Source organism: Drosophila yakuba, chromosome 2L, assembly GCF_016746365.2.
Source record: "Drosophila yakuba strain Tai18E2 chromosome 2L, Prin_Dyak_Tai18E2_2.1, whole genome shotgun sequence".
Taxonomy (NCBI): domain Eukaryota; kingdom Metazoa; phylum Arthropoda; class Insecta; order Diptera; family Drosophilidae; genus Drosophila; species Drosophila yakuba.
The window spans coordinates 28,075,801-28,147,889 of NC_052527.2; the positions used below are offsets into that span (position 1 = coordinate 28,075,801).

The 72,089-nt window shown below is 41.2% G+C and overlaps 3 protein-coding genes, 1 long non-coding RNA gene and 1 pseudogene across 6 annotated transcripts in view; all 5 read right to left on the bottom strand.

Moving 5' to 3' along the window:
- Nucleotides 1-21,542: 21,542 nt before the first annotated feature.
- LOC26535297 lies at nt 21,543-22,120 on the bottom strand. The gene is made up of 3 exons (XR_005560009.1): nt 22,071-22,120; nt 21,921-22,013; nt 21,543-21,861 (listed from the first exon to the last, which is right to left on the bottom strand). It is a non-coding gene; the product is annotated as an uncharacterized LOC26535297 (long non-coding RNA).
- Nucleotides 22,121-29,481: 7,361 nt separating this feature from the next.
- Nucleotides 29,482-35,539, bottom strand: LOC120320518 (annotated as a pseudogene).
- A 1,213-nt stretch (nt 35,540-36,752) lies between these two features.
- Nucleotides 36,753-37,290, bottom strand: LOC26536401 (2-oxoisovalerate dehydrogenase subunit beta, mitochondrial). Its single transcript, XM_015189109.2, has 2 exons — nt 37,131-37,290; nt 36,753-37,071 (listed from the first exon to the last, which is right to left on the bottom strand). Exons 1-2 carry the CDS (start codon nt 37,239-37,241, stop codon nt 36,844-36,846), a joined length of 339 nt encoding a protein of 112 aa, XP_015044595.1. The 5' UTR covers nt 37,242-37,290; the 3' UTR covers nt 36,753-36,843.
- Nucleotides 37,291-43,911: 6,621 nt separating this feature from the next.
- On the bottom strand, nt 43,912-44,450 carry LOC26534702 (2-oxoisovalerate dehydrogenase subunit beta, mitochondrial). Its single transcript, XM_015189108.2, has 2 exons — nt 44,290-44,450; nt 43,912-44,230 (listed from the first exon to the last, which is right to left on the bottom strand). The coding sequence occupies exons 1-2, from the start codon at nt 44,398-44,400 to the stop codon at nt 44,003-44,005; spliced, it is 339 nt and encodes a 112-aa protein (XP_015044594.1). The 5' UTR covers nt 44,401-44,450; the 3' UTR covers nt 43,912-44,002.
- A 6,601-nt stretch (nt 44,451-51,051) lies between these two features.
- The window catches only part of LOC6540553 (2-oxoisovalerate dehydrogenase subunit beta, mitochondrial), a 29,817-nt gene continuing 8,779 nt past the window's right edge, over nt 51,052-72,089 (bottom strand). Inside the window, exons 3-8 of one of the 3 annotated variants that reach the window (XM_039370313.2) lie at nt 62,804-62,860; nt 62,079-62,159; nt 51,860-52,106; nt 51,580-51,798; nt 51,430-51,522; nt 51,052-51,370 (exon numbers count right to left, since the gene is read on the bottom strand). In XM_039370313.2, coding sequence (XP_039226247.1) covers nt 51,143-51,370; nt 51,430-51,522; nt 51,580-51,798; nt 51,860-52,106; nt 62,079-62,159; nt 62,804-62,860 — 925 coding nt within the window. In that variant the 3' untranslated portion in view covers nt 51,052-51,142. Of the gene's footprint in view, nt 51,371-51,429; nt 51,523-51,579; nt 51,799-51,859; nt 52,107-62,078; nt 62,160-62,803; nt 62,861-70,936; nt 70,981-72,089 lie in introns of those variants that run through there. The other 2 variants (XM_002087305.4, XM_039370314.2) reach the window with 2 other exon arrangements.

A 72,089-nucleotide genomic window follows, 5' to 3' on the forward strand; every position in this document is an offset into this window, starting at 1 on the left:
CATCCTGCCTACAGCCGTCGTCGTGCTGGACACGGGCTCGAAGACTTTCGAGACCGGGGCCATGATCGACCCATGCATGCCGGTGAGCAGCATCGGCCGGTCGTTGGCGGCTGCGTTCCGGCTGCCCATCACACGGCTGGGAGACGACGAGGTCTGCTCGGTGACACTCCGGTCCCGAACAACACCTTCCGACTCAACGTCGTCCTGAAGATCGAACCCAGCCTAAGGATCCGGACACCCATCCGAGCTCTGAGCGACGCCGCAAGGGCCAAGTTTGACGGTGTTCGTCTCGCGGACGAGCGCTTCCATCGGCCGGCCACCATCTCCCTCGTGTTGGGATCAGATGTATATGCCAATCTGATCCAACCGGGGTTCCTAAAGATTGAGGATGGGTTGCCCGTCGCGCAGTAAACGGTGTTCGGATGGACCGTTTCTGGAGCGTGCACGGAGTGAAGAGGCCGATCCTGCTGTCTAGCCGGCCAGGGATACCTTTGCTTACGCAAGGGAGGGGAGAATGTTCACGCCAGAAGGGCGCAAACAGTTGAGCGGCAGTGTAAGCGGACAATGCTTGTACTCAAAGCTCCTCCACGGCTCGCAAGCACCGCTGCTCGCGCTCTCCTTCTCTCCTCGCGCTCTCCTTCTCTCCTCTCGCTCTCCCTCCTTCCCGCAAGGTATTCACCACTCTGCGGTCCCGCGGTATTTCCAATGTTAGTTTTAAGTTAGTCTTAATTTACAAGTGCGATAATAAAGTGCAAAAATTGAAGTCGATCCCGGGCGTTTAATTTCTGGAGGAATTAGCAGCAGCAGCCGCAACCACAAGCAATTTCGCCCACTCCATTTCATGTACTATACATTTTAATTTATTGATTATGGTAATATGTGTATATAAATATATGTATAAAATATATTTATATTATTTTCTTTAGAAGAACGTTCCACTCGACGTATATATATTTCATTTTATTTACAATTTATATACAAAATATATAAATTAAATGAAATAATTTAAATTAAATTAACAGAGGCAGTAGTTATTAAGCCCTACTACATATTCTATGTATCACATGTTTTAATAGTTATACCCGTTACTCGTAGAGTAAAAGGGTATATCTAGTTGAAAAGTATGTAACAGGCAGAAGGAAGCGTTTCCGACCATATAAAGTATATGTTGGGTCATGCAGCCGCCACAACTGTGCAGTAGGCTAATTTTATACTCTTAATATTGTAAGTTGAAATAGTCATTAATAGCAGTAGCGATGCCCATAGTGCATCGCACACTCTCTCTCTTTGTTATCTACCTACATTAAGCTCGGGCGCTGCATTTTGGCTGTCTGTCCCGCCAATTGCCACTTCTTCGTTTTTCGGCAGAGACTCAACTTGTGAATTTGATATAGCTCTTGGTCGGCCCTAGCTGCCAGTATAATAAACAAAGCAAACAGTATCGGAAAATATTCGGCTATTTGTTATTCGCAACAGCTATTGAAAAAGCTCAATAGCTAAACATTTGGTGACCCCGACGTGATCGTGTTAATTTGCATGCATTAATTAATGCACTATCCCGTTTATAAATATATATATCAATATATTAAAACCCAGTCGATTGGACAAGTGAGTGGTGATTTATGTGATAGTGGCTGTGTTTAAGCGAGCTAGCATTATATACATACATATGTAAGAATATGACAGGATGGCTAGTTTTCCGAATGGTGGAGTGTTTTTATTGGCTTAGAGGGTAACAGTTGTAACATGAGATTTGCTTCTACAAACTTTACGTGCGCTTCCTTACGCGTGCCTCCTCCTCTTCTTATTCTTCTATCGATCTCGATCTTAATTTTACTTAGCTATAGATTACAGTATAGGGTTTTGCTTAAACTAATCCTTGACAACAACCCGCTCGTTACATTCGGCCTCTCCTGACGATCACGGCGTCCTCGCGTGATTATTAATTTGTGTCGTCTTCCTCTTCGTCGTCTTCATCTGGCTCATCGGGGGGAATTTCGCACCAGCGTTTCATCTTGTCTGATGAATACACTGACTTATAATGTCTCTGCTTTCGTTGGGCATGTGGCAGATCTTCAACAAGATATCGGTCGTTGGGCAGCACTTTCGATACAATAAATGGACCTTTGTATTCCGGCTGTGCTAAAAGGCTCGTTCTCAACCAAAATAATGTCTCCAGGGCTCTAGACAGTTGGCTTGGAATGGGCGGCGTCGTATCTCATCTTGGCAACTGCTCTGTGGTCGTTGATAATGTTCGCAGCGTCAGCTCGGAGCTTCTCTAATTCGGCGTCAGTCATCATTCCTTGGTCTTGATTCTGGATCACACTCGTCAGCGTGTTTTCAAGGACATCTCGGGGCTCATAACCATATAGAAGCTGGAATGGGGAACATTTAGTAGTGCTATTTACCATGGTATTAATGCTCCACTGGATTGATCGCAGCATTTCGTCCCAACGTTTCTCGTTTTCATTTGAAGGCAAAAGCATTGACATAATAATTCGATTTGTCCTTTCTGCATGACCGTTGGCTCTTGGTGTTCTCACGGCGTTGAGTATATGCTTTACCTTGTTCGACTTGCAATATTTCTCAAAATCTTTGGACGTGAATGCGGTACCTCGATCGGTTACAATTCTATCTGGCATTCCCACGTAGCTGGTGACTTCTTGTAGGGCATCTAGGACGTGTTTTGTTGCTGTACTTTTTACTGCTCTAACGATGGTGAACTTGGTGAAAGCGTCGACAAGGACTAAAATATGTTCATTTCCCAGGTGATCCATGTGAACGGTGGAAAATGGAATCGGCTTGATGTCATCGTAGTGGTACTGACCTTCCTGGCGTCCACCTGGTATTTTATACATTGTGCAGCCGACACAGGACTTGATATAGCTTTTTACAAAATTACGCATTCGGGGAAACCAAAACAGATTCAAAATCCGACTGATGGTTTTATCTGTGCTCATGTGTCCGGCTTTGTCGTGGCATTCATGGAGGATATGGAATCTCAACTGCTTCGGCACAACCCAAAGCATCTTGCCGTCATATTTGCGAAACAGTCGATCTTGCTCGATTGCATACTCGTCATTTTCAGATTTCTTCTCGGCTTTCATATCAGCAACTATTTTCTGGATTTTCTCGTCTTGTAGTTGTATTGCAAATAACCAGTCAGCTTCATCTATGATTGTTTTTGAGATCTTCAGGGATGCTGTCTCCATCTCATGCGATTCTACAACTGGCGCTCTACTTAATGCGTCAACGTGGCACATCTGAGTTCCTGCTCTATGAATAATATCGATGTCGAACTCTTGTATTCGCAACCACCATCTTGCAATTCGCGGTATCAGTTCTCGTTTTTCCATTGATATTTTTAAAGCGTTGCAATCAGTTATAACCTTTACCATTTTTCCAAAAATGTAGTATTTAAATCGTTCCAACGACTCGACGACGGCTAAGGCTTCTAGCTCGTAGCTGTGGTAGTTTTTCTCTGGCTTGGACGTGGATCGAGAATAATATGCGATGGGCTTTAATTGATCGTCATCTTTTTGCATCAGAACTCCAGCTAATCCAATGGCACTTGCATCTGTATGTACTTCATGTTCAGCATCTATGCGGTAGCTAGTTACAACAGGCTTTGACGTGAGGGATATCTTCAATTTCTCAAAAGCATCGTCTTGTGGCTGCTCCCATTTGAACTTTTGGTCTTTGCGTAAAAGGATTCGCAACGGCTATGATAATATTGCATATCCAGGTACGAATTTCCGGAAGTATCCAGTGAGACCCAAAAACTGTCGTACTTCGGTGATATTGTTTGGCTTTTCGAAGTCTGCAATGGCATTAGTTTTAACTTCTCCGGGGCTGATTCCATCAGGGTGTATTTGATGACCTAAAAATGTGATTGACTGCTTATAAAACTCACACTTGCCTAGATTTAACGTCAATCCGCACTCTCGCAATACTTGTAAAACTCTCTCTAGTTTTTCGTACATCTCATCAAAAGTTTGGCTGCCAATGAGGATATCGTCCATGTAATGAATCATGTCGCCTTTCTTCACTCGTTTCTGTAACTCTGCCATGAGTCTGTTGAATGCAGCAGGTGCGTTCTTCAGCCCAAAAGGAAGACGTTTAAACTCAAATAGTCCATCCGTTGTGATGAATGCAGTGAACTTCCTACTCTCTGGTTCCATTTCAATCTGATAGTATCCGCTATTCAGGTCGTGTGACGAAAAATATGCGAAACGCTTCGCTTCCTGCAACCTTTCCTCAATATTCGGTACGGGGAAATTTTCCTTTCTGATCAGCTTGTTCAGGCGGCGGTAATCGATGCACAGGCGGTCACTACCGTTCGCCTTCTTGATGAGCACCACTGGGCTGGCGTACTCTGACGTTGATGGAGTAATGATATCTCGCTCTAATAGTTCGTCGACCATCTTGGCGACAACTTCCTTCTTCGGCTCGGACACTCGGTATGGCGCTTGAGAGACTAGTAGTAGTAGTCGGCTCATACTAAGCTTTTTCATTTCTTTTATTGGCAGACTTACTCACATCCTACAATAATGGCTCCTCGTCCTCGTGCCACCCAGTCGTTGGAGAGCAGACGTACTCGAGGTATTAAATCCTACCGCTGCCGATTCTGCTCTGGAATCCATCCTCTTCGGAAGTGCAAGAGGTTCCACAAACTGAGCGCTGAAAAGCGCCTTCGGGCAGTACTTATTAATAAGTACTGCTCGAACTGCCTCGCCCATCAGCACTCAGGAGGAGACTGCCGCAGCCAAGAGGGATGCAAGAAGTGTGGAGGAGACCACCACACTCTACTCCACATGCACGAGGTCCTCCCCGCTCCTCCAGCGCTACCAGCTCCGACGCGCAGAGATCGCCATCCCGCTGCACCTCGTCCGGTCCGGATTTCCCGCACTCCGCCACCAGCCCCAGGTCTCCGTCGCGTCTCCGTCGGTGGCAACGGGGCAGCAGAAGGCTGTCCCCATCCTGCCTACAGCCGTCGTCGTGCTGGACACGGGCTCGAAGACTTTCGAGACCGGGGCCATGATCGACCCATGCATGCCGGTGAGCAGCATCGGCCGGTCGTTGGCGGCTGCGTTCCGGCTGCCCATCACACGGCTGGGAGACGACGAGGTCTGCTCGGTGACACTCCGGTCCCGAACAACACCTTCCGACTCAACGTCGTCCTGAAGATCGAACCCAGCCTAAGGATCCGGACACCCATCCGAGCTCTGAGCGACGCCGCAAGGGCCAAGTTTGACGGTGTTCGTCTCGCGGACGAGCGCTTCCATCGGCCGGCCACCATCTCCCTCGTGTTGGGATCAGATGTATATGCCAATCTGATCCAACCGGGGTTCCTAAAGATTGAGGATGGGTTGCCCGTCGCGCAGTAAACGGTGTTCGGATGGACCGTTTCTGGAGCGTGCACGGAGTGAAGAGGCCGATCCTGCTGTCTAGCCGGCCAGGGATACCTTTGCTTACGCAAGGGAGGGGAGAATGTTCACGCCAGAAGGGCGCAAACAGTTGAGCGGCAGTGTAAGCGGACAATGCTTGTACTCAAAGCTCCTCCACGGCTCGCAAGCACCGCTGCTCGCGCTCTCCTTCTCTCCTCGCGCTCTCCTTCTCTCCTCTCGCTCTCCCTCCTTCCCGCAAGGTATTCACCACTCTGCGGTCCCGCGGTATTTCCAATGTTAGTTTTAAGTTAGTCTTAATTTACAAGTGCGATAATAAAGTGCAAAAATTGAAGTCGATCCCGGGCGTTTAATTTCTGGAGGAATTAGCAGCAGCAGCCGCAACCACAAGCAATTTCGCCCACTCCATTTCATGTACTATACATTTTAATTTATTGATTATGGTAATATGTGTATATAAATATATGTATAAAATATATTTATATTATTTTCTTTAGAAGAACGTTCCACTCGACGTATATATATTTCATTTTATTTACAATTTATATACAAAATATATAAATTAAATGAAATAATTTAAATTAAATTAACAGAGGCAGTAGTTATTAAGCCCTACTACATATTCTATGTATCACATGTTTTAATAGTTATACCCGTTACTCGTAGAGTAAAAGGGTATATCTAGTTGAAAAGTATGTAACAGGCAGAAGGAAGCGTTTCCGACCATATAAAGTATATGTTGGGTCATGCAGCCGCCACAACTGTGCAGTAGGCTAATTTTATACTCTTAATATTGTAAGTTGAAATAGTCATTAATAGCAGTAGCGATGCCCATAGTGCATCGCACACTCTCTCTCTTTGTTATCTACCTACATTAAGCTCGGGCGCTGCATTTTGGCTGTCTGTCCCGCCAATTGCCACTTCTTCGTTTTTCGGCAGAGACTCAACTTGTGAATTTGATATAGCTCTTGGTCGGCCCTAGCTGCCAGTATAATAAACAAAGCAAACAGTATCGGAAAATATTCGGCTATTTGTTATTCGCAACAGCTATTGAAAAAGCTCAATAGCTAAACATTTGGTGACCCCGACGTGATCGTGTTAATTTGCATGCATTAATTAATGCACTATCCCGTTTATAAATATATATATCAATATATTAAAACCCAGTCGATTGGACAAGTGAGTGGTGATTTATGTGATAGTGGCTGTGTTTAAGCGAGCTAGCATTATATACATACATATGTAAGAATATGACAGGATGGCTAGTTTTCCGAATGGTGGAGTGTTTTTATTGGCTTAGAGGGTAACAGTTGTAACATGAGATTTGCTTCTACAAACTTTACGTGCGCTTCCTTACGCGTGCCTCCTCCTCTTCTTATTCTTCTATCGATCTCGATCTTAATTTTACTTAGCTATAGATTACAGTATAGGGTTTTGCTTAAACTAATCCTTGACAACAACCCGCTCGTTACATTCGGCCTCTCCTGACGATCACGGCGTCCTCGCGTGATTATTAATTTGTGTCGTCTTCCTCTTCGTCGTCTTCATCTGGCTCATCGGGGGGAATTTCGCACCAGCGTTTCATCTTGTCTGATGAATACACTGACTTATAATGTCTCTGCTTTCGTTGGGCATGTGGCAGATCTTCAACAAGATATCGGTCGTTGGGCAGCACTTTCGATACAATAAATGGACCTTTGTATTCCGGCTGTGCTAAAAGGCTCGTTCTCAACCAAAATAATGTCTCCAGGGCTCTAGACAGTTGGCTTGGAATGGGCGGCGTCGTATCTCATCTTGGCAACTGCTCTGTGGTCGTTGATAATGTTCGCAGCGTCAGCTCGGAGCTTCTCTAATTCGGCGTCAGTCATCATTCCTTGGTCTTGATTCTGGATCACACTCGTCAGCGTGTTTTCAAGGACATCTCGGGGCTCATAACCATATAGAAGCTGGAATGGGGAACATTTAGTAGTGCTATTTACCATGGTATTAATGCTCCACTGGATTGATCGCAGCATTTCGTCCCAACGTTTCTCGTTTTCATTTGAAGGCAAAAGCATTGACATAATAATTCGATTTGTCCTTTCTGCATGACCGTTGGCTCTTGGTGTTCTCACGGCGTTGAGTATATGCTTTACCTTGTTCGACTTGCAATATTTCTCAAAATCTTTGGACGTGAATGCGGTACCTCGATCGGTTACAATTCTATCTGGCATTCCCACGTAGCTGGTGACTTCTTGTAGGGCATCTAGGACGTGTTTTGTTGCTGTACTTTTTACTGCTCTAACGATGGTGAACTTGGTGAAAGCGTCGACAAGGACTAAAATATGTTCATTTCCCAGGTGATCCATGTGAACGGTGGAAAATGGAATCGGCTTGATGTCATCGTAGTGGTACTGACCTTCCTGGCGTCCACCTGGTATTTTATACATTGTGCAGCCGACACAGGACTTGATATAGCTTTTTACAAAATTACGCATTCGGGGAAACCAAAACAGATTCAAAATCCGACTGATGGTTTTATCTGTGCTCATGTGTCCGGCTTTGTCGTGGCATTCATGGAGGATATGGAATCTCAACTGCTTCGGCACAACCCAAAGCATCTTGCCGTCATATTTGCGAAACAGTCGATCTTGCTCGATTGCATACTCGTCATTTTCAGATTTCTTCTCGGCTTTCATATCAGCAACTATTTTCTGGATTTTCTCGTCTTGTAGTTGTATTGCAAATAACCAGTCAGCTTCATCTATGATTGTTTTTGAGATCTTCAGGGATGCTGTCTCCATCTCATGCGATTCTACAACTGGCGCTCTACTTAATGCGTCAACGTGGCACATCTGAGTTCCTGCTCTATGAATAATATCGATGTCGAACTCTTGTATTCGCAACCACCATCTTGCAATTCGCGGTATCAGTTCTCGTTTTTCCATTGATATTTTTAAAGCGTTGCAATCAGTTATAACCTTTACCATTTTTCCAAAAATGTAGTATTTAAATCGTTCCAACGACTCGACGACGGCTAAGGCTTCTAGCTCGTAGCTGTGGTAGTTTTTCTCTGGCTTGGACGTGGATCGAGAATAATATGCGATGGGCTTTAATTGATCGTCATCTTTTTGCATCAGAACTCCAGCTAATCCAATGGCACTTGCATCTGTATGTACTTCATGTTCAGCATCTATGCGGTAGCTAGTTACAACAGGCTTTGACGTGAGGGATATCTTCAATTTCTCAAAAGCATCGTCTTGTGGCTGCTCCCATTTGAACTTTTGGTCTTTGCGTAAAAGGATTCGCAACGGCTATGATAATATTGCATATCCAGGTACGAATTTCCGGAAGTATCCAGTGAGACCCAAAAACTGTCGTACTTCGGTGATATTGTTTGGCTTTTCGAAGTCTGCAATGACATTAGTTTTAACTTCTCCGGGGCTGATTCCATCAGGGTGTATTTGATGACCTAAAAATGTGATTGACTGCTTATAAAACTCACACTTGCCTAGATTTAACGTCAATCCGCACTCTCGCAATACTTGTAAAACTCTCTCTAGTTTTTCGTACATCTCATCAAAAGTTTGGCTGCCAATGAGGATATCGTCCATGTAATGAATCATGTCGCCTTTCTTCACTCGTTTCTGTAACTCTGCCATGAGTCTGTTGAATGCAGCAGGTGCGTTCTTCAGCCCAAAAGGAAGACGTTTAAACTCAAATAGTCCATCCGTTGTGATGAATGCAGTGAACTTCCTACTCTCTGGTTCCATTTCAATCTGATAGTATCCGCTATTCAGGTCGTGTGACGAAAAATATGCGAAACGCTTCGCTTCCTGCAACCTTTCCTCAATATTCGGTACGGGGAAATTTTCCTTTCTGATCAGCTTGTTCAGGCGGCGGTAATCGATGCACAGGCGGTCACTACCGTTCGCCTTCTTGATGAGCACCACTGGGCTGGCGTACTCTGACGTTGATGGAGTAATGATATCTCGCTCTAATAGTTCGTCGACCATCTTGGCGACAACTTCCTTCTTCGGCTCGGACACTCGGTATGGCGCTTGAGAGACTACTTGGCCACCCTCAACATCAATTTTTGCCTGGACCTCGTTGGTTTTGCCTATGCCTTCTAAGCCTGTGGAAAAGACGTTTGCAAACTTCTCGAGCAAGCTGCATACTTTGATTCGTTCTGCTTCTTTCTGAAAATTAACAAGAAGGTTTTTAAAAATAGTCTCGGTTGAACGTGTTACCGGCTGATGAACTGCTCTCTTGAGTTCAATCTCGGTTGGCTCGAATTTCCACAACAATTCAGCGCATGTGATGACATCTTGTCCCAACAACAAGTCCTCCTGCAACATATTGTCTTCGGCGATGTAAAATTTGGCGGTCACCATTTTTCCAGCAATTTCGATATCTAGTACCAAAGCTTCGGTAAGGATACGTGAACCTCCACATATGCCCACAATTTTCATGAAGCACTCCTGTCGATCTGCGCCGATCTCGTCCGCTATGGATTTGCGAATAATACTGGCTTGGCTTCCAGTATCAATGAAAGCGTTATAGCCTTTCTCGTTGATGTGGATTAAACGAGTGAACAGCTTGTCCTGATTGGATGCACCCAAACGCATCACCTGTGCGGCTTGGCAAATCACATCGGTGGCATGAAACTTATTGCATTTGGAGCAACGCGTCTTTCTCCTCTCCTTTGGGCATGAACTAGCAAAATGTCCGATATCTCCGCAATTGAAGCATGCTCTAGCTTCTCTTGGCTTTGGTTGCTTCACCTCATTTTCCAGCTTTACCTCAAAAGTACTGGATTTGGGTAAGAACTCTTTCTTATTTAGATTGGGCCTCCCTCGATTTATAAAGTATGCCTCGGTAGCGTCGCGAAACTCCTTCATTCATCACTGCAATACAGTTCTGCAACTCTCTGTGCTGTAGACCCGCTCTAACATATCGGATGACGGCTGCTTCACTAAGCTTAAATCGAACTCCAAGTGCTGACATACGGAAACAATACTCCTTTACGGTTTCCTTCGATCGTCTGGATGCATTTGCCATGTTGAAGTGAATTTCAGCCTCGTCGGGCTCTGATCCGAATTCTTCCCGGATTGCCGCTGCAAAACTGTTCCATGTGGTGTGTAATATCTGCGAAGAATCGAGCCACATTTTGGCGGGACCCTTCAGCTTGGTGTATATGGCCAGAAGTACAAATTTTTCATCCCAATGATACGCATCTACCACTTTGTTGACACGATCGATGAATTGATTGACTGAGATCGAATTGTCATCTCCGGGGTCATAATCTGGTAAAGTGTTTGCGATTTCCTTTACCGACGCTTGTCTATGGCTGATCGCCGCTTGGTCTCCAGGGTTACGGTTGATAAAATCATCTATGTCAATTTCGTCTTCCCGTTGCTGCCGCTGCTGCTGCTGATTAGCTGTTGGCATATTATTGACAAACTGCGCCATCATGTTTGTCAGCGTCGTCATCTGCTGTTGTAGTTGAGAAATCGCAGCCGCCTGTGCTGTGAATGCTTCCTCTTGTTGGCTCATATTTCCAACTGCATGTGCCAAATCTACTTCTTCCGAATTTTCGTCCGCCTTAAGTTCCGCTATCTTGACCATCTTCTCGGAAAAATTATCGCTTCTCTTCTATTTACGCCGAACCACAATTCACCACGAGCACCGCTGTATGCCCGTCTGCCAGGGTGATCGGTATTTCACCACGATTCTCGTGAATTTCACCTTCTGCGAATGTTACCAGACGCTACACATACACACAAGCTTTTTGCATGTACACCTCCAAGTTCACACAGATTCCTGGGCACTCCGCTATAAATCCATAAGCCACGTAGAAAAGGATGCCTTATCCGTTATTTGTAATCTATTGTCCTCTAGACCTTTGGGAACACCTATCCCATTACAAACTTTCCACACCGACGATTCTTCTGCTGCCTCTGCTTTTCCGTGTCTCACACTGTTACTGCCTCTTACACATTACAAACTCGAGTTATCCCACTTCTGAACTGTAAGAATAGAGGAATACAAGATGGCTAGTTTTCCGAATGGTGGAGTGTTTTTATTGGCTTAGAGGGTAACAGTTGTTACATGAGATTTGGTTCTACAAACTTTACGTGCGCTTCCTTACGCGTGCCTTTTTGATCTCCTCTTCTTATTCTTCTATCGATCTCGATCTTAATTTTACTTAGCTATCGATTACAGTATAGGGTTTTGCTTAAACTAATCCTTGACAAGAACCCGCTCGTTACACATACATTGCTACATATATCAAGTGCAGCCGCCCCGTTACGTGCATTGACTCCGCTTGCATTTTCCGCATTTGTTTTGTGCTCATCTTCCCGCTGAACCGATTTTAAAGCTATTTGTTACAATGCCCGTTGAAAGTGACAAAAACAGGGTGACCTTTTTAAAGGGCAAAGCCAATGCGTTGTTCAGCAGGTTGCAGAGGATACAAACGTCGCTGTCTAATGAGACGCTAACGGTTACGACGAACCCACTCTAACATTGTCGGACAAGTTTAACGCTCACATTCGTGCGTTGAAGGGTTTGGGCACCACTGAGCAAATCGCTGGCTGCATCATAGTGCAAGTGCTGCTGCAAAGCTGGATGCGGCGAGCCAAGCTAAGTGGGAGGAGCGCTTGGAGGATCCGGTCCTTGTCAACCTTATTCCGTCGTGGGAATCGATGGCTGCATTCCTGGAGCAGCGATGTAGGACTTTGGAGGCCGTGGATTGCGCCATGGCAACCTATGCGCCAGGCGATCAGGTGGACAGAAATCGTTCGACGCTAGTTGCTACCACCCAAAATTCTCTTGGTTGCATGCTGTGCCATAGTGCAGAGCATGCCATATATTATTGCCCGCAATTTAGAGACTTAGCGCAAGGAGACTAGCACTTTGCCTAAATTGCGTAAAGGGAGCTACGGCAATGCAGCTCGAGCCGCTGCCGCTACCATTAAGCTCGGGCGCTGCATTTCGGCTGTCTGTCCCGCCAATTGTCACTTCTTCGTTTTTCGGCAAAGACTCAACTTGTGTCTGTCCGTCCGTATGAACGCTGAGATCTCAGGAACTACAAAAGCTAGAAAGTTGAGATTAAGCATTTAGACTCCAAAGTAATAGACGCAGCGCAAGTTTGTCGATTCATGTTGCCACGCCCACTCTAACGCTTACAAACCGCCCAAAACCGCCACGCCCATACTTTTGAAAAATGTTTTGATTTTTTTTCATTTTTGTATTTGTCTTGTAAATTTCTATCGATATTCAAAAAAAAATTTGCCACGCCCACTCTAACGCCCACAAACCGCACGAAGATGCAACGCCCACACAAAAAATGTTTGTCTCGGTTTTTATGATTCATAACGTTGTAGTATCTCAATATTTGAGTTGCAAGCAGTACCCCAGAACAGATTTTAGGGCGTTGACTTTGATTTTCGAGAGCACAAACCAACTTTCAATAGACAGATCTCTGATTGCAGGAGTTGTGAGGCTTCCTCTTTAGATGAACTAGTAGCTAATATAGCTGTCCTCTGCGTACGTTGCCACAGTGCAGGTCCTTGTTACTAGCATACCGACCGTGTACAGGGTGTATAAAACTGGTCCTAAGTCTTTTGCGACTCCAGCCTTTACAGTGCGCAACGGCGAGGATTCATTTATTTGTTGCACGTAATAGTGTCTATTTGTTAGGTATGACTTAATAATAAACAAGAGAAAACGCGATAGTCGAGTTCCCCAACTATCTGATACCCGTTACTCAGCTAGTGGAAGTGCGAAGGAGAGTCTTCAACACTGACAGTTTATGGCGGTTTGTGGGCGTTAGAGTGGACGTGGCAAACAGTTTTTTGGCAAATCGATAGAAATTTACAAGACCAATACAAAAATGAAAAAATATCTAAACATTTTTCAAAAGTGTGGGCTCGACGTTCATACGGACAGACGGACAGAAGGAAGCGTGACAGACTGACGGACAGAATTCGATCAAACGCTTGTTGCACTGCAGTACTTTTTGTTTTCAAAAGCTGATAAGATTTCATTTATTATCCTGTTTTATTGCTCAGGAGTTCCATGGCCTCTTCCAAATCCAAACTGCTGTTCGGGAATAAAGCGAATTCGTCCAACATTGGCAACATTCTCTTTAAAAGTATTTTTATACCCGTTACTCGTAGAGTGAAAGGGTTTACTAGATTCGTTGAAAAGTATGTAACAGGCAGAAGGTAGCGTTTCCGACCATATAAAGTTGTAACGAACTGTTTTTCTTATTTCGGCTCGCTACGAAATGCAACGGCTAGCTCAGAGATTTTGTTTGTTCGTCCCACCAAATTTATGATTTGTGTGATTGCCCGACCAAAAGGAAGACAGATTCTCAGATTTAACCACTTTTATTTATCGTCACTTGTTGACCAGGATTCGGTGATCCTCGCCGCTGGATGCACGTCGTTGCTCCCTCGTCGTCCTTCCGTCGTACGCCTGCGTCGCTGCCGACGGGGATCCGTACCGGCTCGCCTGGGGCTTAGGATGTTATGGGGCAGGGTGTATCGTCCACGAGTTGAGCTAGCGCTCCCCTCCGAACCACCGTTGCGACCACTGACTCCACTGTCCCTTTCTGACTACGCTAGGTCCTCGCCGAAGGATAGCCTGCGGGCTCGACCGGGGCTTAGGATGTTATGGGGCAGGGTGTATCGTCCACGAGTTAAGCTATCGCTTCCCTCCGAACCACCGTTGCGACCACTGACTCCACTGTCCCTATCTGACCACGCTAGGTCCTTGTGTTCGCTCGTCCTTCGCTGATCTTCACGTGCGGCGATCCACTCTGGATGCCCGCTTGACGCACTTGTGTTCCCGTCGTTTCACTGTCACTCGGTATCGACTCTTCGCGTACTTCTTCGCTTTCCGTATGGCTGTAAGGCCCTCGCGTACTTCTTCCTGACTCTCCGGCTGTAAGGCCCTCGCGTACTTCTTCTTGACTCTCCCTGTGTGGCACTTCCGACCGTCTGATCGCACGCCCGTGTCCGGGCAGAGCGCCTCGCGCCCGTACTCTGCGCTTGCGCGTATGACCTACGCGTGTTTAACTGACTGACTGTCCCGAGCTGCGCCGGCGCCGTCCCTTATATCGGCTGCGGGAATCCCGTTATTTCCCGTTTTGCACACGGCTCGCTCGGGTACAAGGTCCAAACACGTCCCGTTAGTTCACGGTGCGTCCTCTTTGTGCCTGTCCAAAGTCCGCACCGTTACCGTATGACCTCTACGCCCTTGGCGGGTTCGAGTCCAAGGTCCAGCGCGGTACCGTTAATTCACGGTCTCTCCGCTTTGCCGGGGTCCAAGGTCCATTATTTACCGTTCGACCTGACCGCCCTTGGCTCCTCTCGCATTCCAGCCGTCTTCGCTGTTGCTATGCCGATCTCTTACACCCGGATTTGTGGGGAGTTTTAAGACTCCTCACATTTCAAAAGAATGCTGCTTCCGGCGGTCCTCTGCTTCGGTGTCTCCTTGCATGGGCAACTTCCCCAATCACCTCTCGTCGACCCTGCGCCCTTTGTTCTCAGCCTGGCAGTCGCAGCTTATTAGACCCCGTCGTTCAGCGTCTTGACTTGGCATCTTGAACCTCCTTGCGCCTTCCTGATCGCAGCCTTACGTCTCAGCGTATTCGAGCATCTTGACGTGGCATCTTGATCCTCACCGTTCCATTCTCCTCACGTCGACCTGCGCCTCCTTGATCTCAGCCCGGCAGCCTCAGCCTAGTAGACCCTGTCGTTCGACGTCTCGACTCGGCATCTTGATCTTTGCGCCCTTCTCCAGCCTCCTGTATCTGTTGCCATCCGCTTCTCGTCACCAGCTCCGCATTTAAACTTGCCGCCTCTTACTCGCTTCGCATCTCTGGCAACTCCACCGATACTCACCATGATCGACTTATCGATGTTGGCATTTGCCACTTCCTGTTCCGATGTTCCGATGTCGTGCCGATTGCTGCCAATAGTGTGGCAGCGTGTTGAAAATCAATATAAAATCCAGTATTTTTGTTCCCTATCGATCTCACTATCGATCGACCGCTATTATCGTAGCGCCCCCATCCCGATTTTCTCCAGTGTTTTGATGCCCACAGCTGACTTGGTTTGTTTTCATCCAAAGAAGCTTTATGGTGTCATCCTTGCATCCTGATGTTGGGGACCACCGCTGGTACGTCCCTTCTTGTTCCGGGGCTGCTGACCCTGGACTCCAAGCGCACTGGAGACCATCCTGCGGCAGCACGTGCCCCCCTCGCTTCCGCGCCTGCGGCATCCTCGCGCCGACCTGCTGCTGCGGTTGTTTCCGCACCTTCCTACCAAGGTGGGCTGTGTCGTGACCCCCATCCTCCTGTGTGCCAATCCACACGTTGATTACCTCGGAAGCGATGCTCAACGATTCGCTAAGAAAGCCTCCTCCTCCACCGTCGTCTCTACCACGATGATGCCATCCTGGCTCTCGGCATACGGACTCCCTCGTCCGGGGATGGAGTCGCGACACCAGGGGTGACGCCCGAAGCTGGAGATAGGAACCGGAATCCCTACTCCATCTCGCTCCGGGCTGTTCCCCAGAGCCGGTCTCCCGCACCTCCCGGCTGTCGCTTGTTGCGCGTGTCGTTGCGAGCTGCTCCTCCTGGCCTCCGCCCCGCGCTTGAACTCCTCCTTCTGAACGTCGGTTGGGCGTTACGATACCCTGTATCGTCTTCCCCCTTCCTCTTCTGAGAGACTGTCCTTCAGCTCTGCCTCCAAACCCCGTGCTTCAGGTGTCTTCAACCCAAGGCTCCTCCTCCTCCTTGTAGGCTCCTTGACCAGGATTTCCACGCCGGTCTCCTTCCACGATTTCACCATCTTCCCCTCTGTTCTTTTGGCCAGGACAATCACGGTTGGGCGCCAGATGTAACGAACTGTTTTTCTTATTTCGGCTCGCTACGAAATGCAACGGCTAGCTCAGAGATTTTGTTTGTTCGTCCCACCAAATTTATGATTTGTGTGATTGCCCGACCAAAAGGAAGACAGATTCTCAGATTTAACCACTTTTATTTATCGTCACTTGACCAGGATTCGGTGATCCTCGCCGCTGGATGCACGTCGTTGCTCCCTCGTCGTCCTTCCGTCGTACGCCTGCGTCGCTGCCGACGGGGATCCGTACCGGCTCGCCTGGGGCTTAGGATGTTATGGGGCAGGGTGTATCGTCCACGAGTTGAGCTAGCGCTCCCCTCCGAACCACCGTTGCGACCACTGACTCCACTGTCCCTTTCTGACTACGCTAGGTCCTCGCCGAAGGATAGCCTGCGGGCTCGACCGGGGCTTAGGATGTTATGGGGCAGGGTGTATCGTCCACGAGTTAAGCTATCGCTTCCCTCCGAACCACCGTTGCGACCACTGACTCCACTGTCCCTTTCTGACCACGCTAGGTCCTTGTGTTCGCTCGTCCTTCGCTGATCTTCACGTGCGGCGATCCACTCTGGATGCCCGCTTGACGCACTTGTGTTCCCGTCGTTTCACTGTCACTCGGTATCGACTCTTCGCGTACTTCTTCGCTTTCCGTATGGCTGTAAGGCCCTCGCGTACTTCTTCCTGACTCTCCGGCTGTAAGGCCCTCGCGTACTTCTTCTTGACTCTCCCTGTGTGGCACTTCCGACCGTCTGATCGCACGCCCGTGTCCGGGCAGAGCGCCTCGCGCCCGTACTCTGCGCTTGCGCGTATGACCTACGCGTGTTTAACTGACTGACTGTCCCGAGCTGCGCCGGCGCCGTCCCTTATATCGGCTGCGGGAATCCCGTTATTTCCCGTTTTGCACACGGCTCGCTCGGGTACAAGGTCCAAACACGTCCCGTTAGTTCACGGTGCGTCCTCTTTGTGCCTGTCCAAAGTCCGCACCGTTACCGTATGACCTCTACGCCCTTGGCGGGTTCGAGTCCAAGGTCCAGCGCGGTACCGTTAATTCACGGTCTCTCCGCTTTGCCGGGGTCCAAGGTCCATTATTTACCGTTCGACCTGACCGCCCTTGGCTCCTCTCGCATTCCAGCCGTCTTCGCTGTTGCTATGCCGATCTCTTACACCCGGATTTGTGGGGAGTTTTAAGACTCCTCACAAAGTATATATATTCTTGATCAGGATCAATAGCCTAGTCGATATGACCATGTCCGTCTGTCTGTCCGTTTGTATGAACTATGAGATCTCAGGAACTACAAAAGCTAAAAAAGTGAGACTAAGCATACAGACTCTAGAGTAATAGACGCAGCGCAAGCTTGCCGATTCATGTTGCCACGCTCACTTTAACGACCACAAACCGCCCAAAACCGCCACGCCCACACTGTTGAAAAATGTTTTGTAATTTTTTTATTTTTGTATTGGTCTTGTAAATTTCTATCGACTTGCCAAAAAACTTTTGCCACGCCCACTCTAACGCCCACAAACCGTCCAAAGCTGCTACGCCCACACTTTTGAAAAATGTTTTGATATTTTTTAATTTTTGTATTGGTCTTGTAAATTTCTATCGATTTGCCAAAAAAAATTTTGCCACACCCACTCTAACGCCCACAAACCTCCTAAAACTGTCACTGTTGAAGACTCTCCTTCTCCCTTCCACTAGCTGAGTAACGGGTATCAGATAGTCGGTGAACTCGACTATAGCGTTCTCTCTTGTTTCAAATACTTTGGAGAATATTGACAAACAACTAATGGGACGGTACGATGTCACTTCATTTTCTGCCTTTATTGGTTTAAGGATCATCATTATCTCTGCACATTTCCATTGGCTTGGAAAGTGATAAACTCTTAAGATCGCATTGAATATAAGCTTAAGAAATCGTATGGTGGTAGATTCTTTAGGGTTTTACCATTAATTTTGCTCGAACCTACATATATTTTATTATTCAACCATTTAATTTCTAAAATAACTTCATCAATACTGATTTTACGGATGGGCAAGCTCATTTGGTATGGAGACTCGAGAAAGTTATTTACTTCTCTCTCTGTTTGCGGGTTATCAATATCATTTGGCTGAAATACAGAGTTTATGTGTTGTGCATCATCATATCTACACCATTTGCCATTATTATTTCGGACTACAGTGTTTCTTTTTGCAGGTCGCCTAAGCTATTTGGTTTCTCTCCATAAATTATGTTCGTGGTTATAAGAACATAGACCTAGGTTTCTAAGATATTCAGCGAGAGTTCATTTTTTAAAGTTGGCATAAGTTTTTAGAGATCAAATGCAATCTTGTTATAGGATCTTTTGTCAGCAGGTTAACGGGTTTCTTGCCGGGTTTCTCTTGTTTTGTATTTGTCTTTGGATTTCAGATGAGGAATGGAGCTGATTCGATTGTGGGTTTCTGGCTGAATGCTTCGTAGATGTATAACTTGCTTTATGGATCTTAATTGCTAGAAGCTCAACAGCTTTATCTATCTCCTATCCTGATTTTAAAGAGACATTCAGGCTGATACCTGTTTCCAGATAGCTCTTAAACACATTAAAAGCGGAAATTACTTTGTATGTTTTTGTCAATATTTGAGCTACTGGAATGTAGGTTACTATTATTGGAGAATGGTCTGTCCTTAGATCAAAGATTTCCATTATGCGCATGTGTTATTGTGGAATACCAATGAATACTACGAAGTCGATTAGGTATGGTATCTTTCTACTCTCAGTAGGCCAGTATGTTGGTTTGCCGGTTGAAGTTGTTATGTTGTTATTTATTATTATTTATGCATTTATTCTCTTCCCTTCGGATTTATCAGTCTGGAGGGCCACCAAGGATGCTTAGCATTGAAGTCGCCTCCTACTATAAACTATGTTACACTGCTGTCACACTCGCTGTTATAGATACGTCCGCATGAAAACATTTGATCTTGACCGTGACAGCTTGCATAGCGTTTTTCTGCTTTAAAATTGTAGGCCCTGTTTAACCACCATGAACTCTGGTTGATGGGTGATTAGCTCTGATTATATCACATCCAACAACTGTAATATATGATTTGCTGCTGAAGTGAGTCTCTGAGATTAACATAATATTAATTTCATTCATTTTTATAAAGATAGATATTTCATTTACATGGTTGGAAAGCCCATTGGCATTCCATATACCGAGGTTGAGACCGTTTTTCTAAGAGTTGCTCTATTCTTTCTAGTGAAGTGTTTATTTTGCTTTTCCCTGAAGCAATTTTGGCATAAGTTTGATAATCGTTACTTTGTTGGGTATATGTTGGTTTGTTAGGTGGAGCAAAAGACTAAGAGCTTCCTATTTATTGCTATTCAGAAATTTTCGATTTGTTATTGATTTTTTTGGCAAGAGTTCCTGATAAATTCGACATCCTTTGTAGCTGGCGGCGTGTTGTTCGTTGCAGTTGGCACACTTTGCTGGTCGATCAATATTATTCGGGTCAAGGTTATTTGGGTGTCGAGAAAAGCATTTTACACATCGGTACGTTCCGCATCTGGCCAATTACCAGATCGGTCGAAAAACTTACAACGATTACTGAAACTTATACGAGAAGTTTAAACATAAAAAACGGCTTTAGATGGAAAGCTCTCGTAGAAGCCCTAAGTTCCCAAGAGGAATAAATAGGAATTAAAAAAAAAAAAAGTTTTGGCACAATACCTTTTTCTGTGTCCGAATTCCTGGCAGGGAAAGCATTGAACAATTTCATTGGTTTTGTAGGGTGGCTCTATGTACATTACCCATGTGTTTCACTTAATATATATCTCCGTTTTTGTTGTTTGGCTCGATATCTACATAGAACATGTTCAGTGGCGTTTTGGTTGCACGGCTTTTAATATTACTTATGATTCTAACAACATAGTCTTTTGACTCTACTTCTCGTTTGATTTTATTTATATTTGTAGAAAAATGCAAATTCTTAACAACGCCTCTGAATTCTCTATGTGTGGTAATTCAACCAATCATCATTAAATGTTTTAACTAATTTTCTGCATTCTTCGATAGTCTTAACCATTATTCTTACATGTCCATCACGTTGTGTTTTGTATGAGATAGGCTAGCATTGACGTCAAACAGAAAGATAGGAAGGGGCTTGGCAGAATCATAAGTGCTGCCTTCAATTACCGTTTCGAAATCTTATTTTTTTCATCTTCATTTACTCTTTTATTGGGTAATCCGTCGCTTAACAGAGCGAATTTATTGGCGCTTGTGCTTGGTGAGTTGTCCATAGAAGATTTTTTTCTGCGAAATTCGGGAGAGACTTGAGTTAGGTCTTCGTCGCTGAAGAACTAAATTAATTCAAAGCTAAGGCGTAGCTTCCGCACAAACTAGGCACGTCTAGACTCAAAGAGTGTTCGATCGGCCATATGTTAATGCGAGTTTTTTCCCGATGAGTACTTGGAAATATTTGTGTCAGCAATAGGTCAAATCTAAACAGTATTGTGAAACACTGCATCCCTAGTTTCTGTATTAAATATCGCTCGCAAAGAAGAGCGGCCATAAGAGTGCAATAGTTGCGAAGCGGCACTTGGTGGCCTGCGTTCGGAGTTAAAAGTTAATAATAAAGGAATACATTTAATGCTTCTTACACATGTTTGTTTATAACCCCCTGTCGAGGTTCTGTATGCTCACTCAGATTTTTCATGCCCAGTCGTTATAGAAGCTTGGAATATTTGTGTATTACTTATGTACAAAAGTAAATATAAAATATTTCAACATGATTCTGGAACTCTTCACCAGCTTTTTGTACAATTTTGATGTTAATCCAGTTGAATTCTTGTGGCTATTCTAACAACAAATTTTGGATCTGGCTCTGCAATCATTATTATAAAACTCAGCACGAAGACATAAGTTTTTTGTGTTTGCAAAATGTTTGGCATATAAAAAAAATAATTCTGATCGCACTATTGAAGCCGATTTGTATTTCTACTGCTTTATATAGAAGTCTTCTTGCGCATTTCATTTTTCCGGCAGCCAGCCCTTATCGTCCCACATAAGAAATAAAACTTTTTATCGCCAAAGAAACCGATAGCTTCCACGCTAATCCATTCTCCCAATCGGATGTATCTCTCAGAGGCTATCTGGGACCTTTCTTTCACACATCTTAACTTCTAGAATCGGAGGTACTGGGATCTTAGATATGAACAGGTTCAACCTAAGAAAAGTTTGAGTCTATATAAAAAAGAACACAAATTTAGGTTATATTTTTTACAGGAATATAATATCTTTAAACCCATTTTCTTTAAGTAACTTATGAAATGAAAACCTTTCATTTCTCATCTTACAATTTTCAAAAGTTAACAATATCATTGATAGCTGACAAACAACGGTGTTTATCGGGCATATAAAAAGGCTCGAAGACGTGAGGAAACGGAGTATCCCATCCAGTCACTCGCTTAACAGGTGCTTCAAGGTGCAAAAAGCACTTTTATTGAATGTACGATGCTAGCTCTGAACCGAATCCCTGTGTTAATGGAGCTTCATGCGCAATTATAACTCGGCCGGTTTTCTTAGCAGACTAAAAATAAAAAAAAAATATATATACTTGTTTAAATATCTAATAAGGTAATCACTTACGGTGCATATGGCATCAGTGTCCCACGGCAAAATGGAGACCAAGTCTATAACTTCACAATCTATATTTAGCTTCAGATTTGCAGTTTCTGCAACCTATATAAGAAATAGCATCACGGGAACATTGGTATCTAACTGCATATCGCCACTTACTTCTAATAGCACATGTACTTGTGTACCCCAACCAATAAGTGTGAAATGGAGTGGGCGAAGTTGTTGTCCAAGATAATTTGGCTTCTGACGTCGTTGTTGTTGCTGTTGCGGCTGCTGCTGATCAGTTCCTCCAGAAAAGAAAAGTCACGGGATCGACTTCAATTTCGCACTTTATTACAACACTTGTAAATTAAGACTAACTTAAACCTAACATTGGGAATACCGCGGGACCGCGGAGTGGTGAATACCTTGCGGAAAGGAGGGAGAGCGAGAGGAGAGAAGGAGAGCGCGAGGAGAGCGCGAGCAGCGGTGCTTGCGAGCCGTGGAGGAGCTTTGAGTACAAGCATTGTCCGCTTACACTGCCGCTCAACCCCCTTGCGTAAGCAAAGGTATCCCTGGCCGGCTAGACAGCAGGATCGGCCTCTTCACTCCGTGCACGCTCCAGAAACGGTCCATCCGAACACCGTTTACTGCGCGACGGGCAACCCATCCTCAATCTTTAGGAACCCCGGTTGGATCAGATTGGCATATACATCTGATCCCAACACGAGGGAGATGGTGGCCGGCCGATGGAAGCGCTCGTCCGCGAGACGAACACCGTCAAACTTGGCCCTTGCGGCGTCGCTCAGAGCTCGGATGGGTGTCCGGATCCTTAGGCTGGGTTCGATCTTCAGGACGACGTTGAGTCGGAAGGTGCTTGTTCGGGACCGGAGTGTCACCGACCAGACCGCGTCGTCTCCCAGCCGTGTGATGGGCAGCCGGAACGCAGCCGCCAACGACCGGTCGATGCTGCTCACCGGCATGCATGGGTCGATCATGGCGCCGGTCTCGAAAGTCTTCGAGCCCGTGTCCAGCACGACGACGGCTGTAGGCAGGATGGGGACAGCCTTCTGCTGCCCCGTTGAGACCTTCGGACGCGGGCGATTGTTGGCGACTGAGGCTGGTGGCGGAGTGCGGGAAATCCGGACCGGACGAGGTGCAGCGGGGTGGCGCTCCCTGCGCGTCGTGCATGTGGAGTAGAGTGTGGTGGTCTCCTCCACACTTCTTGCATCCGTCTTGGCTGCGGCAGTCTCCTTCTGAGTGCTGATGGGCGAGGCAGTTCGAGCAGTACTTATTAATAAGTACTGCCCGAAGGCGCTTTTCAGCGCTCTGTTTGTGGAACCTCTTGCACTTCCGAAGAGGATGGATTCCAGAGCAGACTCGGCAGCGGTAGGATTTAATACCTCGAGTACGTCTGCTCTCCAACGACTGGGTGGCACGAGGACGAGGAGCCATTATTGTAGGAAGTGAGTAAGTCTGCCAATAAAAGAAATGAAAAAGCTTAGTATGAGCCGACTACTATTTGGGCCCCGGAATGGGGGAAGTGCCCTAATCCCTAGGAACGGAGGACTCCTTGTCCTCCATCGGTAGAAGAATAATTTTGTGGACAGGGCGTTTTATGGTGCCGCGAGACGTACGGATCTCAACGACTCGAATGCGGTCGTCGGCTCCTGGAAAGGCAGAAACGATTCTGCCGAGCCGCCATTCGTTCGGTGGTAGATTGTCCTCCTTGACAACTACCATATCGTCGGCTTGGAGGTTCCTGGTCGGAAATTGCCATTTGTGTCGTTTATGGAGTTCTTTAAGATACTCCTCTTTCCACCGTGCACTAAACTGCTGATGTTGTGCCTTGAGGTGTTGCCATCGATTTATTATCGACTTGGCTTCGCCCTTTATCTCGGGTTCCGCCGTGGAAAGCAACGGCCCTCCAATAAGGAAATGGCCTGGTGTGAGGGCCAGCAAATCTGAGGGATCTTCGGACATAGGGGAGAGGGGTCTAGAGTTGAGGCAAGCCTCAATCTTAGCGAGAAGCGTCGCCAGCTCCTCAAATGTGTATTTGCGGGCTGACGTCGATTTAAGGAACAGGGTTTTGAAGCTTTTCACCCCTGCTTCCCACAAACCCCCCATATGTGGAGCCCCTGGTGGGATGAACCGCCATACGAGTCCCTGATGGCTATATGCATCAGTCACGGACTCTTTGGTAGCTTGAAGAAAGTCCCTGGAAATCAAAGTTGCCGCCCCCACAAAGGTCTTACCATTATCCGAATGGACCCGCTGAGGACAACCGCGCCTTGCTACGAAACGAGCAAAGGCCGCTAGAAATTTCTCGGTTGTTAGATCGGAAGTGGGTTCCAAATGGATAGCCTTCGTGGAAAAGCACACAAACACACAAACATATCCCTTAGTTATGAGACACGCTCTCCCTGTATAATTTTTTATTTCGAAAGGGCCGGCATAGTCGACACCCGTGTAGGTGAACGCCCTCGAGAAGGAGACTCTATTTGTCGGGAAATCGCCCATCAGCTGTGTTTCGAGTCTCTTCTTGTAAATCGTGCAAATCTTACACGGATTGACCACAGCCTTCACCAGATTCTTGATTTTAGGAATCCAATACTTCGATCGGATCAGGCGTACGATCAATTGACTACCGCCATGAAGAGTAATCTGGTGAGTAAATTGGACGATGAGGCGCGACAGTCTAGAGTCATAGGGGAGAATAATCGGATGACGTTCGTCATATTGCAGGGTTTTGGAGGCAGTGAGACGGCCACACGCCCTCAAAAGGCCGTGTTGGTCAATGAACGGGAACAAATTCACCAAAGGACTTGACTGGAAGAGGCCTTTTCTCGGTCAGATGCTGAAGCTCTTGGCCATATGCTCTGCGCTGCGCAATGGAGGTCAGAGTTCGTTCTGCCTCTCGGATCTCTTCACTTGTAGGGCGTAAATTGGGCAAGAACGAACCTTTGCGGCAGCGTTTAAGGAAGCGTTGAACACAGACCAGAACTCGCAGGGTCTTGTCCAATTTGGAGAAACGTCCGAGAAAGTCGATGGACGGGGCCTTGACAAAATGCACTTTGACCGCGCGCTGCTCTAGCTCTGTCACTGGAAGAGTGTCGCTTTGTGCTGGCCAAAGCTCTCGTGGCCCTTGCAGCCACTCTGGTCCGTGCCATCAGAAATGGTTTTCTGCCAATTCATGTAGGGATACGCCTCGACTGGCTAGATCGGCGGAGTTTTGTTCTGAGCGAACGTGTGCCCAACAGTCGACAGGCGTCGCCTGCGTGATCTTGGCAACTCTGTCGGCCACAAATGTGGTCCAGTTGCACGCAGGCTTTCGTAGCCAGGCTAAGACGATTGTGGAATCTGTCCAGCAGCGGATATCTGAATTGGCGGAGGGCATGTGCGGAATGATTGCTGTCACCATTTCGGTTAACAGCACGGCACCACAGAGCTCTAGCCGAGGAAGGGAGACGGGAGTTTTTACCGGGGCCACTCGTGTTTTGGCTGTAAGCAGGCGAGTCAGGATCTTTTGCCCCATCTCGACGCGGATGTATATAGCCGCTCCATAGGCTCTCTGAGACGCGTCACAGAAACCGTGGTGCTCTATGATTACCTCAGGCTGGTACCAGATCCATCTCGGAACGCGGATCTGGTTGAGGTCGGAATACTCGTCTAAAAACGATTGCCACCGCTGACTCATTTCAGTGGGAAGCTTATCGTCCCAGCCTAAGTTCTGCAACCAAATCTCCTGCATGAACATTTTTGAACGGATTATGAACGGCGCGAGCCACCCGGCAGGATCGAACAACCTAGCGATTTGGGACAAAACTTCTCGCTTTGTATAGGAGGGTTCCACAACTATTTCGGGGGGAACGAAATAGAATTCGTCGGACTTTGCCCTCCACCGAATACCGAGCGTCTTGGCCGTGCTTTCGGCATCGATGTCGAGGAACTCGCTATGAAGGAGGTGTTCGGCCGGGACGTCTTTAAGGACGCTTTTGTTGTTCGAGGTCCACTTTCTTAGCGGAAACCCGGAGGCACTTAGGGCTGCTTGCAACTCTCGAATCGAACTTTGGGCTTCGTTTACGGAATTCGCCCCTGCAAGAACGTCGTCGACGTACATGTGCTGCTGGATGATGCGGCTGGCATTTGGAAATGGCGCTTGGATATCCTCTGCCAGCTGTTGCAAGACTCGAATGGCGAGGAAGGGGGCGCAGTTGACCCCGAAGGTAACTGTTTTTAGTTCAAAGTCTCGGATATCTCCTTCCTTGTTTCGGAACAGAATTCTTTGAAACGGGGTATGTTTTGGATCGACCCAGATCTGACCATACATTTTCGTAATGTCTGCACTGAAGACGTATTGAAAATAACGCCATTTCAGGACCTGGATCGTTAGATCGGATTGTAAGACTGGACCAGCATGAAGGATATCATTTAAGCTGGTCCCATTTGCCGACGGACTTGAAGCGTTGAATACAACGCGAAGCTATGTAGTGGTGCTTTCGGGCTTAACTACCGCGTGATGAGGAAGATGATACGAGGGAGAATTGTGAGTCGGCGGAACTTCTTTCATATGACCCAGATCCAGGTACTCCTGGATCACGCTGTCATATTGCTCTTTTAAGGGAAAGTCTCTTTTTAAACGATTTTCGTTTCTAAGAAACTGAGCTAACGCAATGGACCTTGAATATCCTAAATCGGATCCGGTATTCTCGGGCTCCCGGAACGGGAGCGTCACCACGTACCTCCCGCTTGCGTCTTTTATTGTTGTTTGGAGGAAGTTCTTTTCACAATAGGAGTCCGAGTCTTTTACCATCTTTACTGGTAGATCCTCCACCTCCCAGAACTTGCTGAGAAGCGTGTCGAGCGAATCAGGGTCGCCTATTTGGTGCACCTGGGTCGTGAAGGATGCGACCGTTTCGGCTTACCCTTGGAAATCGGCCGCGTTAGCACCCACCCGAAAATAGTTTCTTGGCCCAGGAGCGAGCCGCAAATATTTTGTTGGGTGCCATCCATCATATGGATGGTAGAATGTCGGCCCCGATCAGTACATCAATTTGAGAGCTCTCAAAAAACGTAGGATCTGCCCAGCGGAGTGCGGGCAGGTCCTTCAAAGAATTCCGAGGGATCGGATAGGAGGGTAGTTTGCCTGAGAGCTCCGGAAGGACGTATGCTTCAGTGTCTAACTGTAGACCTGGCTTAGTAGGAGAGCGAATCCCGAAGTGACACAGCTTCGAGGATTTCGCGGAGACCGAATGATTTAACCCGGAGACTTGGGTCTGGGTGTTGCGGAATGGCGACTTGATGAGGTTGAACAGGCGTTCTGAAATGAACGTCGCCTCGGATCCCGAGTCGATTAAGGCTCGGGCTCGCTAGTTCGTCCCCAAATGGCACACGTCAATGATCGCTGTGCTCAGTAGGACGGCTGAAGTGCCGGACGCGAAAAAAGTTTGCACCGCTGAGGTGCTTGCCGATGCATTTCTGCTGGAGGGTCTCGGAGGTTGCTGTGTAGGAACCTCCTCGGAATTTGGAGGGCTGCGATGCAGCAGCGTATGGTGCCTGCCCTTACATGTAAAACAGCTGTGTGTGCTTGTGCAGTCACGTAGCTGGTGACCTCTGGCAAAACAATTCAGACATAGCTGCTTCTTTTTTATATAGCCGAAGCGCGAGTCAACAGACATTTGAAGAAAACGCGGGCACAATCTTACCGGATGGTTCTCCTTAGAACATAAGTCACACCCTTTCTGTTTGGTGCTGACCTTTGTCTCGAAGGATTGAAGCCTTTTTGGAACTGCCTGAGTCGGTTTCATATCTTCGATGGCTTCCAATGTCCGATACCTTTCGCTCAGGAAGGCATTCATTTCTTCCCAAGCTGGGATCTCGGATTTGGCAGTTAGCGACTGTTCCCATAAGGACAGGGTCTGCTTGGGCAGTTTGCTCGCGCAAAGGAAAACCAAGAGACAATCCCAGTTTTCTGTGGATACCTGGGAATGCGCTAGTGCTGTTAAACACCCCTGAATCGTGGATTGTAGCTCTTTTAGAGCATGACCAGATTCTTGCGAAATCGAACTCAAGTTAAAAAGGAGCTTGAGCTGGCTGTTGACTAAAAGTCGCTTGTTTTGGAACCGATCTCGAAGCGCCTCCCACGCTGAAGCAAAGCCATCATTCGTGAGAGGAGATTTCGCCACGATATCTTTTGCTTCGCCACTTGTTTTCGTTAGGAGATGGAATAGCTTCTCGACCGGAGTCAGCCTGGGGTTGTTTACGTAAATTGCCGTGAATAGGTCCCGGAAAGTGGGCCTACCGGAGGTAGGGACGGAGAGGCTTGATCAGGAGTGTTGATCTTCGCTTCGAAAAGGCTTACGCGATCGCTGACGGCGATGAATTTATGCAACGCTGCGGTTGCGGGCGTTGGCTGCTCAGAGGATGCCATTTTCTTTGTGGTAGAGCGTGTGACGCGGAGGAAATCAGTCCCGACAGCGGAGGGACTCTCGGATTTTCTCGATAGAGAAGACTCACTAGACGCTCGCGTCACTGGTCGGGAAATGACAATCCTAGGAGTTGTCTTCGAACTGGTCGATGGCAAAACCTTTGCTTTCGGAGTGGGAGTCGCGGTTTTGACCCTGGGACTAACGGACTTGGGTGCTGGCTTACCGCGAGTGGATAGCGGAGATTGCGGGTTGAACTTTTGTTCTTTTCCAGGTGCGGGTGTCTTTTTCTTGTCTCCCTCTAGGGGCATGCTCAGCTATGCCCTAGGAGAAGGAAGTCAAGAAGGCCTGCCCGCCGCAAAAAATATGGAATCGAAAAAGAACCAGACACAGAGAGCACCCAAATCTGGATGGACAAAGAATCCCGTCGGAATTCGGGAGAAAGTTGCAATTGGGATCTGGAAACAATAGCTCAAATTTATAAAAAAACTGTGAATTGCAATTTCTAGAAAAATGGCTAAAAAAAAGCTACTAGCTGGAGTCTGGATAATAGCCAATGATTTATAAAAAATCGCTACCGATTGGAAATCCCGAAAAAAAATAGCTAATATATAGAAAATAGCTATAAATTGGAATTTATGGAAAAAATAGCTAAATAATAGCTACCAGATGCAATGATTTATAAAAAATCGCTACCGACTTGAGATCCCGAAAAAAATAGCTAATATATAGAAAATAGCTATAAATTTGAATTTATGGGAAAAAATAGCTAAAAAATAGCTAACGAATAGAGTTCGAATGATAGCTAATAATTTATAAAAAATCGCTACCGACTTGAGATCCCGAAAAATAAAAATAGCTAATATAGGTCCATGAAATGGAGTGGGCGGAGTTGTTGTCCAATTTAATTTGGCTTCTGACGTCGTTGTTGTTGCTGTTGCGCCTGCTGCTGATCAGTTCCTCCAGAAATGAAAAGTCACGGGATCGACTTCAGTTTCGCACTTTATTACAACACTTGTAAATTAAGACTAACTTAAACCTAACATTGGGAATACCGCGGGACCGCGGAGTGGTGAATACCTTGCGGGAAGGAGGGAGAGCGAGAGGAGAGAAGGAGAGCGCGAGGAGAGAAGGAGAGCGCGAGCAGCGGTGCTTGCGAGCCGTGGAGGAGCTTTCAGTACAAGCATTGGCCGCTTACACTGCCGCTCAACTGTTTGCGCCCTTCTGGCGTGAACAGTGTGACATCTTTTCCATGTCGCAATATATCTGCTTTGCCAAGCGGTGATGTATAGTATTCCGTTGGAACATCCTCAACGACTGCCCGATATAAAGTTTTTGGCTCAAAAACAATGCACGGGTGGTTCGGATCACGAATACATGCAAGGATAAGGCCTTTTGCTTTTATCGGTCCATAAGGTACCTATACAAATTGTAAAGTACAACTTCGAATATTCCAGAATTCATTGATGGTTTCAAATTACCACGACACGAAGACCCGGGGTATGCGCAAAGTATGCTTCAGGACTTTAAGAATGGTAGAGTGCTCCGTGTCCAACAGCACCACAAGGAACTCTAAAAGTTAAGGATCCACAGTCGAATACCCCTCCGCTTCGGTAGCGATATTTGGCAGCTTCATTTACTATTTGGTCAAAACTAGGAAATATGTAGTCCGCAAACTGAATTTCAGCTATCGCGGTTGCTCCAGTATTAGCCACACCAATTGCAAAGCTATAAAATAGATAATAGAAATATTATCAATATAATATACTACATAATGTACACTTCTGTTAAAGCTCAGCTAATTTGAAAAAATACACATGATTCTGGATTCTTCACCTGCTTTTTGTATACTTTTTTGAATCTTTGATGTTATCAGCTTACATGATGATGTTATCAGCTTACATCATGATGCATCAGCTTACTCTAACTTACAACAAATGTTTTACATGGCTCTACAATCATTATTATAAAACTTAGCCGGAAGGCATTAGTTTTGGGTGTTGGCAAAATGTTGGGCATATTATACAACATTTACAAAACAAATAAACAAATCAAAAAAACTAAACATTTTTGAAAAGTTGGAAGTATTATTTCAGAGTTCTAAAATACGTTTTGATCAAGATATACTTGTACATAATTAATTTGATCGCACTATCGGAGCAGATTTGTATTTCTACTTCTGTATTTCTTCTTGCGCATTATTATTTTATTTTACTATTTGGTCAAAATTTGGAAATACATATGTATGTATGTACTCCGCAAACTGATTGCTCCAGTATTAGCCACACCTAATGCAAGCTATGAAATAAATAACAGAAAATATATTATTATTTTTTATTTATTAATTTATTTTTTATAATAGATAGAGTAGTTTAGAAAACTAAGCTAACTAATCTTATGACTGTGTTGGTTAAGAATTGTTTTGCATCTTAATTGGCTAAATGATTTTGTGTTTGTTATGTATATTTGTCTTTTTTATTTTTTTTAAATTCTGTTAATACACTGCAGTGTAATAAGTTTTCTTTTTGTTTTATCGCAGAATCCTTTTTAAGATGTCATTTTATATCTGTGTGGTTTATGTTTCGGGTTAGGATAAGTGGCATATTGCCTGCTGGTTGTGCAGCTTGGTCGGCTAATTCGTTTTCTTTTAATTTTAGGAACGTGTTGTGTTAATAGTGATCAAATTCTGTTTGGCAATAGCTGCTGCTATTTATATTTTGGATTGAGTCTTTTGCTGATAGAGAGTAGACAAAGATAAATAAGTTCGATTGTTTTCAGGATGGCGATTGTTTCTGAGATGAGGACACATGAATGAATATGGGGGCAGAATGCCGCATTTCAAAATGCTCGTTTCGGTTGTGCTGACGAATGTTATTGTGCAGTTCATTTTTAAGCCGTCAGGGAATATGACCATATGTAGTTTGCGATTATATTTTGTGAGTTCTTACAGATTTCGGTACGATTCTGGTTCTTGTTTCTTATGGTTTATACCAGTTACTCGTAGAGTAAAAGGGTATACTAGCTTCCTTGAAAAGTATGTAACTGGCAGAAGGGAGCGGTTCCGACCATATATCCGACCATGTCCGTCCATGTCCATGTTGCTACGCCCACTCTAAAGCCCACAAACCGCCTTAAGCTGCTACGCCCACACATTTTTTAAAAATGTTTTGAAATTTTTTCACTTTTTTCATAGTCTTCTAAATTTCTATCGATTTGTCAAAAAACTTTTTGCAACCTCCACCCTAACGCCCACAAACCGCAAAAAACTGCCACGCCCACACTTTCAAAAAAGCTTGTGATATTTTTTTACATTTTTGTTAATTTTGTAACTTTCTCTCGATTTGCCTCGCCCACGCTAACTGAAAAACTAAAAAAAAATCTGTCAGTGTTAAAATTTCTCCTTCGCACTTCCACTAGCTGAGTAACGGGTACCTGATAGTTGGGAAAATCGACTATAGCGTTCTCTATTGTTTAATTTGGCTATGACCGTTACCTAGGCGACATCGAAGAGTGTATACGTGTTGCAATTAAATTTAGGACTGGATAGGCATTCTATTACATTTAGTTTATTGTGGAGTTTAGGTAGAAGTGAATTTATGTGTTTCCTATTTATTTATTGTTTATTGTTATACTTAGAATTTTGAAGGAAGTACGTACGGAAGGATACGCTGTTCTTGCAACTGCAGTTGTGTTTTTTTTTTACATATATGAGGGTGTTGGCATTTGGATAGGGATAGCAATGCCCTAAGAGGTTATCTACGCGGAAGTCTGTATTTATGTTTTCATTTAAAAATGTTGTTGTCGTATGTGTTACATTTTATTTCTTTGTGAAGGGATATGATGTTAGATAATTTATTGAAATCTATAAAAAATAGTATGACGGATATATGTGAACCTAAATGGAAAAGGGGTTTGAAGAATGCGGACCGACGCGGAAGATTATTTTCATGGGTTTTCGTTAAGAAGGTTGTTGTGTCACAAACCACCAGAGTCATTTAACTACATATGTTAACTTGCGTTTTTGCTATACAAGAGTTGAGAGAAATTGGACGGTACGATGGAGTTTTGAGTTTTTTGGAAAGCTTGTGGTATATGGCTTTTAAATATATCTTTAAATAGTTGTTATTTTTTTATGTAAGAGAGATATTTTTGATCATTTCATATTGTCTAAACATGTGTTTAGACATGATAAGTAGACAAACTATAAATATGGTCTATTTATGGGCTGCAATAAACATGTAACTGGACAGCATAAGTGGCAACTACAGATAAGTACGATTGCAGCGGTCTATTGCCGAAGTGACATGATGTCAGATATGACCACGCGGGAGGTGATTAGCGCGGTCATAGGCCTCAAACATAGATTAAAGATAAAACTAAGCTGCATTTACAAACGCAGACTGCGGCGTCTTACAAGCGCTGCATTATATAATTAGATGATAAGAACCTATGTAAGGGAGAATAAAAGTCGAAGCCCTTGCAGTAGCGAGTCAGTTAGATTCAAACACCCGAATTGAACTCATTAAGTGTACGCACTAGTTTATAGTGTGAACATATTGGTCCTTCGAGAAATTCTGTTGTTTTCCCCCACCAGTGGTAAGAAACACAGAAGAAAAAACCAGCGCTTCAAAGTAAAAAGAGCAAGGTTATACGAGTGATTCTGTTGTTTTCCCCACCAGTGGTAAGAAACACAGAATAAAAGACCACCCCTTAAAGTACTAGGACTATAAGGTGAAACATTGTGTCCTTGCTTTTCCTTGGCTGATCAATCAGCTGGGTCAACTGGGCAACCAATAAAAAAATCCTCCAACGGATCACGCCAAAGAAAACAAGCAGAAAGCACAAAAAAGTCACAGTGATTGCTTTCCCAAGATGTTGTTGGAAAGATCTGTGAAATTGATGCAAGACCATGGAGAGCTGCAGAACAAAATACTACAAGCCATCAAAGAAAAGGCATATATACCAGCAATAGAAGCATTGGTAGTCCGATTTACTACTAACAACAATGCGCTGGTAAAATTGGGAGTTGGCGATCATCAATATTTTAATGATAAAATATTTATTTAAACTATGGATGCTGTCAAGGCCTACAATGAGTCGCAATTAAAGGTAGAAACACTTGAAGAGATAAATATACCAAGTGGATCAAAATTATCTGATACCACATCAGCTCGGAGCTCCAGTCCAGTTGATAATCTGGTTCAACTGGTGGACAGAAGAGCGGACAGGGTGAGGCAACAGATGAGCCTAATCTACGAAACCCTAGATAGTTCAAGTGAGATTGAACTAGTCAAGCAGCTGGCAATGATGAAAAGTCATTGGTCCAACGTGACGGACACACTGAAACTGCTTGAAAACATGTATGACAGAACTGCCTTTGATCAAGATGAGGCAGACATTCTGCAATCTGAAGCTGCCGCACTAGAGATGGTACTTCAAATAAAGTTGGAACAGTTGAAAAGTTCCAACTACGACGTGCCAGAACTCCCAAAAGTGGACCTTCCAACGTTCAATGGAAATGCGACGGAATGGCCAACAGTTTTACGAGCTGTTCTCTGAGCTAATAGACAGCAGGAAGGATTTTAGCAATACAAGGAAGCTGGGATATTTAAGAGCCTGCTTTAAAGGAGAAGCTCAAATGGTGGGTAGCCATTTGATAACGGGATCACCGGCTAGCAATGCAGCAGCGTGGGAGCTTATCTGCAAACGCTATGAGAATAGCAGAAAAATATTCTCCCAACACTTCAACAAATTAATGGAACTGGAGTGCTTGCTACCCCATGATGAGAAAAATTTAGTGATGTTTTTGGATACTGCGACCGAGAGCATATTCATCATAAAGCAAAAAGGAAAAATATAAATCTCTGGTAACGTAATTTTAGCAGAAATTCTACTGCGGAAATTTTCGATAGAAGCCTTGCAGCTGTATGAACAGCATGTAAAAAAGACAAGAGCTATACAGTCCGTACAAGACGTACTGGAGTTTATTGAGCAACAATACAACTCAGTAAGTGCCATTACCAAAAATACCGCTCAGCTTGATACAAGAAAAATGCAAGTTAGAGCGTGCCTTTTGCTCTAAGGATGGCCACGATATAATAGTGTCTCAAATTCAGAGCACAATCAATCGAAAAAAGAAAAGAATTCGTTCAAAAGAACATCATGTGCTTTAGATGCTTTGAAAAACATAATGCTATCGACTGCAGAAAGGAAATTACATGCAATCGATGCTCCAAAGGACACAATAGCCTTCTTCATGAAGACACAAAACGCAGTATCAACACCAATAGCCTCAAGCAAGGCCAAGACACACTATTGGCCACAGCTGTTGTTTTAGTGAAAAACAAAGCTGGAGGTTACAACGAGTTGAGAGCGCTTATTGACGGTGGATCCCAAAAGACGCTTTATTTCAGAGGAGGCAGCACAAATATTAAGGATTCCCAGAGTAAGGAGTACTATAGAGGTCGAAGGTATCTCCCAGACTACTCAATTATCAAAAAATAGTGTCTACCTGACGATCAAACCAAAAATTCCAAGCAGCTTCAAAACATCAACGGAAGCATTGGTTTTACCAACACTCCATAGAGCCCTTCCCAGCAAAAAGTTAGCGGATTCACGATTCAACGAGCCAAGCAGAATTGACATGGTGATAGGTGTGGATCTATTTTCCCTGATAATGATGGAGAAAATAAAAACCGTGAATGGAATCTTGGGACAAAAAACCAGATTTGGATGGATTGTGTCCGGAAATAGACCTCGAGCAACAAAGTTATTATATTATAAATTATAAGTGCCACTACAACAATAAATCTAAAGGACCTGGTACGCTTTTGGGAACTGGAAGATGAAGCCGATGAAACGATTACAGACAATGCTGAATGCTCTATGTACATTACCAATGTGTTTCACTTAATATATATCTCCGTTTTTGTTGTTTGGCTCGATATCTACATAGAACATGTTCAGTGGCGTTTTGGTTGCACGGCTTTTAATATTACTTATGATTCTAACAACATAGTCTTTTGACTCTACATCTCGTTTGATTTTATTTATATTTGTAGGAAAATGCAAATTCTTAACAACGCCTCTGAATTCTCTATGTGTGGTAATTCAACCAAGCATCATTTAATGTTTTAACTAATTTTCTGTATTCTTCGATAGTCTTAACCATTATTCTTACATGTCCATCACGTTGTGTTTTGTATAGTAGAGATAGGCTAGCATTGACGTCAGACAGAAAGATAGGAAGGGGCTTGGCAGAATCATAAGTGCTGCCTTCAATTACCGTTTCGAAATCTTCTTTTTTTCATCTTCATTTACTCTTTTATTGGGTAATCCGTCGCTTAACAGAGCGAATTTATTGGCGCTTGTGCTTGGTGAGTTGTCCATAGAAGATTTTTTTCTGCGAAATTCGGGAGAGACTTGAGTTAGGTCTTCGTCGCTGTCATTTATGTCGACAACAGTTAGTTAGTTGGTGCTTATCAGCAACCACAGAATTATTGTTGTATTTTATGATTGTAGCATTTAGTTCTTAATTAATTCAAAGCTAAGGCGTAGCTTCCGCACAAACTAGGCACGTCTAGACTCAAAGAGTGTTCGATCGCAATTCGGCCATATGTTAATTCGAGTTTTTTCCCGATGAGTACTTGGAAATATTTGTGTCAGCAACAGGCCAAATCTAAAAATCTATTGTGAAACACTGGATCCCTAGTTCCAGCATTAAATATCGCTCGCAAAGAAGAGCGGCCATAAAGGTGCAATAGTTGCGAAGCGGCCTGCGTTCGGAGTTAAAAGTTAATAATAAAGGAATACATTTAATGCTTCTTACACTTGTTTGTTTATAACCCCCTGTCGAGGTTCTGTATGCTCACTCAGATTTTTCATGCCCAGTCGTTATATAAGCTTGGAATATTTGTGTATTACTTATGTACAAAAGTAAATATGAAATATTTCAACATGATTCTGGAACTCTTCACCAGCTTTTTGTACAATTTTAATGTTAATCCAGTTGAATTCTTGTGGCTATTCTAAAAACAAATTTTGGATCTGGCTCTGCAATCATTATTATAAAACTCAGCACGAAGACATAAGTTTTTTGTGTTTGCAAAATGTTTGGCATATAAAAAAATAATTCTGATCGCACTATTGAAGCCGATTTGTATTTCTACTGCTTTATATAGAAGTCTTCTTGCGCATTTCATTTTTCCGGCAGCCAGCCCTTATCGTCCCACATAAGAAATAAAACTTTTTATCGCCAAAGAAACCGATAGCTTCCACGCTAATCCATTCTCCCAGTCGGATGTATCTCTCAGAGGCTATCTGGGACCTTTCTTTCAGACATCTTAACTTCTAGAATCGGAGGTACTGGGATCTTAGATATGAACAGGTTCAACCTAAGAAAAGTTTGAGTCTATATAAAAAAGAACACAAATTTAGGTTATATTTTTTACAGGAATATAATATCTTTAAACCCATTTTCTTTAAGTAACTTATGAAATGCAAACCTTTCATTTCTCATCTTACAATTTTCAAAAGTTAACAATATCATTGATAGCTGACAAACCACGGTGTTTATCGGGCATATAAAAAGGCTCGAAGACGTGAGGAAACGGAGTATCCCATCCAGTCACTCGCTTAACAGGTGCTTCAAGGTGCAAAAAGCACTTTTCTTGAATGTACGATGCTAGCTCTGAACCGAATCCCTGTGTTAATGGAGCTTCATGCGCAATTATAACTCGGCCGGTTTTTTTAGCAGACTAAAAATAAAAAAATAATATATATACTTGTTTAAATATCTAATAAGGTAATCACATACGGTGCATATGGCATCAGTGTCCCACGGCAAAATGGAGACCAAGTCTTTAACTTCACAATCTATATTTAGCTTTAGATTTGCAGTTTCTGCAACCAATATAAGAAATAGCATCACGGGAACATTGGTATCTAACTGTGAATTTCAGCTATCGCGGTTGCTACAGTATTAGCCACACCAATTGCAAAGCTATAAAATAAATAATAGAAATATTATCAATTTAATATACTACATAATGTACACTTCTGTTAAAGCTCAGCTAATTTGAAAAAATACACAATATTAATATTCACAAAGTTGTCTTGATCTAATTCTTCACTTAGAAGGGGCTAAATAAATGGCTTTGATTTATTTAGAAACCTTAAGCATATTGAAAATGATTACTTTTACTCACATACAGCCTTACATATTATAATATATATAAATTAAACATTAGTCGGGCAGGTCTATGAAATATTTTAATATGATTCTGGATTCTTCACCTGCTTTTTGTATATTTTTTTTAATCTTTGATGTTATCAGCTTACATCATGATGTTATCAGCTTACATCATAATGCATCGCTTACTCTTACTTACAACAAATGTTTTACATGGCTCTACAATCATTATTATAAAACTAAGCCGGAAGGCATTAGTTTTGGGTGTTGGCAAAATGTTGGGCATATTATACAACATTTACAAAACAAATCAAAAAAACTAAACATTTTTGAAAAGTTGGAAGTATTATTTCAGAGTTCTAAAATACGTTTTGATCAAGATATACTTGTACATAATTAATTTGATCGCACTATCGGAGCAGATTTGTATTTCTACTTCTGTATTTCTTCTTGTGCATTATTATTTTATTTTACTATTTGGTCAAAATTTGGAAATACATATGTATGTATGTACTCCGCAAACTGATTGCTCCAGTATTAGCCACACCTAATGCAAGCTATGAAATAAATAACAGAAAATATATTATTATATTTTATTTATTTATTTATTTTTTATAATAGATAGAGTAGTTTATAAAACTAAGCTTGAGTCTTTTGCTGATAGAGAGTAGACAAAGATAAATAAGTTCGATTGTTTTCAGGATGGCGATTGTTTCTGAGATGAGGACACATGAATGAATATGGGGGCAGAATGCCGCAATTTCAAAATGCTCGTTTCGGTTGTGCTGACGAATGTTATTGTGCAGTTCATATTTAAGCCGTCAGGGAATATGACCATATGTAGTTTGCGATTATATTTTGTGAGTTCTTACAGATTTCGGTATGATTCTGGTTCTTGTTTCTTATGGCTTATACCAGTTACACGTAGAGTAAAAGGGTATAATAGCTTTCTTGAAAAGTATGTAACTGGCAGAAGGGAGCGGTTCCGACCATATATCCGACCATGTCCGTCTGTCCGTCCATGTCCATGTTGCTACGCCCACTCTAAAGCCCAGAAACCGCCCAAAGCTGCCACGCCCACACATTTTTTAAAAATGTTTTGAAATTTTTTCACTTTTTTCATAGTCTTCTAAATTTCTATCGATTTGTCAAAAAACTTTTTGCAACCTCCACCCTAACGCCCACAAACCGCAAAAAACTTCCACGCCCACACTTTTAAAAAAGCTTGTGATATTTTTTTACATTTTTGTTAATTTTGTAACTTTCTCTCGATTTGCCTCGCCCACGCTAACTGAAAAACTAAAAAAAAATCTGTCAGTGTTAAAATTTCTCCTTCGCACTTCCACTAGCTGAGTAACGGGTACCTGATAGTTGGGAAAATCGACTATAGCGTTCTCTATTGTTTAATTTGGCTATGACCGTTACCTAGGCGACATCGAGGAGTGTATACGTGTTGCAATTAAATTTAGGACTGGATAGGCATTCCATTAGATTTAGTTTATTGTGGAGTTTAGGTAGAAGTGAATTTATGTGTTTCCTATTTATTTATTGTTTGTTGTTATACTTAGAATTTTTAAGGAAGTACGTTAACACAGCGTATCCTGCAACTGCAGTTGTGTTTTTTTTTACATATATGAGGGTGTTGGCATTTGGATAGGGATAGCAATGCCCTAAGAGGATATCTACGCGGAAGTCTGTATTTATGTTTTCATTTAAAAATGTTGTTGAAGGGATATGATGTTAGATAATTTATTGAAATCTATAAAAAATAGTATGACGGATATATGTGAACCTAAATGGAAAAGGGGTTTGAAGAATGCGGACCGACGCGGAAGATTATTTTCATGGGTTTTCGTTAAGAAGGTTGTTGTGTCACAAACCACCAGAGTCTTTTAGCTACATATGTTAGCTTGCGTTTTTGCTATACAAGAGTTGAGAGAAATGGGACGGTGAGATGGAGTTTTGAGTTTTGTGGGTTTTTGGGCTTGAGGATTGGTTGTTATTTTTTATGTAAGAGAGATATTTTTGATCATTTCATATTGTCTAAACATGTGTTTAGACATGAAAAGTAGACAAACTATAAATATGGTCTATTTATGGGCTGCAATAAAAATGTTACTGGATAGCATAAGTGGCAACTACAGATAAGTACGATTGCAGCGGTCTATTGCCGAAGTGTCATGATGTCATTTATGACCACGCGGGAGGTGATTAGCGCGGTCATAGGCCTTAAACATAGACATAAATATGTTACTGGACAGCATAAGTGGCAACTATAGATAAGTACGATTGCAGCGCTCTATTGCCGAAGTGTCATGATGTCTGATATGACCACGCCGGAGGTGATTAGCGCGGTCATAGGCCTCAAACATAGATTAAAGATAAAACTAAGCTGCATTTACAAACGCAGACTGCGGCGTCTTACAAGCGCTGCATTATATAATTAGATGATAAGAACCTATGTAAGAGAAAATAAAAGTCGAAGCCCTCGCAGTAGCGAGTCAGTTAGATTCAAACACCCGAATTGAACTCATTAAGTGTACGCACTAGTTTATAGTGTGAACATTTTGGTCCTTCGAGAAATTCTGTTGTTTTCCCCCACCAGTGGTAAGAAACACAGAAGAAAAAACCAGCGCTTCAAAGTAAAAAGGGCAAGGTTATACGAGTGATTCTGTTGTTTTCCCCACCAGTGGTAAGAAACACAGAATAAAAGACCACCCCTTAAAGTACTAGGACTATAAGGTGAAACATTGTGTTCTTGCTTTTCCTTGGCTGATCAATCAGCTGGGTCAACTGGGCAACCAATAAAAAAATCCTCCAACGGATCACGTCAAAGAATACAAGCAGAAAGCACAAAAAAGTCACAGTGATTGCTTTCCCAAGATGTTGTTGGAAAGATCTGTGAAATTGATGCAAGACCATGGAGAGCTGCAGAACAAAATACTGCAAGCCATCAAAGAAAAGGCATATATACCAGCAATAGAAGCATTGGTAGTCCGATTTACTACTAACAACAATGCGCTGGTAAAATTGGATGTTGGCGATCATCAATATTTTAATGATAAAATATTTATTTAAACTATGGATGCTGTCAAGGCCTACAATGAGTCGCAATTAAAGGTAAAAACACTTGAAGAGATAAATATACCAAGTGGATCAAAATTATCTGATACCACATCAGCTCGGAGCTCCAGTCCAGTTGATAATCTGGTTCAACTGGTGGACAGAAGAGCGGACAGGGTGAGGCAACAGATGAGCCTAATCTACGAAACCCTAGATAGTTCAAGTGAGATTGAACTAGTCAAGCAGCTGGCAATGGTAAAAAGTCATTGGTCCAACGTGACGGACACACTGAAACTGCTTGAAAACAAGAATGACAGAACTACCTTTGATCAAGATGAGGCAGACATTCTGCAATCTGAAATCGCCGCACTAGAGATGGTACTTCAAATGAAGTTGGAACAGTTGAAAAGTTCCAGCTACGACGTGCCAGAACTCCCAAAAGTGGACCTTCCAACGTTCAATGGAAATGCGACGGAATGGCCAACAGTTTTACGAGCTGTTCTCTGAGGTAATAGACAGCAGGAAGGATTTCAGCAATACAAGGAAGCTGGGATATTTAAGAGCCTGCTTAAAAGGAGAAGCTCAAATGGTGGGTAGCCATTTGATAACGGGATCAGCGGCTAGCAATGCAGCAGCGTGGGAGCTTATCTGCAAACGCTATGAGAATAGCAGAAAAATATTCTCCCAACACTTCAACAAATTAATGGAACTGTAGTGCTTGCTGCCCCATGATGAGAAAAATTTAGGGATGTTTTTGGATACTGCGACCGAGAGCATATTCATCATAAAGCAAAAAGGAAAAATATAAATCTCTGGTAACGTAATTTTAGCAGAAATTCTACTGCGGAAATTTTCGTTAGAAGCCTTGCAGCTGTATGAACAGCATGTAAAAAAGACAAGAGCTATACAGTCCGTACAAGACGTACTGGAGTTTATTGAGCAACAATACAACTCAGTAAGTGCCAATACCAAAAATACCGCTCAGCTTGATACAAGAAAAATGCAAGTTAGATCGTGTGCCTTTTGCTCTAAGGATGGCCACGATATGATAGTGTCTCAAATTCAGAGCACAATCAATCGAAAAAAGAAAAGAATTCGTTCAAAAGAACATCATGTGCTTTAGATGCTTTGAAAAACATAATGCTATCGACTGCAGAAAGGAAATTACATGCAATCGATGCTCCAAAGGACACAATAGCCTTCTTCATGAAGACACAAAACGCAGTATCAACACCAATAGCCTCAAGCAAGGCCAAGACACACTATTGGCTACAGCTGTTGTTTTAGTGAAAAACAAAGCTGGAGGTTACAACGAGTTGAGAGCGCTTATTGACGGTGGACCCCAAAAGACGCTTTATTTCAGAGGAGGCAGCACAAATATTAATGATTCCCAGAGTAAGGAGTACTATAGAGGTCGAAGGTATCTCCCAGACTACTCAATTATTAAAAAAATAGTGTCCACCTAACGATCAAACCAAAAATTCCAAGCAGCTTCAAAACATCAACGGAAGCATTGGTTTTACCAACACTCCATAGAGCCCCTCCCAGCAAAAAGTTAGCGGATTCACGATTCAACGAGCCAAGCAGAATTGGCATGGTGATAGGTGTGGATCTATTTCCCCTGATTATGATGGAGAAAATAAAAACCGTGAATGGAATCTTGGGACAAAAAAGCAGATTTGAATGGATTGTGTCCGGAAATAGACATCGAGCAACAAAGTTATTATATTATAAATTATAAGTGCCACTACAACAATAAATCTAAAGGACCTGGTACGCTTTTGGGAACTGGAAGATGAAGCCGATGAAACGATTACAGACAATGCTGAATGCTCTATGTACATTACCAATGTGTTTCACTTAATATATATCTCCGTTTTTGTTGTTTGGCTCGATATCTACATAGAACATGGTCAGTGACATAGTCTTTTGACTCTACATCTCGTTTGATTTTATTTATATTTGTAGAAAAATGCAAATTCTTAACAACGCCTCTGAATTCTCTATGTGTGATAATTCAACCAATCATCATTAAATGTTTTAACTAATTTTCTGTATTCTTCGATAGTCTTAACCATTATTCTTACATGTCCATCACGTTGTGTTTTGTATAGTAGAGATAGGCTAGCATTGACGTTAGACAGAAAGATAGGAAGGGGCTTGGCAGAATCATAAGTGCTGCCTTCAATTACCGTTTCGAAATCTTCTTTTTTTCATCTTCATTTACTCTTTTATTGGGTAATCCGTCGCTTAACAGAGCGAATTTATTGGCGCTTGTGCTTGGTGAGTTGTCCATAGAAGATTTTTTTCTGCGAAATTCGGGAGAGACTTGAGTTAGGTCTTCGTCGCTGTCATTTATGTCGACAACAGTTAGTTAGTTGGTGCTTATCAGCAACCACAGAATTATTGTTGTATTTTATGATTGTAGCATTTAGTTCTTAATTAATTCAAAGCTAAGGCGTAGCTTCCGCACAAACTAGGCACGTCTAGACTCAAAGAGTGTTCGATCGCAATTCGGCCATATGTTAATTCGAGTTTTTTCCCGATGAGTACTTGGAAATATTTGTGTCAGCAACAGGCCAAATCTAAACAGTATTGTGAAACACTGGATCCCTAGTTCCAGCATTAAATATCGCTCGCAAAGAAGAGCGGCCATAAAGGTGCAATAGTTGCGAAGCGGCCTGCGTTCGGAGTTAAAAGTTAATAATAAAGGAATACATTTAATGCTTCTTACACTTGTTTGTTTATAACCCCCTGTCGAGGTTCTGTATGCTCACTCAGATTTTTCATGCCCAGTCGTTATATAAGCTTGGAATATTTGTGTATTACTTATGTACAAAAGTAAATATGAAATATTTCAACATGATTCTGGAACTCTTCACCAGCTTTTTGTACAATTTTAATGTTAATCCAGTTGAATTCTTGTGGCTATTCTAAAAACAAATTTTGGATCTGGCTCTGCAATCATTATTATAAAACTCAGCACGAAGACATAAGTTTTTTGTGTTTGCAAAATGTTTGGCATATAAAAAAATAATTCTGATCGCACTATTGAAGCAGATTTGTATTTCTACTGCTTTATATAGAAGTCTTCTTGCGCATTTCATTTTTCCGGCAGCCAGCCCTTATCGTCCCACATAAGAAATAAAACTTTTTATCGCCAAAGAAACCGATAGCTTCCACGCTAATCCATTCTCCCAGTCGGATGTATCTCTCAGAGGCTATCTGGGACCTTTCTTTCAGACATCTTAACTTCTAGAATCGGAGGTACTGGTTTCTTAGATATGAACAGGTTCAACCTAAGAAAAGTTTGAGTCTATATAAAAAAGAACACAAATTTAGGTTATATTTTTTACAGGAATATAATATCTTTAAACCCATTTTCTTTAAGTAACTTATGAAATGCAAACCTTTCATTTCTCATCTTACAATTTTCAAAAGTTAACAATATCATTGATAGCTGACAAACAACGGTGTTTATCGGGCATATAAAAAGGCTCGAAGACGTGAGGAAACGGAGTATCCCATCCAGTCACTCGCTTAACAGGTGCTTCAAGGTGCAAAAAGCACTTTTCTTGAATGTACGATGCTAGCTCTGAACCGAATCCCTGTGTTAATGGAGCTTCATGCGCAATTATAACTCGGCCGGTTTTTTTAGCAGACTAAAAATAAAAAAATAATATATATACTTGTTTAAATATCTAATAAGGTAATCACTTACGGTGCATATGGCATCAGTGTCCCACGGCAAAATGGAGACCAAGTCTATAACTTCACAATCTATATTTAGCTTCAGATTTGCAGTTTCTGCAACCAATATAAGAAATAGCATCACGGGAACATTGGTATCTAACTGTGAATTTCAGCTATCGCGGTTGCTCCAGTATTAGCCACACCAATTGCAAAGCTATAAAATAAATAATAGAAATATTATCAATTTAATATACTACATAATGTACACTTCTGTTAAAGCTCAGCTAATTTGAAAAAATACACAATATTAATATTCACAAAGTTGTCTTGATCTAATTCTTCACTTAGAAGGGGCTAAATAAATGGCTTTGATTTATTTAGAAACCTTAAGCATATTGAAAATGATTACTTTTACTCACATACAGCCTTACATATTATATATAAATTCCACATTAGTCGGGCAGGTCTATGAAATATTTTAATATGATTCTGGATTCTTCACCTGCTTTTTGTATATTTTTTTTAATCTTTGATGTTATCAGCTTACATCATGATGTTATCAGCTTACATCATAATGCATCGCTTACTCTTACTTACAACAAATGTTTTACATGGCTCTACAATCATTATTATAAAACTAAGCCGGAAGGCATTAGTTTTGGGTGTTGGCAAAATGTTGGGCATATTATACAACATTTACAAAACAAATCAAAAAAACTAAACATTTTTGAAAAGTTGGAAGTATGCAGTTTCAGAGTTCTAAAATACGTTTTGATCAAGATATACTTGTACATAATTAATTTGATCGCACTATCGGAGCAGATTTGTATTTCTACTTCTGTATTTCTTCTTGTGCATTATTATTTTATTTTACTATTTGGTCAAAATTTGGAAATACATATGTATGTATGTACTCCGCAAACTGATTGCTCCAGTATTAGCCACACCTAATGCAAGCTATGAAATAAATAACAGAAAATATATTATTATATTTTATTTATTTATTTATTTTTTATAATAGATAGAGTAGTTTATAAAACTAAGCTTGAGTCTTTTGCTGATAGAGAGTAGACAAAGATAAATAAGTTCGATTGTTTTCAGGATGGCGATTGTTTCTGAGATGAGGACACATGAATGAATATGGGGGCAGTATGCCGCAATTTCAAAATGCTCGTTTTGGTTGTGCTGACGAATGTTATTGTGCAGTTCATTTTTAAGCCGTCAGGGAATATGACCATATGTAGTTTGCGATTATATTTTGTGAGTTCTTACAGATTTCGGTATGATTCTGGTTCTTGTTTCTTATGGTTTATACCAGTTACTCGTAGAGTAAAAGGGTATACTAGCTTCCTTGAAAAGTATGTAACTGGCAGAAGGGAGCGGTTCCGACCATATATCCGACCATGTCCGTCTGTCCGTCCATGTCCATGTTGCTACGCCCACTCTAAAGCCCAGAAACCGCCCAAAGCTGCCACGCCCACACATTTTTTAAAAATGTTTTGAAATTTTTTCACTTTTTTCATAGTCTTCTAAATTTCTATCGATTTGTCAAAAAACTTTTTGCAACCTCCACCCTAACGCCCACAAACCGCAAAAAACTTCCACGCCCACACTTTTAAAAAAGCTTGTGATATTTTTTTACATTTTTGTTAATTTTGTAACTTTCTCTCGATTTGCCTCGCCCACGCTAACTGAAAAACTAAAAAAAAATCTGTCAGTGTTAAAATTTCTCCTTCGCACTTCCACTAGCTGAGTAACGGGTACCTGATAGTTGGGAAAATCGACTATAGCGTTCTCTATTGTTTAATTTGGCTATGACCGTTACCTTGGCGACATCGAGGAGTGTATACGTGTTGCAATTAAATATAGGACTGGATAGGCATTCCATTACATTTAGTTTATTGTGGAGTTTAGGTAGAAGTGAATTTATGTGTTTCCTATTTATTTATTGTTTATTGTTATACTTAGAATTTTTAAGGAAGTACGTTAACACAGCGTATCCTGCAACTGCAGTTGTGTTTTTTTTACATATATGAGGGTGTTGGCATTTGGATAGGGATAGCAATGCCCTAAGAGGATATCTACGCGGAAGTTCATTTAAAAATGTTGTTGAAGGGATATGATGTTAGATAATTTATTGAAATCTATAAAAAATAGTATGACGGATATATGTGAACCTAAATGGAAAAGGGGTTTGAAGAATGCGGACCGACGCGGAAGATTATTTTCATGGGTTTTCGTTAAGAAGGTTGTTGTGTCACAAACCACCAGAGTCTTTTAGCTACATATGTTAGCTTGCGTTTTTGCTATACAAGAGTTGAGAGAAATGGGACGGTGAGATGGAGTTTTGAGTTTTGTGGGTTTTTGGGCTTGAGGATTGGTTGTTATTTTTTATGTAAGAGAGATATTTTTGATCATTTCATATTGTCTAAACATGTGTTTAGACATGAAAAGTAGACAAACTATAAATATGGTCTATTTATGGGCTGCAATAAAAATGTTACTGGATAGCATAAGTGGCAACTACAGATAAGTACGATTGCAGCGGTCTATTGCCGAAGTGTCATGATGTCATTTATGACCACGCGGGAGGTGATTAGCGCGGTCATAGGCCTTAAACATAGACATAAATATGTTACTGGACAGCATAAGTGGCAACTATAGATAAGTACGATTGCAGCGCTCTATTGCCGAAGTGTCATGATGTCTGATATGACCACGCCGGAGGTGATTAGCGCGGTCATAGGCCTCAAACATAGATTAAAGATAAAACTAAGCTGCATTTACAAACGCAGACTGCGGCGTCTTACAAGCGCTGCATTATATAATTAGATGATAAGAACCTATGTAAGAGAAAATAAAAGTCGAAGCCCTCGCAGTAGCGAGTCAATTAGATTCAAACACCCGAATTGAACTCATTAAGTGTACGCACTAGTTTATAGTGTGAACATTTTGGTCCTTCGAGAAATTCTGTTGTTTTCCCCCACCAGTGGTAAGAAACACAGAAGAAAAAACCAGCGCTTCAAAGTAAAAAGGGCAAGGTTATACGAGTGATTCTGTTGTTTTCCCCACCAGTGGTAAGAAACACAGAATAAAAGACCACCCCTTAAAGTACTAGGACTATAAGGTGAAACATTGTGTTCTTGCTTTTCCTTGGCTGATCAATCAGCTGGGTCAACTGGGCAACCAATAAAAAAATCCTCCAACGGATCACGTCAAAGAATACAAGCAGAAAGCACAAAAAAGTCACAGTGATTGCTTTCCCAAGATGTTGTTGGAAAGATCTGTGAAATTGATGCAAGACCATGGAGAGCTGCAGAACAAAATACTGCAAGCCATCAAAGAAAAGGCATATATACCAGCAATAGAAGCATTGGTAGTCCGATTTACTACTAACAACAATGCGCTGGTAAAATTGGGAGTTGGCGATCATCAATATTTTAATGATAAAATATTTATTTAAACTATGGATGCTGTCAAGGCCTACAATGAGTCGCAATTAAAGGTAAAAACACTTGAAGAGATAAATATACCAAGTGGATCAAAATTATCTGATACCACATCAGCTCGGAGCTCCAGTCCAGTTGATAATCTGGTTCAACTGGTGGACAGAAGAGCGGACAGGGTGAGGCAACAGATGAGCCTAATCTACGAAACCCTAGATAGTTCAAGTGAGATTGAACTAGTCAAGCAGCTGGCAATGATGAAAAGTCATTGGTCCAACGTGACGGACACACTGAAACTGCTTGAAAACAAGTATGACAGAACTGCCTTTGATCAAGATGAGGCAGACATTCTGCAATCTGAAGTTGCCGCACTAGAGATGGTACTTCAAATGAAGTTGGAACAGTTGAAAAGTTCCAGCTACGACGTGCCAGAACTCCCAAAAGTGGACCTTCCAACGTTCAATGGAAATGCGGAATGGCCAACAGTTTTACGAGCTGTTCTCTGAGGTAATAGACAGCAGGAAGGATTTCAGCAATACAAGGAAGCTGGGATATTTAAGAGCCTGCTTAAAAGGAGAAGCTCAAATGGTGGGTAGCCATTTGATAACGGGATCAGCGGCTAGCAATGCAGCAGCGTGGGAGCTTATCTGCAAACGCTATGAGAATAGCAGAAAAATATTCTCCCAACACTTCAACAAATTAATGGAACTGTAGTGCTTGCTGCCCCATGATGAGAAAAATTTAGGGATGTTTTTGGATACTGCGACCGAGAGCATATTCATCATAAAGCAAAAAGGAAAAATATAAATCTCTGGTAACGTAATTTTAGCAGAAATTCTACTGCGGAAATTTTCGATAGAAGCCTTGCAGCTGTATGAACAGCATGTAAAAAAGACAAGAGCTATACAGTCCGTACAAGACGTACTGGAGTTTATTGAGCAACAATACAACTCAGTAAGTGCCATTACCAAAAATACCGCTCAGCTTGATACAAGAAAAATGCAAGTTAGATCGTGTGCCTTTTGCTCTAAGAATGGCCACGATATGATAGTGTCTCAAATTCAGAGCACAATCAATCGAAAAAAGAAAAGAATTCGTTCAAAAGAACATCATGTGCTTTAGATGCTTTGAAAAACATAATGCTATCGACTGCAGAAAGGAAATTACATGCAATCGATGCTCCAAAGGACACAATAGCCTTCTTCATGAAGACACAAAACGCAGTATCAACACCAATAGCCTCAAGCAAGGCCAAGACACACTATTGGCTACAGCTGTTGTTTTAGTGAAAAACAAAGCTGGAGGTTACAACGAGTTGAGAGCGCTTATTGACGGTGGACCCCAAAAGACGCTTTATTTCAGAGGAGGCAGCACAAATATTAATGATTCCCAGAGTAAGGAGTACCATAGAGGTCGAAGGTATCTCCCAGACTACTCAATTATCAAAAAATAGTGTCCACCTAACGATCAAACCAAAAATTCCAAGCAGCTTCAAAACATCAACGGAAGCATTGGTTTTACCAACACTCCATAGAGCCCCTCCCAGCAAAAAGTTAGCGGATTCACGATTCAACGAGCCAAGCAGAATTGGCATGGTGATAGGTGTGGATCTATTTCCCCTGATTATGATGGAGAAAATAAAAACCGTGAATGGAATCTTGGGACAAAAAAGCAGATTTGAATGGATTGTGTCCGGAAATAGACCTCGAGCAACAAAGTTATTATATTATAAATTATAAGTGCCACTACAACAATAAATCTAAAGGACCTGGTACGCTTTTGGGAACTGGAAGATGAAGCCGATGAAACGATTACAGACAATGCTGAATGCTCTATGTACATTACCAATGTGTTTCACTTAATATATATCTCCGTTTTTGTTGTTTGGCTCGATATCTACATAGAACATGGTCAGTGACATAGTCTTTTGACTCTACATCTCGTTTGATTTTATTTATATTTGTAAAAAAATGCAAATTCTTAACAACGCCTCTGAATTCTCTATGTGTGATAATTCAACCAATCATCATTAAATGTTTTAACTAATTTTCTGTATTCTTCGATAGTCTTAACCATTATTCTTACATGTCCATCACGTTGTGTTTTGTATAGTAGAGATAGGCTAGCATTGACGTCAGACAGAAAGATAGGAAGGGGCTTGGTAGAATCATAAGTGCTGCCTTCAATTACCGTTTCGAAATCTTCTTTTTTTCATCTTCATTTACTCTTTTATTGGGTAATCCGTCGCTTAACAGAGCGAATTTATTGGCGCTTGTGCTTGGTGAGTTGTCCATAGAAGATTTTTTTCTGCGAAATTCGGGAGAGACTTGAGTTAGGTCTTCGTCGCTGTCATTTATGTCGACAACAGTTAGTTAGTTGGTGCTTATCAGCAACCACAGAATTATTGTTGTATTTTATGATTGTAGCATTTAGTTCTTAATTAATTCAAAGCTAAGGCGTAGCTTCCGCACAAACTAGGCACGTCTAGACTCAAAGAGTGTTCGATCGCAATTCGGCCATATGTTAATTCGAGTTTTTTCCCGATGAGTACTTGGAAATATTTGTGTCAGCAACAGGCCAAATCTAAACAGTATTGTGAAACGCTGGATCCCTAGTTCCAGCATTAAATATCGCTCGCAAAGAAGAGCGGCCATAAAGGTGCAATAGTTGCGAAGCGGCCTGCGTTCGGAGTTAAAAGTTAATAATAAAGGAATACATTTAATGCTTCTTACACTTGTTTGTTTATAACCCCCTGTCGAGGTTCTGTATGCTCACTCAGATTTTTCATGCCCAGTCGTTATATAAGCTTGGAATATTTGTGTATTACTTATGTACAAAAGTAAATATGAAATATTTCAACATGATTCTGGAACTCTTCACCAGCTTTTTGTACAATTTTAATGTTAATCCAGTTGAATTCTTGTGGCTATTCTAAAAACAAATTTTGGATCTGGCTCTGCAATCATTATTATAAAACTCAGCACGAAGACATAAGTTTTTTGTGTTTGCAAAATGTTTGGCATATAAAAAAATAATTCTGATCGCACTATTGAAGCCGATTTGTATTTCTACTGCTTTATATAGAAGTCTTCTTGCGCATTTCATTTTTCCGGCAGCCAGCCCTTATCGTCCCACATAAGAAATAAAACTTTTTATCGCCAAAGAAACCGATAGCTTCCACGCTAATCCATTCTACCAATCGGATGTATCTCTCAGAGGCTATTATCTGGGACCTTTCTTTCACACATCTTAACTTCTAGAATCAGAGGTACTAGGATCTTAGATATGAACAGGTTCAACCTAAGAAAAGTTTGAGTCTATATAAAAAAGAACACAAATTTAGGTTATATTTTTTACAGGAATATAATATCTTTAAACCCATTTTCTTTAAGTAACTTATGAAATGCAAACCTTTCATTTCTCATCTTACAATTTTCAAAAGTTAACAATATCATTGATAGCTGACAAACAACGGTGTTTATCGGGCATATAAAAAGGCTCGAAGACGTGAGGAAACGGAGTATCCCATCCAGTCACTCGCTTAACAGGTGCTTCAAGGTGCAAAAAGCACTTTTCTTGAATGTACGATGCTAGCTCTGAACCGAATCCCTGTGTTAATGGAGCTTCATGCGCAATTATAACTCGGCCGGTTTTTTTAGCAGACTAAAAATAAAAAAATAATATATATACTTGTTTAAATATCTAATAAGGTAATCACTTACGGTGCATATGGCATCAGTGTCCCACGGCAAAATGGAGACCAAGTCTATAACTTCACAATCTATATTTAGCTTCAGATTTGCAGTTTCTGCAACCTATATAAGAAATAGCGTCACGGGAACATTGGTATCTAACTGCATATCGCCACTTACTTCTAATAGCACATGTACTTGTGTACCCCAACCAATAAGTGTGACATCTTTTCCATGTCGCAATATATCAGCTTTGCCAAGCGGTGATGTATAGTATTCCGTTGGAACATCCTCAACGGCTGCCCGATATAAAGTTTTTGGCTCAAAAACAATGCACGGGTTTGGATCACGAATACATGCAAGGATAAGGCCTTTTGCTTTTATCGGTCCACGAGGTACCTATACAAATTGTAAAGTACAACTTCGAATATTCCAGAATTCATTGATGGTTTCAAATTACCACGACACGAAGACCCGGGGTATGCGCAAAGTATGCTTCAGGACTTTGAGAATGGTAGAGTGCTCCGTGTCCAACAGCACCGCAAGGAACTCTAAAAGTTAAGGATCCACAGTCGAATAGCCCTCCGCTTCGGTAGCGATATTTGGCTGCTTCATTTACTATTTGGTCAAAACTAGGAAATATGTAGTCCGCAAACTGAATTTCAGCTATCGCGGTTGCTCCAGTATTAGCCACACCAATTGCAAAGCTATAAAATAAATAATAGAAATATTATCAATATAATATACTACATAATGTACACTTCTGTTAAAGCTCAGCTAATATGAAAAAAATACACAATATTAATATTCACAAAGTTGTCTTGATCTAATTCTTCACTTAGAAGGGGCTAAATAAATGGCTTTGATTTATTTAGAAACCTTAAGCATATTGAAAATGATTACTTTTACTCACATACAGCCTTACATATTATATATAAATTCCACATTAGTCGGGCAGGTCTATGAAATATTTTAATATGATTCTGGATTCTTCACCTGCTTTTTGTATATTTTTTTTAATCTTTGATGTTATCAGCTTACATAATGATGTTATCAGCTTACATCATAATGCATCAGCTTACTCTTACTTACAACAAATGTTTTACATGGCTCTACAATCATTATTATAAAACTAAGCCGGAAGGCATTAGTTTTGGGTGTTGGCAAAATGTTGGGCATATTATACAACATTTACAAAACAAATAAACAAATCAAAAAAACTAAACATTTTTGAAAAGTTGGATGTATGCAGTTTCAGAGTTCTAAAATACGTTTTGATCAAGATATACTTGTACATAATTAATTTGATCGCCCTATCGGAGCAGATTTGTATTTCTACTTCTGTATTTCTTCTTGCGCATTATTATTTTATTTTACTATTTGGTCAAAATTTGGAAATACATATGTATGTACTCCGCAAACTGATTGCTCCAGTATTAGCCACACCTAATGCAAGCTATGAAATAAATAACAGAAAATATATTATTATATTTTATTTATTAATTTATTTTTTATAATAGATGGAGTAGTTTAGAAAACTAAGCTAACTAATCTTATGACTGTGTTGATTAACAATTGTTTTGCATCTTAATTGGCTAAATGATTTTGTGTTTGCTATGTATATTTGTCTTTTTTAATTTTTTTTTAAATTCTGTTAATACACTGCAGTGTAATAAGTTTTCTTTTTGTTTTATCGCAGAATCCTTTTTAAGATGTCATTTTATATCTGTGTGGTTTATGTTTCGGGTTAGGATAAGTGGCATATTGCCTGCTGGTTTTGCAGCTTGGTCGGCTAATTCGTTTTCTTTTAATTTTAGGAACGTGTTGTGTTAATAGTGATCAAATTCTGTTTGGCAATAGCTGCTGCTATTTATGTTTTGGATTGCTTCTTTTGCTGATAGAGAGTAGACAAAGATAAATAAGTTCGATTGTTTTCAGGATGGCGATTGTTTCTGAGATGAGGACACATGAATGAATATGGGGGCAGTATGCCGCAATTTCAAAATGCTCGTTTTGGTTGTGCTGACGAATGTTATTGTGCAGTTCATTTTTAAGCCGTCAGGGAATATGACCATATGTAGTTTGCGATTATATTTTGTGAGTTCTTACAGATTTCGGTATGATTCTGGTTCTTGTTTCTTATGGTTTATACCAGTTACTCGTAGAGTAAAAGGGTATACTAGCTTCCTTGAAAAGTATGTAACTGGCAGAAGGGAGCGGTTCCGACCATATATCCGACCATGTCCGTCTGTCCGTCCATGTCCATGTTGCTACGCCCACTCTAAAGCCCACAAACCGCCCAAAGCTGCCACGCCCACACATTTTTTTAAAATGTTTTGAAATTTTTTCACTTTTTTCATAGTCTTCTAAATTTCTATCGATTTGTCAAAAAACTTTTTGCAACCTCCACCCTCCTAAAAACTTCCACGCCCACACTTTTAAAAAAGCTTGTGATATTTTTTTACATTTTTGTTAATTTTGTAACTTTCTCTCGATTTGCCTCGCCCACGCTAACTGAAAAACTAAAAAAAAATCTGTCAGTGTTAAAATTTCTCCTTCGCACTTCCACTAGCTGAGTAACGGGTACCTGATAGTTGGGAAAATCGACTATAGCGTTCTCTATTGTTTAATTTGGCTATGACCGTTACCTTGGCGACATCGAGGAGTGTATACGTGTTGCAATTAAATTTAGGACTGGATAGGCATTCCATTAGATTTAGTTTATTGTGGAGTTTAGGTAGAAGTGAATTTATGTGTTTCCTATTTATTTATTGTTTGTTGTTATACTTAGAATTTTTAAGGAAGTACGTTAACACAGCGTATCCTGCAACTGCAGTTGTGTTTTTTTTTTACATATATGAGGGTGTTGGCATTTGGATAGGGATAGCAATGCCCTAAGAGGATATCTACGCGGAAGTCTGTATTTATGTTTTCATTTAAAAATGTTGTTGTCGTATGTGTTAAATTTTATTTCTTTGTGAAGGGATATGTTGTTAGATAATTTATTGAAATCTATAAAAAATAGTATGACGGATATATGTGAACCTAAATGGAAAAGGGGTTTGAAGAATGCGGACCGACGCGGAAGATTATTTTCATGGGTTTTCGTTAAGAAGGTTGTTGTGTCAAAAACCACCAGAGTCTTTTAGCTACATATGTTAACTTGCGTTTTTGCTATACAAGAGTTGAGAGAAATGGGACGGTAAGATGGAGTTTTGAGTTTTGTGGAAAGCTTGTGGTATGTGCCTTTTAAATATATCTTTAAATAGTTGTTATTTTTTTATGTAAGAGAGATATTTTTGATCATTTCATATTGTCTAAACATGTGTTTAGATATGATAAGTAGACAAAACTATAAATATGGTCTATTTATGGGCTGCAATAAACATGTTACTGGACAGCATAAGTGGCAACTACAGATAAGTACGATTGCAGCGGTCTATTGGCGAAGTGTCATGATGTCAGATATGACCACGCGGGAGGTGATTAGCGCGGTCATAGGCTTTAAACATAGATTTAAGATAAAACTCAGCTGCATTTACAAACGCAGACTGCGGCGTCTTACAAGCGCTGCATTATATAATTAGATGATAAGAACCTATGTAAGAGAGAATAAAAGTCGAAGCCCTCGCAGTAGCGAGTCAGTTAGATTCAAAAACCCGAATTGAACTCATTAAGTGTACGCACTAGTTTATAGTGCGAACATTTTGGTCCTTCGAGAAATTCTGTTATTTTCCCCCACCAGTGGTAAGAAACACAGAAGAAAAAACCAGCGCTTCAAAGTAAAAAGAGCAAGGTTATACGAGTGATTCTGTGGTTTTCCCCACCAGTGGTAAGAAACACAGAATAAAAGACCACCCCTTAAAGTACTAGGACTATAAGGTGAAACATTGTGTTCATGCTTTTCCTTGGCTGATCAATCAGCTGGGTCAACTGGGCAACCAATCAAAAAATCCTCCAACGGATCACGCCAAAGAATACAAGCAGAAAACACAAAAAAGTCACAGTGATTGCTTTCCCAAGACGTTGCTAGAAAGATCTGTGAAATTGATGCAAGACCATGGAGAGCTGCAGAACAAAATACTGCAAGCCATCAAAGAAAAGGCATATATACCAGCAATAGAAGCATTGGTAGTCCGATTTACTACTAACAACAATGCGCTGGTAAAATTGGGAGTTGGCGATCATCAATATTTTAATGATAAAATATTTATTAAAACTATGTAGAAACACTTGAAGAGATAAATATACCAAGTGGATCAAAATTATCTGATACCACATCAGCTCGGAGCTCCAGTCCAGTTGATAATCTGGTTCAACTGGTGGACAGAAGAGCGGACAGGGTGAGGCAACAGATGAGCCTAATCTACGAAACCCTAGATAGTTCAAGTGAGATTGAACTAGTCAAGCAGCTGGCAATGATGAAAAGTCATTGGTCCAACGTGACGGACACACTGAAACTGCTTGAAAACAAGAATGACAGAACTACCTTTGATCAAGATGAGGCAGACATTCTGCAATCTGAAATCGCCGCACTAGAGATGGTACTTCAAATGAAGTTGGAACAGTTGAAAAGTTCCAACTACGACGTGCCAGAACTCCCAAAAGTGGACCTTCCAACGTTCAATGGAAATGCGACGAAATGGCCAACAGTTTTACGAGCTGTTCCCTGAGCTAGTAGACAGCAGGAAGGATCTCAGCAATACAAGGAAGCTGGGATATTTAAGAGCCTGCTTAAAAGGAGAAGCTCAAATGGTGGTTAGCCATTTGATAACGGGTTCAGTGGCTAGATATACAGCAGCGTGGGAGCTTATCTGCAAACGCTATGAGAATAGCAGAAAATATTCTCCCAACACTTCAACAAATTAATGGAACTGTAGTGCTTGCTGCCCCATGATGAGAAAAATTTAGGGATGTTTTTGGATACTGCGACCGAAAACATATTCATCATAAAGCAAAAAGGAAAAATATAAATCTCTGGTAACGTAATTTTAGCAGAAATTCTACTGCGGATATTTTCGATAGAAGCCTTGCAGCTGTATGAACAGCATGTAAAAAAGACATACATTCGTTCAAAAGAACAGCATGTGCTTTAGATGCTTTGAAAAACATAATGCTATCGACTGCAGAAAGGGAATTACATGCAATCGATGCTCCAAAGGACACAATAGGCTTCTTCATGAAGACACAAAACGCAGTATCAACACCAATAGCCTCAAGAAAGGCCAAGACACACTATTGGCTACAGCTGTTGTTTTAGTGAAAAACAAAGCTGGAGGTTACAACGAGTTGAGAGCGCTTATTGACGGTGGATCCCAAAAGACGCTTTATTTCAGAGAAGGCAGCACAAATATTATGGATTCCCAGAGTAAGGAGTACCATAGAGGTCGAAGGTATCTCCCAGACTACTCAATTATCAAAAAATAGTGTCCACCTGACGATGAAACCAAAAATTCCAAGCAGCTTCAAAACATCAACGGAAGCATTGGTTTTACCAACACTCCATAGAGCCCTTCCCAGCAAAAAGGTGAAACGATTACCGACAATGCTGAATGCGAAAAAAATTCCAAGAAACAACTGTCATCAACGAGGAAGGCAGATTTGTGGTTGCAATTGCATTCCACAAAGAGGCAAAGCTGGGACACTCACGCAAACAGGCAATGGCAAGGCTTATGCAAATGGAAAAGAAGTTTCAAGGAAACCCAAAGAACTGGGCTGCATACAACGAATTCATGAAGGAATACCTTAAAATGGGACATATGGAATCTGTAAAGACAACGGGTCAAGGTAAATACTATTTACCCCATCAAGCAATCATCAGGCGTGGAAGCTTAACTACGAAGCTAATAGTAGTTTTTGACGCATCCGCAAAGACGACAAATGGACTAAGCCTAAATGACGTTATTATAGCTGGTCCTAAGATTCAAAAGGATATATTCGATATTCTAATTAAATGGCGCAAGTGGCAATACGTTATGGTAGCTGACATTGAAAAAATGTATCGCCAAATAAAGTTTGCTGAGAAAGACCAAGAATACCAATATATCCTATGGAGAGATGATCCAAAATTGCCGATCAGTGAGTTTAAGTTAACAACCGTAACTTATAGCACCTCGGCAGCACCTTTCTTAGCAGTCCGATATCTACGAGAGTTGGCAGATCGCTTTTGCCAAGAGGATAGCGTCTTAGCAGAAACAATTAGAGACGACTTTTATATGGATTGTAACATATCTACCCTATAAATATACTAAATTAATGGATACAACTTATCTTCAAAACATTGTGACAACGTTCAAGTACCCAAAAGACCACCAACAATTACACAAGTGTTCCAGCGCTCAAGTAATATGATATAACGCTTATACATAAGCCGATCGCGGAGCGTGGGAATGCTGAGCATGCACTTTGCAGCTCAAGTGGTCAGACCATACATGACATATGCATGCCTTCTGCATACATATGTATATGTATATGGAACTATATGTATATAATAATAAGTACTATATATACGGGTCAGCTCAGCCTAAGTTGACCGCATAAGAAACATTCGAATAAAGTAACTCTAACTGAGCAGACGCTCTGACTCTAAAAATACTGAACCTTCTTTGGGATCCTTGCGAACATTACATGGCGACCGTGACAGGACGTCAGGACCTCAGGACGTCAGGACTTTAGGACTTCAGGACCTCAGGACGTCAGGACATCAGGACATGAGACTAAGTCTCGCCTCCGCCTGACAACAAATGCCTTGCCACCTTGCCAACCAAATCACCGATAAAATTTGTGCAAAAACAATAACAACACGCAACAATTGATGGCAGAGGAGGCACAATTTTTAAACACGCAGCCCCCGATACAAAGGGACTTGCCAACGTTAGAAGAAGCTCTGCAGCAAAACCCTGCAGATGGACCACGCCCACTCACAACACCTGAGTACCGGGCAAGGCATGAAAGGAAGGAACCAAAGAAGCACAAACGCTCCGGATAAAGGGTAAAGCTACTACAACAAAGCCGACTGGTCAAGGAAAATACCCAGTTGGCCAGAGACGAGACATCCCGGCAACGCTACAAAAAGCGTCTGGAAAACATTGAAAACAAGCTTTCGCAAGGTGCAAAACAACGCAAACGGGTTGCATAAATAAATGCCAATGACCCAATTTGCCTTAGTTTTAATTTCTAATTCCAAGCCGATGCGGGAAACTGCTGCTTGAAAAACACTAATATCTGTTAGGCTTTTTACTAACATTGCGGTTGGACAATTTTTGTTATTTTTGTAAACAAATATGTGAGCCAACCACATTTATTAACAACTAATATTTCCACGTCTGCAAATTTTTTTTTTTTAAATGACAAAATATATAAATTCTTAATTCTTAAACGTAAAAATTTTTATTTTTGATTTTCTAGAAGAAGAAAATAATATAATAATTATGAGAAAAACTCATTAATAGAAAATCTCACTTTTTCCTTCAAAAAACGTTTCATTGAATACAAACTAAAAAAAATGGGATGGTTTAGCGATTCTAGTGAGGCAAAAGACATACTGCCAACGTATTTAATAACGTAAAAATTATAGATCACACAGACGACATAATTGCATATCATATAGAGATAGTTGTAGGAGAATATAATAATATAGTTGTAAATAAATGTGCAAATAGACTCACATCTGAACATAATAACAAATGTTTGAGGGTTATAAAATCCCTAAACACAAGATTAAATAATATCAGAAAAAGAAGGCATATTCTGATAGATGTACCAGAAAGTCGAAGTCAATTGGTTGAATTCAACCCAGACCAGTTCAAAGAACTAGACGAATCTGATCAATCAAGCGGCGCTGAGTCCGGTAGTGACATTGAAACACTAGAAGGAAGCGACCGAAGCGACAATTTCTGAAATGGCACAGACAGTGACAGACTTTATCAGGATAGCCACATCTCTGATACCAGAGTTTAATGGTTAACCAGAAAATCTACAAAGTTTTTTGGATGCTCTAGGTCTACTAGACAGCTTAAAGAGCACACATGAAACGACTGCGATAAGCCTAATAAAAACTAAACTTAAAGGCCATATAAGAAACTTTATAAGTAATGAGCAGACAATTACACAACTGTCAAGTGCAGTAAAAGGAGAATCGGTAGAAGTGATATCTGCCAAGCTTCTCAATCTACAACAGAGAAATAAAACGGCTAACCAATACACCCAAGAGGTGGAGAAACTGACAAAGGCCCTTGAAGGTGCCTATATCAGTGAAGGTCTCAGCTAGTCTTTAGCGAATAAATACAGCACTACAACAGCTGTAAAAGCAAGGACACAGAATTGCTCCATTGATAAGGTAAAACTTATCATGCAAGCAGGCACATTCACAAACATGAATGATGCTATCTCCAAATTTGTAAACAGTTGCATAGAGATAACAGGTCAGAGTAACACTATACTCTATTATCAACGAGGTGCTAATAATAATAATAGAGGAGGCCGAGGTTATAATCGTGAAAGAAATAACTACCACAACAATTACAACCGAGGCAGCAATAACAACAACAATAATAACTTTAATAACCGTGGAGGTAGAAGAGGCCAAAAACAATGGAGAGGCCGCGGAAATTACTACCAGGGTAATAATAATAATAATAGCAATGTGAGAATCGCGCAAAATACGTCGGAAAACTCACAGAACCCTTTAGGAAACAGCCAATAAATGTTAAAGTTCATTCCATCAATTATAGTCTTAATATATTCGTAACTCTCCATAATCATTCAACTCAAAATAAACTAACATTTCTCATTGATACTGGTGCAGATATCTCACTTCTGAAGGTAAATTCTGATAACTTCCAAATTCAAACAGAAAAATAATAAACATCGAAGGCATAGGCCAAGGTGTGATAAAGTCTCGAGGAACAGCCTCAATAGAACTCCAATCAACAGAATATATTATTCCACATGAATTTCACTTGGTAGACCCAAATTTTCCAATACCATGTGATGGAATAATAGGCATTGATTTTATAAAAAAATTCAATTGTCAACTAGATTTCAAACCAAGTAAAGAGTGGTTTATAGTTAGACCCCAAAATTTAAATTATCCAATATATATTCCGATAACATATAGCGCTGGCAACAATACAGTTATTTTCCCAGCCAGGTCACAAGTTATTCGGAAAATGAACATTAATGCTGTAAATGATTACATATTTGTGCCTAATCAGGAAATACACAATGGGATTTATGTTGCAAATACAATAGCAGCATCCAAACATTTATACATTCGACTTCTAAATACAACTAATTTAGATCAATTGGTCAAAGTAAACTAAATCCAATATGAAAATTTAAAAGATTATGACACTCATAATACCAACACTAAAAATAGAAGCGAACAAGTACTTTCAAAACTAAAGAACAATTTTCCAGACCAATTCAAAAATCAATTAACTGAATTATGCACACAGTATAGTGATGTCTTCGGACTGGAAAGCGAACCAATATCAACAAACAACTTTTATAAACAAACAATAAGACGTAAAGATGATGAAACCATTTATATAAAAAATTACAGAAGCCCGCATAGCCATATTGATGAAATTCAAAAACAAGTAAGGAAATTAATTAGCAACAAAATCGTCGAACCGTCTGTATCCGAGTGTAACAGCCCACTCTTGTTAGTTCCGAAAAAATCATTACCAAATTCACAAGAGAAGAAATGGCGATTAGTAATTGACTATCGTCAAATAAATAAAAAACTACTTTCTGACAAATTTCCACTCCCTAGAATTGATGACATTTTAGATCAACTAGGTCGAGCTAAATACTTTTCATGCCTTGACATGATGTCAGGTTTCCACCAAATATAACTTGAGAAAAACTCAAGGAATATAACATCTTTTTCAACGAGCAATGGCTCATATCGCTTCACGCGATTACCATTTGGTCTTAAAATAGCACCAAATTCATTTCAGAGGATGATGATTATATCATTCTCGGGTATAGAACCCTCTCAGGCATTCCTTTATATGGATGACTTAATGGTGATAGGATGTTCAGAAAAACATGATTAAAAACTTAACTGACGTTTTTAATGTATGTAGGAAATATAACCTAAAGTGGCATCCAGAAAAATGTTCATTTTTCATGCACGAAGTGACATTCCTGGGTCACAAATGCACAGACAAAGGAGTATTGCCAGATGACAAGAAATATGACGTCATCAAAAATTATCCTGTCCCTCATGGTGCGGACAGCGTAAGACGATTTGTAGCATTCTGCAACTATTATCGTCGATTTATAAGGAACTTCGCCGACTATTCACGGCACATAGCTAGATTATGTAAAAAGAATGTTCCTTTTGAATGGTCAAGCGAATGCCAGTACGCATTCGAATACCTTACAGAAAATCTTATGCATCCCACATTATTACAATATCCTGATTTTCGCAAAGAATTTTGCATTATAACAGATGCTAGTAAACAAGCTTGCGGAGCAGTTCTACTCAGAACCGTAACGGGATTCAGCTCCCAATAGCTTATGCATCACGTTCATTTACAAAAGGAGAAAGCAATAAGAGTACAACGGAACAAGAACTAGCGGCAATTCATTGGGCAATTACCCATTTTAGACCATATATTTATGGCAAACATTTCACCATTAAAACGGACCACAGACTTTTAACGTACCTATTTTCTATGAGTAATTCCAGTTCTACATTAACTCGCATGCGGTTAGAGCTTGAAGAATACGACTTCACTGTAGAATACCTAAAGGGGAAAGATAATTTTGTAGCAGACGCACTCTCGCGTATAAATATAACAGAACTCACAGACATGCAACATAAAGTCCTGAAAGTCACTACCAGGCAACAAAGTAGACAAGATAAAAACTGTACAGTAACAAATAAGGAACTATTGCCTAAGCAAAGTTTGCAAAATGTATTTAAGCCCAACGTAAACGAAGTCATAACAAATGATGAAGTACGAAAAGTAGTGACCTTGCGAATAACTGAATCTATTTGTTTACTAAAACGAGAAAATAAAGTTATTGCAAGAATTGATGTTGACGATTTATATACCAATGGAATTTTTGATTTAGGTCAGTTCTTCCAAAGGCTTGAACTGCAAGCCGGTATACTAAAAATCAGCCAACTCAAATTGGCATCGAGTGAGAAAATCTTTGAAACCATTTCAATAGATAATTTCAAAATAACGGGCAATATAAAATTAAAATCATTAAGAGTAGCGCTACTCCAGCTACTAAAAACTCAAACAGAGATAAAATCAATACAGTCTACATATCATGACGATCCAATTCAAGGAGGTCATGCAGGCATTACAAGAACGCTAGCGAAAATAAAAAAAACACTATTATTGGAAAAAGATGACTCGTCATATAAAAGAGTACATACGTAGATGTCATAAATGCCAAATGTCGAAAACAACGACACATACAAAGACCACAATGACTAAGGAAATAAAATTTAGATTAGAAATATCATATAAAAGAGCTAGACTTATGTTAGAAAAAGCGAAGTCTTATAGAAAACACCTTTATGATAAGAAAACTTCAGATTTTCAATTAAAAATAGGAGATAAAGTTATACTAAGGAACGAAACGGGTCATAAGTTAGATCCAGTATATTTAGGTCCTTATACTGTAGAAACCATAGAAGACAGAGATAACATAGTAATTAGAGATACAAAGCAAAAGAAACAAAAAGTACATAAGGATAGACTAAAACAAGAGAGAACGCTATAGTCGAGTTCCCCGACTATCTGATACCCGTTACTCAGCTAGTGTAAGTGTGAAGGACAGTTTTTGGCGGTTTGTGGGCGTTAGAGTGGGCGTGGCCAAAAGTTTTTTTGCAAATCGATAGAAATTTACAAGACCAATGCAAAAATGAAAAAATATTAAAACATTTTTCAAAAATGTGGGCGTGGCAGTTTTGGGCGTTAGAGTGGGCGTGGCAACCTGAATCGACAAACTTGCGCTGCGTCTATGTCTCTGGAGTCTGTATACTTAATCTCAACTTTCTAGCTTTTGTAGTTCCTGAGATCTCGACGTTCATACGGACGGACAGACGGACAGACGGACGGACAGACGGACATGGCCAGATCGACTCGGCTACTGATCCTGATCAAGAATATATATACTTTATATGGTCGGAAACGCTTCCTTCTGCCTGTTACATACTTTTCAACGAATCTAGTATACCCTTTTACTCTACGAGTAACGGGTATAAATATATAATCAATGAAACGTTTCATTTCACTTAAGAAAAGGTCTGATCAACCACAAAAAAAAAAAGCAAAACAAAAAAAAAATTATTTTTTCTTCTAAGAAAGTTAAACATAAAACAAAAAAAATAACGTATTTCAACATAAATTTTTTTATTATTCTGTCATTACATAAAAATGCTTTTAGACAAAACATTGCTAATAATTATTAAGAAAAATTAATATCATTAAAAAAAAAATTTTTATTAATGTTTATTATTAATGTATTTAATGTATTACATTTCTTTTAAAAGGGAGGTGTAACATATCTACCCTATAAATATACTAAATAAATGGGTACAACTTATCTTCAAAACATTGTGACACTTTGTCATAATAAACATAACGTTCAAGTACCCAAAAGACCACCAACAATTACACAAGTGTTCCAGCGCTCAAGTAATATGATCTAACGCTTATACATAAGCCGATCGCGGAGCGTGGGAATGCTAAGCATGCACTTTGCAGCTCAAGTGGTCAGACCATACATGACATATGCATGCCTTCTGCATACATATGTATATGTATATGGAACTATATTTATATAATAATAAGTACTATATATACGGGTCGTCTCAGCCCAAGATGAACGCATAAGAAACATTCGAATAAAGTAACTCTGAGCAGAAGCTCTGACTCTAAAAATACTGAACCTTCTTTGGGATCCTTGCGAACATTATAGGATGACCTCATAACTGGTGGAGACACAGTCAACGAGTGCTATGAACTTCAAGGCAAATGTTTCATTCAGGAACTGTGGAAGTTACCGATGACTTGGGAGGTTGAATTGGAATCCAACTTAGCTAACTGTTGGATGGAATATGCTAAAAGTCTATCATATTTAGAAGAAATTAGCATTTCACGCTGGACTGGATGCTCCAAAGGTATTATGGAGCTACATGGATTCTGCGATGAATCAGAGAAAGCATATGCAGCGACTGTGTATACAAAAGTAGGCGACAGAGTTACTTTGCTAGCAGCAAAAAGCAAAGTAAATCCTATAAACAACAGGAAAACAATTCCAAAGCTAGAATTATGTGCTGCGCATTTATTAGCAAAGTTATTAGCGAAAGTGCAGGCTATATGGAGCAACAAGATTACAACGCATGCATGGAGTGATTCGTAAATTACTATTGCTTCGTCAGAACTAGAGTGGAAGATATCAATAAACTAATTCCCAATGTCAAATGGAATTACGTTATATCGGAAGAAAATCCAGCAGACGTGGCTTCAAAAGGGATATCACCGCAAGTTCTTAAAATCTGTGAAATTTGGTGGAAAGGGCCGAATTGTATTACACTTCATAACAGAGCTAAGAGGAAAATCGCAAAAGCCGTCACATCTTACGGTGGAGGAATTAAAGATAGCGAAGATTGCCGTGGTAAAGATACAACAATAGCTGGATTTTGGACACGAAGTCAGACTACTCAAAAACAAAAGACCATTAGACCCAAAGAGTAAGTTACAGGCGCTAAATCCGTTTTTGGATAAAGATGGCGTAATTCGAGTTGGTGGACGACTACAAAAATAAATGATACCGTATAATGTAAAACATCCAATTATACAGGATAAGTCACATTTGACTTGGTTAAATATTTAAGGGAATGTATTGTATGCATACGATACAAGCAAGAGATGTCCAGTCAACTGATGGGAAATTTACCAGTTTATCAAGTAACGGCTTATTACTCGTTTCAAAATACTGGAATCGACTACGCCGGACCGTTCCAGATTCGCTGCTCAAAGGGAAGAGGTCAAAAAACGTATAAAGGATACATTTGTGTATTTGTTTGTATGGCAACAAAAGCGATACATCTGGAAGCTGTTAGCGACCTTTCGGCAGACAAATTCCTGGAGGCTCTTCGACGGTTCTTTGCAAGACGAAGCAAGAGTGAGAACCTATACTCAGATAAGACAGTATAAGACAAAGAATTTGTAGCTGCCATTAAAAACAATAATGATTTAGCACCTACACTAGAAAAAGAAGGCATCAAGTGGCACTTTATTCCCCCGAGGAGCCCCCACATGGGACGTTTATGGGAAGCCGGTGTAAAATCAGTGAAGCATCACCTTAAACACGTTATTGGTGAAAACAGCTTTATTTATGAAGAATTTGCATCGCTGCAATGTCAAGTCGAAGCAATGCTAAACTCGCGCCCATTAGTCACCGTAAGGAGCGAAAACGATGGTGAGGACATATTAACGCCGGGTCATTTTCTGGTGGGAAGACCTCTAATTGGAGCTCCTGAACATTTTGATGAAAGTAAGACAATCAGCTCTTTGGATAGATGGAAGCTTATTCAACGCATCAGAGGTGATTTTTGGAAGAAATGGAAATGGTGTCATTGCAACACCGAACCAAATGGCGCCAAGTAAAGCCATATCTGAAGGAGGGACAACTGGTTCTTATAAAACATGAGAACACTCAACCTGCCAGATGGCCAATGGGAAGATTCATTAGTACGCCTAAAGGACAAGATGATAAAGTCCGGGTAGTCACGGTTAAAACAAGCGAAGGGGAAGTAAAAAGATCGCTAAAGAAGATCTGTCAACTTCCTGTTAGCGAAGCAAAACCAGCTGGAGCTGCAACGCCATCTATAACTGAGTCAATGCAGCTACGCAAGGACAAGAAGCTTAGGCAGCGAGTTCCAAAAGACAAAAGGAATGGCACTGGAAGCATAGCTACTGTGCTATGCTGTTTATTGATATTGAAGCTACAACTGCGACAGAAAATTCGGAACCTTGAAAACAGGCCAAAGAACTTGGGTCAGAGGACTTCCTGGAAAAATCCCGCTTGGTTTGCGAAAAAATGGAAGACCTCAAGGACTACTGCGATTCCTTCGGCACGACAATACGGACAAAAATTGACAACATCAAAGAAAAAGACAAAATACTACGGCACCGTACCAACCGAAAGACAAGGTTTAAAGTGTTCTTTGATATCGGAAATGCAAATAGAATACAGGAAAATATGCAAACGATCATTAAAAACGAAAAACATCTAATGAAATATGTGGACAATCAGACCTCGGTCATCAATGCCACGGGAGAATTAGTAAGAGCAACTACGATAGAAGCAAACCGGAATTGGGGAAAACTGACCCAACAAGTCAATATTATTGCAGAAACCATGAAGGAGAACTTTATGGTATATAAGGAGTTAATTAAATTCCTTATGTTATCAAGTGCGAAACTGGATTGAAGAGGCAGAAAGCCTACAAGCAACAGCGATCTTAATGATAACGGACATAAGTGAAGGAATAGTTCATCCTACATTAATTGCGCCTAAAAAAATGCTGGAGGAGCTCGAAAAAGTTAAGCAAAAATTAGGACGAAAATAAATGCTACCGGGTGGAAATTAAGTAATACAATTACCAGTGATCTATAAACTGATGAAGGCACAAGCTATGTTGAAGGATAATGTCCTATTCATTGAAGCAAAATTGCCGATATACAATAATCAGGAAACGGATCTCTTTGAAGAAATCCCAATACCACTGTGAAAAAAAAAAGAACAAAGCTTATTCCGAAATTGAATTCGACATTTTTTGCGTCCAATACAGACATAAATGCATATAACCTAATGTCTAAAATGGAAATTAACCAGTAAGCAGACAAGAGGATTCGACAACATGGCCTTGCGAAAGTAATTGGGCATGGAAAAACGCGGATGATCACTCTTGCGAAATATCACCATTGAAACCAAGCAAGGTGCACTCATGCGAAATGATGGAATTCCAAGGCAATTCGTTCATTAAAGAGATAAGTGGATTCAACCGTTAGATATTAAGACTGTTTCGGAATACAACAGCTAATATAAGACAATTTCTCTAATATGTCAGCAATTTTGTTGCTAGCTAGTGTAGTCTTATCGTTTCCTGGGTTTGAGATGGCACGAATTTGTTTTACTGGCTTAGTCCGCAGAAACGTTTTATATTGACCCATATTTTGTATGGAGGAGTAGTGGGTTGGATGGTTTAGGTTAAAGAACTGGGATCGTTTTTTTTTTTTTTTAATTTGTACCTAATTTTAACATTTTTGCGTATATATTCTATGTTTTCTAAGGTAATTATTCGGTTTAATTTTTCCAGACAATTTTGATTTCGTAGTTGGTCAAGGTGCTTATTCCATCGTGGCACACTGTATTGATGTATGTTTGGTGAGGTTTGTGGGATGGAAAGGTGCGATATATAGAATAATCCTGTTGATTTGGGCACCTTGTTTGTTTATGTTTTGGGAAGTAGGGCATTTCTGATTTGTTTGTTGACTGAGTACGTTGTACTTTTCCCAGTTGGGTTCTTTCAGATTGAAAAAGGTCTGTTTAATTTTTGTGTACCAGTTGTGAAATAGGGTCCTTGGCGTCAGGGGTAAGATTGCAGAGCAGCGTGTTTTAAAAAGTGTGTGGGAAATTTGTCGTTTAATAGAATAAAATGCCTATTGTCAATGAATCTTTGAGTAATTTCCCCATGTGTATTTAAACTAGAAAGTTAAGATTAAGCATGCAGACTCCAGAGACATAGACGCAGCGCAAGTTACTTTACCCATGTTGCCACGCCCACTATAACGCCCACAAACCGCCAAAAACTGCCACGCCCACACTTTTAAAAAATGTTTTGATATTTTTTATTAGTATTGTAAAATTCTATCGATTTACCAAATAACTTTTCGCCACGCCCAGCCTAATGCCCAAGGCACAAGCCGCCCAAAGCTGCCACGCCCACAATTCTGAAAAATGTTTTGATATTTTTTTTTTCTTATTTTTTTTAGTCTTGTAAGTTTCTCACGATTTGCCATAAATTTTTTTGCCGCACCCACTCTAACGCCACAAGCCGCTAAAAACTGTCTGTGTTGAAATTTCTTCTTGTCACTTTCACTAGCTGAGTCGGGGAGCTCGACTATAGGTTCTCATTTGCTTAAGTATAAATTGTATATTTATTTATTATAAATATTATATATTATAATTGCGAGTTAGGCTTGTGAGTACTCAAATAACACAAGAGTGAGTGCACTCGTGCAGACCTCTAGTGGCTATATTCGTTATCAGTTTGTAGTTTATTGGGATTGGTATGTTATATGTGAACTGTATGTGGGTTTCTTTGAGGTAAAAAATGTGTGGGGAGTATTTTTGATCAGAATAAGCAGTTGGCTGTAGTTGTTTACATATTCTTTTAAATTTCATTGAATAACAGTAGAATTTTTGAGAAAATGGGGGCTTAAAATTTAACTTAGAGGTGGTGTTGAAATTTATGTTTAAGTTTTACGTCTTGAGGTTTTTATAACTCAGATAATAGGATTTGTAAGGTTTTTAATCGAAATCTTTTCGGTTTTATCTTTGGCCCTAAGGAGCTAAGACGCTACAAACTTTACAGTCTATTTGGCTTAATATAATATATAATAGTGGTCAAGTGTTGGTAAGCAATAATAAGAATAGTGTATGTGAATAAATTATGTTGTTGTTGTAAGTTAAATAACAACAAAATTTTTTTTTCTTTTATATTTACTGTGAAATCATGGAATGTCTGCATGTTCATTAACCTTTTGGCTTAGCGTTCTTCAATTGTCTCGCAACTAACCAAATGTACGGCTTCAGCATCTTTGCCTCCATTACTCTTGTCAAATTTAAAAGTTTCAGTTCATTTAAAAGTAAAGATAGCCACAACCAAAAAGAGATACTGTACGAACGATTCTTCACTTTTAAAACCGATTATCCATCGATCAACTACCGGCTCGAACAAAGGAAGAAGAACTCATCTCCAAAGAGCTAGTCGCACATTCATTCGTTATTCTTATTTAAATTGAATACAATTGTTAACGCTTTAAAGTTAGCACCCCATAAATAAACTAATTAAGATCATTAAAGTCAACCTCTCTAAGTTTTCTTTATCAACAACGCAGCAGCAAGTCCCCCGACAGAATTATAGCTCATCCTTAGCTCCCAAATTATTCGGCGCAGTCACAACATTATGGTAACCCATTAGGGGAACTGCTCAATTGCTAAAGTTATTTATGAAGTGATCTTGGTATCTGCCGAATTATTTAACACCATCCAGCATTCTGAACGGCACTTTCTCAACATTCTGACTACATATCAAACACTACATACCAAAGCCACAAACAACGGAGTTTTCTGCAACCGACATTAACGTGCGCAGTTGGAAGTTTTAACAACACCTTCTTGCAGTTTACACTGGAAACTGTTGCCTAGAATCTTGTAGTCAAACGCTACAATAACGCGCAACTTCAGTTCATGCACACTATGGCGGCATTCTATAAACTCGAACCAGCTTACAAAGAGGTAGCAAAAGTCTGTTTCGGCGAAAAGTAAATATCAAGTGCGATCAGTGGTTGGTGCACCATCTGCTAACTAAACTATTATTACGCAAGCTTGAGAGCACAGGCTGCGAAGATCTGTCGAGATTCCCATCTTTGGCATGTTGGAGAGGTTCCTGTTTGTAGAGAAGTGCTGCTGATCGATTTTTTATCACCAAAACCAGCAAATCGCGGTGTACACCCTGCCAAAGGAATCGCATTCTTCCTCGATGTCCTGATTTTCTTGCAAAGGACTGCTTCGCTCGTAAGACGATCATTGATCGCATATAGGCTATCATAATTGTCGCAGTACTGCACACGTTTAGTCATTGCAGCATCTCTCGCAAATGTTTCCAGTGCGGCCAAAGCCATCACACCTAACTACATTTTCCCATTTCAGCATCTCCTCCAAGCCCTGCCGTAGTGCTTTTAGCTCATCAGTTCTTATTCCAAGCCTTGTCCTAGTGCAAACCAAATTTCAACACGCAGGCCTAGAAAGATCGCTTTTAATCGTTTCCGAAAAACGAAACGATTCAGTATCTAACAGAATAGTATGTACAGTAGTATGCACGTCTAATCGAGGAGTATTTCGAACTACACCAGAAAATCGCTTCTAAAGAAGACAACAACGGCTTAACTCAAACGGGAACTTCCCTCATAACTGTGCGTTTCCTGTAGCACAATTCCGCACCATGCAGTCATGAAGAAAATACTATACTATACTATACTATACTATCAACGTGTAGTTTTTGACGCCTCTGGCTTTTACCAGTGCGCTAGGCTCAGCCCTAATATGCAGATCTTTGTTGGAGCCATTCAATAGTCGTTAGAAATCCCTTTCTTTATGTCTATAAACTTTTCGAAAACTTAAAAATAATTACATTTTTTATTTACAAAGTCACACGCGAGACTGGAGGCGAACTTATTTCCAATAACTGCGAAATTGAGGAACGTACTTAAGCTTTACAAACGTGCCTTCACAGCTGCTTAAAAGAAGAACCTAAAATAAAAAGAACACAATGCCGTTTTAAGTCATATCATAAAAATTCAAATGTAAAACTAATTTTTAACAACTCCCCTTAAGTTCCTTTTTTTTCCTAAAACCTATGTTGCAGACACAGAAACTTCTATAGAACTTCTTACCCAACAAAACTCCGAAATGATCCTGAAAAGCCTTTAGAAAATTTGGCCAGTATATAAATTAAACAGAATATTAAAAAAACCTATGTATGGCTCTAACAGAAAATTGTAACGAAATGATTTTGTTGGTCTGCTCGCTACGTAATACGTGCGGCTAGCTCAGAAGATTTCATGCGTTCGTCCCACTAAATTTGTATTAAAACGTGATACCCCAGTTACCAGTAACAACACTTTGCAGTTCTCGTTTCTTGTATGTTTTTTCTTGCCTAGATTTATAATGTGATTTCATTATCCGGACGTCTTCTCGGCTGGACCCTCGGCTGGTACTGCCGCGGCCACACGTGGTTGATGGCGAGAAGAAAGGCTGTGCTTACCGTTCCCAGACTAGAGTGAAGAACCTCCTGTCCCTAGCTCTGTCCCGGGCGGTCCCGCCAGACGCCTGTTTAGTTCCTACCGACGCTCCGCCCAATCGCACGGTTTACGCGGCAGTCCCTGTAGCAAGACGCCCAGTGAAAGACGAACGTTCCACCCTACCTTTTCTTTCTAGCTAGTGCGGACGGACCAGGGTGGTCTGTTTAGGGGCTTTGTTCTGCTGTCTCGCCGCTCTTGTCGTCCTGAGTGGTGCGGACCGTGTCGCTGGGTGCCCATCCCACTCAAACTTACTCTCATCCAAGGTGACCACCGGCTCCGGGTCTTCTCCTCGATCGTCCTCGGCACCACGCCTTGGAGCTTGGGTGGACCGCGGGTAAGGCAATCGCCCAACCAGACCGCCCTTGCCCCTCGGCGGGCCCTTCTGGACTCTGACCCGGAGCGACCAGCCCCCTTGCTTGCTGTCTTGTCAGGCCGTGCTCATGTTGGTTGTCGAAACTTCTGTGACTCGACCCCTCTGCTCGCTTCTTCATCACACCTCGGTTTCGAGTCTCCTCTTTGGACCTTTACCGTTATGTCCCTCGGCGTTTTGCATCGGTG

What these genes read in the sequence shown, in the direction of transcription:
- LOC26536401 (XM_015189109.2), bottom strand. Translation starts at nt 37,241, where the DNA reads ATGCTATTTCTTATATTGGTTGCAGAAACTGCAAATCTAAAGCTAAAT. An exon ending in ACACTGATGCCATATGCACC is followed by an intron (nt 37,072 to 37,130) that starts GTATGTGATTAC and finishes TTTTATTTTTAG; the next exon opens with TCTGCTAAAAAAACCGGCCG.
- LOC26534702 (XM_015189108.2), bottom strand. Translation starts at nt 44,400, where the DNA reads ATGCTATTTCTTATATTGGTTGCAGAAACTGCAAATCTGAAGCTAAAT. An exon ending in ACACTGATGCCATATGCACC is followed by an intron (nt 44,231 to 44,289) that starts GTAAGTGATTAC and finishes TTTTATTTTTAG; the next exon opens with TCTGCTAAAAAAACCGGCCG.